This window comes from Nicotiana sylvestris, chromosome 7, assembly GCF_000393655.2.
Source record: "Nicotiana sylvestris chromosome 7, ASM39365v2, whole genome shotgun sequence".
Classification (NCBI taxonomy): domain Eukaryota; kingdom Viridiplantae; phylum Streptophyta; class Magnoliopsida; order Solanales; family Solanaceae; genus Nicotiana; species Nicotiana sylvestris.
In genome coordinates, this window is record NC_091063.1 from 158,401,580 (window position 1) to 158,473,668 (window position 72,089).

General features: G+C 36.9%; 3 protein-coding genes across 3 annotated transcripts in view; 2 read left to right on the plus strand and 1 right to left on the minus strand.

The window, feature by feature from the left end:
• The window catches only part of LOC104210060 (probable LRR receptor-like serine/threonine-protein kinase At1g67720), a 9,070-nt gene extending 992 nt beyond the window's left edge, over positions 1 to 8,078 (plus strand). Inside the window, exons 2-15 of the mRNA XM_009758860.2 lie at positions 597 to 1,128; positions 1,245 to 1,756; positions 1,845 to 1,977; positions 2,142 to 2,213; positions 2,322 to 2,390; positions 2,479 to 2,550; positions 2,697 to 2,765; positions 3,261 to 3,415; positions 3,502 to 3,743; positions 5,240 to 5,366; positions 5,442 to 5,510; positions 5,598 to 5,784; positions 6,771 to 6,906; positions 7,438 to 8,078. Of these exons, the coding sequence (XP_009757162.1) occupies positions 597 to 1,128; positions 1,245 to 1,756; positions 1,845 to 1,977; positions 2,142 to 2,213; positions 2,322 to 2,390; positions 2,479 to 2,550; positions 2,697 to 2,765; positions 3,261 to 3,415; positions 3,502 to 3,743; positions 5,240 to 5,366; positions 5,442 to 5,510; positions 5,598 to 5,784; positions 6,771 to 6,906; positions 7,438 to 7,773 (2,711 nt within the window). The 3' untranslated portion in view covers positions 7,774 to 8,078. The remainder of the gene's footprint in view (positions 1 to 596; positions 1,129 to 1,244; positions 1,757 to 1,844; positions 1,978 to 2,141; positions 2,214 to 2,321; positions 2,391 to 2,478; positions 2,551 to 2,696; positions 2,766 to 3,260; positions 3,416 to 3,501; positions 3,744 to 5,239; positions 5,367 to 5,441; positions 5,511 to 5,597; positions 5,785 to 6,770; positions 6,907 to 7,437) is intronic.
• Positions 8,079 to 32,477: 24,399 nt separating this feature from the next.
• Positions 32,478 to 42,619, minus strand: LOC138874015 (uncharacterized). Its single transcript, XM_070152515.1, has 6 exons — positions 42,560 to 42,619; positions 41,146 to 42,501; positions 40,175 to 40,372; positions 39,773 to 40,012; positions 39,261 to 39,657; positions 32,478 to 32,770 (listed from the first exon to the last, which is right to left on the minus strand). Exons 1-6 carry the CDS (start codon positions 42,617 to 42,619, stop codon positions 32,478 to 32,480), a joined length of 2,544 nt encoding a protein of 847 aa, XP_070008616.1.
• Positions 42,620 to 49,467: 6,848 nt separating this feature from the next.
• Positions 49,468 to 49,991, plus strand: LOC138874016 (uncharacterized). The gene is made up of 2 exons (XM_070152516.1): positions 49,468 to 49,473; positions 49,602 to 49,991. Exons 1-2 carry the CDS (start codon positions 49,468 to 49,470, stop codon positions 49,989 to 49,991), a joined length of 396 nt encoding a protein of 131 aa, XP_070008617.1.
• The last annotated feature ends 22,098 nt before the right edge of the window (positions 49,992 to 72,089 follow it).

Sequence of the window (72,089 nt, forward strand, 5' to 3'; positions counted from 1 at the left end):
CTACTGGCATACTAATGTAGTTAGTATTTACTGGAATCCGGATTACTATGCCAGTGGTGCTTTTTAAAAAATCAGTACTATTCATTAAGGTACTTAATAGTACATTTGAAAAGGAAAATGGGGAAAACAAAATGAAGAGTAGGAGAAGTGGAGTGCTTCATTTGTCTCATTTCTTGGTGTCATATTTAAGGATGTACTGTAACTACTTAGATGCATATTCATGGAATATATGTTTTGTGGTGCTTATGTATTCAATCTTGAAAATCTTATCTGAACCTGTTAGCGTTTTATATCGTTGACTATCTGTGATACCTCCGCAAAAGGAAATCTAATTGAAGAACTGACTTTGAGCAGGAAAAAATTCAATTTTTTGGAGGATAGATCTTAAGACTATGTTGAATAGCGTTGTCATTGACAGAAATTGAATTGAACTTAACTTGCTACAAATGCAAGAAATATTTCTTGATCCCTATGTTTAGATTGTTACATGTAAAAGACTAAGCAGTTATCATTCTTTAATAAACCTTTACGTATGGTTGTGAAAGTTGGTGGAAATATATTCATGCACTGCTGATAGATTTCAAACTGTGAAACAGGTTTTGTAAGTTTAGATTGTGGAGGTAAAGACAACTTCACAGATGAACTTGGTCTCGAATGGACTCCTGATACCCAAATGATAAGTGGAGATATAGCTAATATCTCTGTATTAAACGAGACTAGGACACAATATATGACCTTGAGATACTTTCCAGCCGATAACAGAAAGTATTGCTATACACTTGATGTGATTCCCAGGAACAGGTACCTTGTAAGAGCAACTTTTCTATATGGAAACTTTGATAATAACAATTTCTACCCAAAGTTTGACATCTCACTTGGGGCAACTCGTTGGGCTACAATAGTTATTTCTGATGCTAATACAATGGAATACCAAGAGTTAATATTTCTGGCCACAGACCCTTCAATAAGTGTCTGTTTATCCAATGCAACTACTGGGCAGCCCTTCATCTCTACACTTGAGCTCCGGCGTTTTAATGGTTCAATATATATGAATGAATTTGAAAATGATTTTTTCATGAGCGTCTCCGCAAGGATAAATTTTGGTGCAGAGAGTGATGATCCTGTCAGGTATGTCTCAGTTCTTCAGTTACTGTCGCAGCTTCCAAATCGTTGTTTTTGAATATTCTTAGAATATGATAGCTATCTCTTATCGTAATCTGCCCCTAATGTCCTTGTTCTTGTAGGTACCCTGATGACCCATTCGATAGAATATGGGCGTCTGACACCATAAAAAAAGCCAATTACCTTGTTGATGTTGCTGCTGGCACCGAAAGAGTTTCAACCAAAATGCCAATTGATGTCAATACTGTAAATGGTGAAATGCCTCCTCAGAAAGCAATGCAGACTGCTGTAGTAGGAAGAAATGGCTCGTTAACTTATCGTCTGAATCTCGATGGTTTCCCTGGTTTTGGATGGGCGTTTGTCTATTTTGCCGAAATTGAGGATTTGGATCCCAGTGATACTAGGAAATTTCGGTTGGTCCTCCCTGGAGATCCTGATATCAGCAAGCTTGTTGTTAATATCCAAGAGAATGCACATGGGAAATATCGTTTATATGAGCCAGGCTATTTCAACTTATCTTTACCCTTTGTGTTATCTTTTCGTTTCGGAAAGACAGCTGACTCCACCATGGGACCCCTCTTAAATGCTATGGAAATAAACAGATATGTGAAGAGAACTGGTGGCTCTTTAGATGGTAAAACAATGTCTTTCTTTGAGCACCTTTGTTTCATTAGTTCAAGATCTAATTAGGCATGTCCATTACACTTTTCCATGAGTTGCAGGACCAGTTATTTCCAGTTTAATTTCGCGTTACTCTTCTGCCAATTGGACAAACGAAGGTGGTGACCCATGCTTACCAGTCCCATGGTCCTGGATCCGTTGTGACACAGATATCTTACCAAGAATAACATCAATGTAGAGTTCATTACTTTATCTTCTTTATGCTAAGTTTCACGCATTCAACTTTCCACACTTTTCTTATGGAAGAAGTCTTTTAATTATATTTCGACTTTCTACTTGGCATTACTCTCTCAACCTGAACCTGTGAGCTAATGCTTCATCACTGTCACCTTTGGCAGTAAATTGTCTGGAAAAAATTTGACTGGAAATATTCCGCCGGAGTTGACAAAGTTGAGCGGCTTAGTTGAGCTGTAAGTCAAAAATTAATTCTTTCAAACGTTCCTTACACCATCTGCAGATGCTCCTTTCTTCGTTTTCTGCTGCATTGTAATAAATATGCACCAATGTTCCTACTGCAGCTGGCTGGATGGGAGTTCACTGACTGGTCCAATACCTGATTTTAGTGGATGTCCAAACTTGCAGATAATGTGAATCAAAATTCCTCTTTCAATTCCTTCTTTTGCTATTCTTTTTAAGCAGATTGAGTGGTGAATCTCATCATTATTCTTCTTGCAGACATCTTGAGAACAATCAGTTAAGTGGAGAGCTTCCTTCCTCCTTAGAAGGCCTAACAAGTTTGAAAGAACTGTAAGCTGCACAATTATCTTCGTGGATAAATGTGAAAAAGATTTTGCTCCACTTGCATTTTCTTTCTCTGATTTTTGTTTTGTAGTCAAAAGTATTACCTCTAGGGAAAGTTTTCCTCTCTTTCTTAATGAAAATTATGATTGCAGGTACGTTCAGAACAACAGGTTAACTGGAAGCGTGCCATCTGGTCTTCTCAATAACGGTGTCATTTTGAAGTGGGTATCATTTCTGTGCCAAGTGTTTTGTTTCTGAGGTTACTTCTTGCATCTTATGATGATGCATAGGTCTTGTACCATAGTAGATTTGAGGTTGAGTTTATTTTTTATCGTACTATAGACCTAAAACTGAGGTGAGTCTAAATGGAGCGACATGGATATCAGGATTCATATAGCTAACTCCAAGGGATTGAGGCGTAGTTGTTGGTATATTGTGCCAGTCTTATGCAACATCTTACAGAGAGATGCAAATGAGAAAAATCCTTACTATTTCACAGAATGAATCCAGCTCGTGGTTCTTATTTGAGTGACTCTATTGGCCGTGCATACAAAGTGTCTTCAGCAACTAAAAGTTTTAGTTACTATGCTCAACTCACTGCTCTAAATCACAAGTCTTAAGTTCCGCTGATAATCATGCTGCCTTTAATTTCTCAAAAAAAAAGAACATTTTCTGATTGTTTACTAAATCTGCTGAAATTTCTGCATTCTCTTCAGCTACACTGGAAACATTAATCTTCGCAAAGGGGACAGCAATCACAGCCGTAAGAAAATCATCATTGGATCAACAGTTGGGGCTTCCGCTCTTCTTCTTGCTACTATTGCCTCTTGCATACTATTGCAAAAAGGAAAAAAAAGCTCTCCCAAGCAAGGTGTGATGCGATGCTTAATTATGTCATATTCATAATGCATACAAAACATTGGTGGGACTCACATTGTATATCTGCTTCTATTTTAGGCCGCCTCGAACAGAATTTACCTCCTCAAAGGTTTGTCTCTTCCTTTGGGGATGCTGCAACAGAAGCAGCACACTGCTTTACATTAGCTGAACTTGAAGAAGCGACCAGGAACTTTGAAAAAAAGGTTGGATCAGGGGGATTTGGAGTTGTATACTATGGCAAATTGAAGGATGGGAAGGAAATTGCCGTCAAAGTTCTTACCAATAATTCCTTCCAAGGGAAGCGAGAGTTCTCAAATGAGGTAAGTAGGTGGATGTTCCTATTATATTCTAGAAGCTTGTTTACACTTTATGACATTTAAAGGAATAAGAAAAAAGATGGAACTGCAGTTTTAGTCCTCAATTTGAAGTCTAGCTATTTTAAATAGTGAGGGAAACGACTTGAAGGAGTCATTTGACGTTAAATTAGTAAGTCTTGAAGAAACAAAATTGATTGTTTCATTACTGATACTTATCTAAGCTATTATCAAGTTTGCCTGTTTGCTTGATGATCGGCATAAGCATGGTCTTAAATGTTGAGTACTGACTTTGAGGCTAAAAACCCATTATTATCTGTATAACCTTTGTGAGGAAGATATAGGTGTTTTTACCATGACACTAATCCTTTTCTATATTTTATGACTGAAGAATCCATTGTTTTAGTTTTGAAGCTTGGGGATAATGGGCCCACTCCTCTACCTCTTCACTTAAATACTTAACTTGGCGTCTACCTTTCTCCTCCACTGTACTACCTTTTCCGTTGAACCGAAGCCCAGGGGGCTACCGTGATACTTGTATTTATTTTTGCTTTTCAAGTCTGCATAGCATCTCAGTATTATTTGGTGAATCACATAAAACCCAACTCCATATTAGCAATATATGAAATATGTATGAACGGATGAAGAAAGAGAAATATTCTACTTGAATTGAAATGAATTGCTTGAGCTGCTAAAGTGAGAGTGGCTAAAAATAATTGGATGCCTGCAAAAGGAGGCTTTGTTGGTTAGAGGATTATTTTTCATCTTTTACTTATAAACAGTAGAAGGTGCATAATTTCTACAGGATTAATTCAACGCCAGAGGATATTTTCTCAGCAGTGCGTTTTCACACTCATCAAGGGTGTGTTTGGTATGAAGGAAAAAAAATTCCATGGAAAATAAGTGGTTTTCTTGCTTATTTTCTGGTGTTTGGTTGCTTACCAGAAAATATTTTTTGGAAAACATATAATCTAGGCAAATATTATAGGAACAGGGGGATGAGCGGGGCGGTGGGAGTCTGAGAGACGGCGTGGGAACGGTGTGGATTGGGGGTGAGGCTTGGAGTGGGGAAGGTTGAAAGAGAGTATGGAAAATATTTTCCTCTTGGTACGGAAGTCATTTTCCTCCATTTGAAGGAAAATGAGTTCATAAGGAAAATATCTTCCAACACATTCAAGCCAACCAAACATGGGAAAATTGAAAAACATTTTCCTTCATACCAAACACACCCCAAATGTAAATTCGAAAAGGTTGCAGGCCATCCGAACCTGCTTTCTTGACCAGCAATGGATTAGAACCTGATTAAGTTTTTTGGGCGGTGCTGCAATTTTTTTCTTTTCCTTTTACATGGTGCAATTTTGGATCTGATGCAAATTAGAACCATCTCAAGTTTATATGTGGCAAATTTACAGTTTCCATTCCTATTGAGGATTTTACTTCTTGGAATAATGAGTACATTTTCATTGGATACTTAAAATGTGAATACATGATATTTGACACAGGTAGCTCTGCTTTCAAGAATACATCACAGAAACCTCGTACAGTTTCTGGGATTTTGCCAGGAAGATGGGAAGAGTATCCTAGTGTATGAATTCATGCATAATGGAACTCTTAAAGAACATCTCTATGGTAAGTTCATCTATCACTTTAATTACAGTAAGTTTTAAAAACTGGATCATGCTCAATGTGTATAAACATCGGCAGGTCCTCAATTACCTGATCGAAGTATTAATTGGATCAGGCGCCTTGAGATTGCTGAAGATGCTGCAAAAGGTTGGTGAGAAAGGAAGAGGTAACTTTTTTTGGATTAGAAGAGAAGCAAGTCTTTCTAATTTGTGTTACTCTTACGCTTTTTTTCAGGAATCGAATATCTTCACACGGGATGTGTCCCGTCCATCATCCACAGAGATGTGAAAACTAGCAACATTCTGCTTGACAAGAATATGAGAGCAAAGGTTTCAGATTTTGGTCTCTCCAAACTTGCGGTAGATGGAGCCTCTCATGTATCGAGCATAGTCCGTGGAACTGTAGGATATCTGGATCCAGAGTATGCATTCTTCTCTGGAATTTTGAACTTTTTATTTACTATACAAGGTTAAGCAACAACCGCATGTTATTTTATTCCACAAATGTTTACTGCTATGTGTACTCTTAATTTGTTGATATACCGATTTAAACTTTCTTCTGGTGCTATTTTCGGAAAAAGACAGTTTTATTTATGAATATTAAATGGTGCGAACAAAGATAGCGCTACCAATATCCTTATTCCCAACTTGAGTTATACACCAGTTGCAAAGCTGTGGGGAAAAAGCAAATCACTTGACTATATGAGAAGTTTCCCTAGCACAAGCCTATCTTCTAGCAGTTTTACTTCACCCTCTAAAAAGGCCGAATATAAAGGACTTGCCAGAACTGCAACATCCTATGGAAAGGGCCTTGGTTGTAGTATGCTTTATTTGTTTATTTATTTGGTTCTCAATACTAGGACATATCTAGATCAGTTTCTTTCATTCAATCATCTATATGAAGCCTCTATATCCATTCCACTCCATTTATGTCTGTCTCATTCTACTACTCAAAACTAGAGGTTCTCTAAATCTCGCACCTATTCCTGCAATTGTTACAATGATCTCTAACCAGACTTTTCTTCCATTGTGTTTGTTCACTTCCTCAACATTAATAAAATTTCTTTTCTAGTAGTGATAATTACAGAAAATGACTTTGTGCACAATTCCTTTCCAGGAGTATCGACAATTGATGCACCACCTTCTCTTAGTGAAAGTTTTGATTTTTTCTCAATAATTTCATGTGGAATCACATGATTTAAATAAAAGAAAAAGAAATAAATCCTGATAAGAAAGTGTAGAATTGTTAAAACTGGCTGATATGTTCTTTCTACCAAAACTATTTTGAATGCTTATGAATTCTACCTGCAGTTAGGTGGCTAATGCTTCTCCCAAATTGTCTTCTCCTAATAAGTCATATGTTCTTAATGACTTGTATATTGACTCTTTTAATTCAACTTCAACACAGATATTACATTTCGCAGCAGTTGACGGACAAAAGTGACGTTTACAGTTTTGGCGTCATTCTCTTGGAGCTAATATCTGGTCAAGAAGCAATTTCTAATGAAAAATTTGGTTTGAATTGCCGTAATATAGTCCAATGGGTAAGATTTTATTTGATTATATGCACTATCTTTTATTACAATATGCTAGTAAATTGTCACCTTAATACTTTCTCCCTTTAAGATAAGTTGCTGCTATCTTCTGTTTTTGTTTTAAAAAATAAAAATAAAAAGGGGCAGTCTGGTGCACAAAGCATCCCGCATTCGCGTAGGGTCCAGAGAAGGGCCGTACCCCAAGAGTTGTGATGTAGACAGCCCATCCTGATGCAAGAATTAGTGGCTACTTCCACGACTTGAACCCGTGAGCGATATGTCACACAGAGACAAATTTACTTTACTGTTGCTCCAAGGCTCCCTTTCTATCTTCTGCTTTTTAAATAAGTCCTATATTACCTTACCATTAAATGATTTCTTATGTGTCTCTCCTCTAGGTTTTTAATGATTTAGTTAGAATATCTGGATAATCTGCATTAATACTTGATGCATTATGGGAAAGAATTTATACATTCAGCATTGGTACTCCTTCTGCATTTACTGGACTGATTCTAATACTTTCTGCTTCTAATCGTCTAGGCAAAACTACACATTGAGAGTGGGGATATTCAGGGTATTATCGACCCCACTTTACACAATGACTATGATATCCAATCAATTTGGAAGATAGCTGAGAAAGCTTTGATGTGTGTCCAACCCCATGGGAGCATGAGACCGTCGATCTCAGAAGTTATCAAGGAAATCCAGGATGCGATTGCAATCGAAAGAGGTGCAGAAGCAGTAAGGGAAGGTAGTTCAGATGATATATCAAGGCATTCGATGCATTCATCCCTTCACGCGGGCTCAATGGACCTAGGTGCAAGTGACCATTACTTGTCAATTGATGAGTCTATCACGAGACCAACAGCTCGATAAGTTTTTGTTCCTCTGACAGTAGGTTTTTGTTCATAAAATGGACCATTGATTAACTTGTGTTATTTCCAATTCATTTTGCCATATTCACATATATCTCACAGTGGCTAGGATTTCACAATTGATGTTGTTGACACCTTCTGTTAGAAGCAAAACATTTCTTATGCTTTGTAAAGGCAAGTCATTTTAGGCCATTGTTAATTTTACATTTTTGATTAGTGAACCAAGAGAAAAAAGTGTAAGCAATTGTACAAGAAAATGCCTGCTTCTATTGCCCTTGTAGTAGAAATTCCTCTACTTTTTGTTTTTGGGTTGCTCTTCTTATCTGCCGTACCCCCAATCCTCCTTCATACGAAGGCATCGTAAATATACACATCAAATCAAGATCAAACAAAAAGATTCTCCATTCAATTTGAGTGGCTGCAGACATGTATGATATTGGAATAGTTCAATGAAAGAAGAAAGTTAACTTTCTCTATGAAATGTCATAAGTGATGAGAACTATAGATAGCAACCTAACCGAGTACGTCATAATTGAGAAAGGGAAGACAAACACCCCCCCCCCCCCGAAGAGCCAGAACTTTTATCATCTGGGAAGAGTGAAAAAACAATCTGATTGACACCACTGAGCATGGGGAACAGAATTAGGGGTGGGAGAAGCTAAATGGAATTTGGTGGAAGAGGGACCTTAAGGTTGGCCTTGATCCTTACTCTCATCTAGCCACCCCCTCCCCCTTCCCCATACGCAATCCTTATCCCTACCTTTAAGAAGGCAGAGAGGTTGTTTCCGATTTTTTGAGCTTAGTAGTTTTTATGTAAATATACACAAACACCCTGGCATTGGAAGTTTGATTGATTGTGTAGCTTGTGAAAGACTAGTTGAAAGGGGTTAAAAGGGATAGTCATGTTGGCAAAGTTATTCGAAACCTTGTACTAGTAACATAGTAGATATACGGCGAAACAATTAAGGTGCACACAAATTGGTTCGGACATCATCGTTAAAAAGGAGAGCCATGTGATGGGAATATGCAGTTAGACTGAAACAGTCCAAACACAGTCGGACAATTGTTATAGTAGATAGTCACTACTCCTAGTATTATTGATCCGTGATTGGCCCCATGTCCTACTGTTGATAATTGCTGCAGTGTTGTACTACAAGCTGTTTACCCTACTGCCATTTCTGCTAGTTGAATTGTTCGCACCACAATGGAGAAGACTAGCCATTGTACAATCCCTTTGTTGCTAACATAAACTATTAAAAAGACATGTAGCTACACTAGACTATGGGGTCGTTTGGTTTGTGGGGTAAGGGATAATAATTCCTGGATTAGATGCGGGATTATTTTATTCAGTGTTTGGTTGAATTTTTGAATTTTGGTATTACCAATCCCAGGATTAATTAATATTACAATTGGATACTATTCTATCCCATAGTGAGGGTAGGATAATAATCCTGGAATTAATTAATCCCGGGATAAATACTAAAATGACAAAGATGTTATTCTCTAAGGCTTTTTCTCCAAAATCTTTTAAACAATCCGAGGTTAAAATTGAAAATAAAAATTTATCCCAGCTTATCTAGCATACACCAAACACAAGTTTATATCATATCTCGTGTATCTCATTTTTAATCCAATGAATCAAACATTTTTTAATAAAAATATATTCACTAAATAATCCAGTTATTATTTAATAACCGTATTATAATCCCATTATTGTTATTCCGGGATAACTTGTTCTCCCACCAAACAACTAAAGGATATAGTGTAATGGCAAGAAATAACAGAGTCAATGTGTCTGATTAGCTAACAAGCAACAATTCCAAGAAAGGCCTGAATATACAATAAATCGAATTCCTGTGACCAAATTTCAATGGCAGTCGAAATGTCAGTTTGAATTTCAGTAATCTAACTATAGCGTTTCCTTGCTTGACAACTAATTATGTATAAAGAAAGTAAATCCCCACTCTCTACTCTCTACTCTCTATTATGCGAAAATATATTTAACCGCATTCGTTCGGTGTATGTAACAAGTTATATTATAGTTAGGTGGTAAAATAACATGAAAATACAAATCAATTAACCAGAGATGGACCTATCCTTTATGTAGGGGTCGCCGGGCTGCGTTAATTTCGGAGAAAATATATGTAGATATATCTTAAATAAAATATATATATATATATATATATATATATATATATATATATATATATATATATATATATTGGTTGTCATTTGAAGACTCAAAGCTTAAGCAATTGTATTAGTTGATTTGGGAGGGGGTTAACTATGGTTAGTAATAATTGAATATGCAAACATATGTCACAAATTTATTCGCCTAATGCAAATATTGAGTACAGATAATTATTTTCAACCATGCAACCTCATTGAGACTGACAATACGATGGTTAGGTGATAAATGAGGCAAAAATATATGACTATCAACTATGATTTTTCAACCATGCAACCTCAATGAGGCTGACAATACCATGGTTAGGTAAGGATGTGCATAATTTGGTAAATATCGAATTATCATGTCGAAATCGAAAATATTGGTATTTGGTATTAGATATTTGGTTTAAATTTTTTCAAAAATTGGTATTAGGTATGGTATTTGATAATCTAAGAAATAATACCGATACCGTATCGAAATATATATTAAGTTACATTGTCACGACCCATTTTCTGAACAAGTCGGGACCGACACCCAATCACTAACATGACCGAGCGAACCATCTGCGCTTATCAAATTTATTATAACTTCAAACTTTATATGCCACAAGGCACTACTGTGACCAAATTCTTTTAAATAATTTAAATATCTAAAATAAGCCAACTTCAAAACTTTATTCGTAGTAACCAATAAAATACCGCTAAGTTATTATCGAAAACATCTGAATCTTAATCCACCGACTGTGTCTATGAAGCCTCTACTGATAAACTGACGCACTGCTCAGGACATGAGATTTCCTGGTCAGTTCTCTAAGTAAACAAAAAAATAACTAAATAAAAGTGACTCTAAGAAATATTTCACGAACAAAAGCGGAGCTCACCAATAGCACTGGAAGGGAGGGAAGTCCTAAGCTGTAGCCTGCTCACCTGCAAAACTGGTTCCTACATTGTACTGCAGACCAACGTAGGTTCCCAAAAGAGAACATCAGTACCATCCATTGTACTTAGTGAGTCTCAACGACAGGGGATGAAACTTTAATAACATATACATTACGAGCAAAGATTCTAAATGCATATAAGGCATAAAACTTATAAGAACAACTCTAAAATAATTGCATAATCGCAGTTTATGAATATTCTAAAAGAAATTCTTTTCTTTTTCTTTCTTATAAAAAAAATACTTTACTTTATACTTTGGGAGTTCCAACTATCCTGACTTGTTTCTGTCTTAGTCACTCTGTGATCGACATGGGTTCGATCCCAACCTGATCGAATAGGCCCAATCCACGAGGTGTCATTCGCTTCATGGTTCTCAGCGCTCATGTATCATACCTTAGCTTAGCTAAGTAAATTCTCAGCAACGAGACCCTCGGCTCGTGTGCTCCCTACTTTGGCACAAGTAGTTTCACGAAGTCAACGTCTTGGTCAGGACCCTCGGCCTGAACGATGACCCCTTTTCAGAATAAAGGATACTCCCAAAAATCTTTTCTTTCTAAAACTTCTTCTTGTGACTTTTCAAGTCTAAATCTTTTCTGGAACATCCAACAATACATACTCTTACTACTATCCTTAAATGTAAAGCATGACATAAAAATGAAATAAACATTTAAAAGTATTTCTAAAGATTCTTGCTTCTTCATAAATTTTCAACATAGAAATAGCATATAAGAATAACACAAAAATCTGAAAATTTATGCACATATATCATAATAAATCATCTAAACTTTTGCTAGAACAATTCTAAGTTAATTCGCTCCAATTAAGTAAATATAAGCTCTTTTAAGCAATTTATCGAACACCTTGTATGCGTGCTTTTGTGAGTTAACCACTTTAAAAAATGGTTATATCAACTCACCTCAAAACTTCTCGAGCCAATATGTATGCCCCAATTGGACACCAGTCAAACAATCGATTCTACAACAACCAGTGCATTTTAATCAAATTTAAAGTTTCACACCTAAACATGAAATTTATTGTTGATATAGAGGAAGAAGGGAATTAACTATTCAATTCTTACCTATAACTACTATAGGGTAATTGACAATAAGGAATTTTATAAACCTGAGTTCAAAAATTTGTGATTTGTAAAGAACACTAAAAAAAAAAATTCGTTGATTGCGTGAGTCATTGCCTCTGTTTCGTAGTCTTTGCGCTTGTTGCGTGAAAGAAACAATGTTCTGTTTCTCTATTTGGAATAAGGCTTTTTAGCCTTCCACATGAATGAACAGAAGTCAGTTCGTATAAGGCTGTCACGACCCTAACACCGACTCGGTCGTGATGGCGCCTATCGTGAAACTAGGCCAACCGACACAATTCCCGAATTAATTATTATTTAATAAAAGTCATTTTTAAGCCTTTAATTAATTAAATATCTCATAATGTAAGTCTAAATGAACAGTGTGAAATAAATACACAAGCCCGACATCAGGGTGTCACAAGTCACGAGCATCTACTAAGGTCTGAATACAATGAAGAGTCTGAAAATATACTAAAACAATCTAAGGAAGACAAGAGGGAGAAGAGCAGGGCTACGAACGTCGGACATCATTTTTAAGCCTTTAATTAATCAAATATCTCATAATGTAAGTCTAAATGAACATTGTGAAATATATACACAAGCCCGACATCAGGGTGTCACAAATCACGAGCATCTACTAAGGTCTGAATACAATGAAAAGTTTGAAAATATACTAAAACAATCTAAGGAAGACAAGAGGGAGAATAGCAGGGCTGTGAATGTCGGGAAGCTACCTTGCTAACTCCGATTACTCTGTCACTGAGCAACCAACACCCGCTATCGGGTTCAGAAATACCTAAATCTGTACACACGGTGCAAGGAGTAATGTGAGTACGCCAACTCAGTAAGTAATAAAAGTAAATGAAAGCTGAGCAGTAAGAAAATACGTAAACCACATCAAAACACTACAACAAATGCGGGACATTCCCAATACAGTACAGAAATCATTTACTTCGTAAATCATGCTCAGTTTCGATAAAACCTTTTAAAACAATTTTTCAATAATTTCAAACGAGTGATAAAAGAGTGAGTAAACATGATAGAAACGTAAACAGCCCCTCGGGCAAAACATGTACCATAAACTACCCATCGGGCATAATATCAACAAAACCAGCCCCTCGGGCTACCTCATAATCACTCGTAATCAACCCCTCGGCCATAACATGAATCAAGAACCGCCCCACGGGCAAACATGGATCAAGAACAGCCGCTCGGGCATCAATATGAAACAACAACAGCCCCTCGGGCTACACATATCACTCACACTGGGTACTCGCGCTCACTGGGGGTGTGCAGACTCCTGGAAGGGCCCCTTACGGCCCAAGCGTAATAACAAGTCATCTCGTGCCATAATCAAACAGGATCTTGGCCTCATATCAAGCCACCTCATGGCGTAACAAATCAGGCCCTCGGCCTCATAATCATAAATCAGTACAACACCGCTACGACGCGCAGCCCGATCCCACAGTATTCTCACAACACAGGCCCTCAGCCTCACTCAGTCAGAAATCTCTCATGCCACTCGGGCAAAAGTAAAATATGATGCTCAACCCAAAATATCATTTAAAATGTCAAAACGGAGTAAATATGGTTGAGTTATGAAAACAGTAGAATACAGCACGACTGAGTACAAATATGAAGTTAAAACAGTGAGGAATAATAGTAAAAATCCCCTAAGGGTCCAAAACAGTTGACACGAGGACCAAATATGGCATTTAGCCCAAAACAGGATAATACTTTCCAAAACACAATTATAGCAAACAATTTTCAATCAAATACACAGCTTAATAGTCATACGGGACGGACTAAGTCACAATCCCCAACGGTGCACGACCACATGCTCGTCATCGAGCATGTACGTCACCTCAAAGTAGCACAACGATATGAGATCCGGGGTTTCATACCCTCAAGATAAAATTTACAATCATTACTTACCTCAATCCGAGTAAAATCCTACTCCAAAATGTCTTTGCCCCTCGAATCGGCCTCCAATCGACTCGAATCTAGCCACAATTCATTAAATTCAGTCAATACTAATTATAGGAATTAATTCCATATGAAATTCTACATTTTCCATTGAAAATCCAAAATTGCACTAAAAATTCTCTCGTGGGGCCCATGTCTCAGAACCCGACAAAATTATGGAATATGAACCCCCATCCAACCACGAGTCTAACCATACAAATTTTACTCAAATCCGACTCTGGATCGATGTTCAAATCTTGAAAATTCATCTTTATGGAATTTTAGAAAATTCCCCCATTTCCCTTCAAATATCAATAATCTAACGCCAAATATGAAGATTTATTCATGGAATATAATCACAAGGGAGTCAAAAACACTTACCCCAAGTTTTGTGGTGAACTTTGCCTCTGAAAATCGTCCAAACCGAGTTTGGAAGTCCAAAAATGGAGAAAACTCGGACTGCTCGTTATGCACTGTCCAGAATTTTTTCGCGGTACTGTTCACGCGTGTTACTGTTCACGTTACTGTTCACAGCTACTATTCACTGCTATTGTACATGGTTACTATTCATGAATACTATTCATGTTGTTGTGAAAAAAATGCAGCAGCTTTTCTTCAAGTCTAAATCGATCTGTTAACCTTCCGAAATCTACCCGAGGCCCACGGGACCTTAACAAAATACATCAACCAGTCCTAAAACATCATACGAACTTAATCGAAACCTCAAATCGAATCAAATAACGCTAAAACCGTGAATCACAACCTAATTCAAGCCTAATGAAACTAGGAATGTCCAACTTCTATATTCGATGCAAAAACCTATCAAATCAAGTCCACTTGACTTCAAATTTTGCACACAAGTCATAAATGACAGAATGAAGCTATGAAAATTTTTAGAACTAGATTCCGACCCCGATATCAAAAAATCAACCCGCAGTCAAACCTTTACCAAAATGCGCCAAATTATCCTACAGACTTCCAAATCCGAACATGCGCCTATGTCCGAAATCACCATACGAAGCTATTGGAATCATCAAAATTCCAATCCGGGGTTGTTTTCTCAAAAGTCAAATCTCCGGTCAAACTTAAGAAATTTGTAGCCTTAGATTTCTAGATTTCGTTAAATGACGATAATTTGAGCTAGGGACCTCCGTATTCGATTCCGGGCATATGATCAAGTCCCAAATCACGATACGGAACAATCGGAATGGTCAAAACTCAGATCCGAGTCCGTTTGCTTAAAATATTGATCGAAGTCAATTCAGTTGAGTTTTAAAGCTCTAATTCACAATTTAATCCATTTTTCACATAAAAACCTTCCGAAAAATTATACGGACTGCGCACGCAAGTCGAGAAATTATTGATAGCGCTTTCAAGGTTTTAAAATACCGAGATGATTATTTAATTTAAAGATGACATTTTGGGTCATCACATTCTCCACCTCTAAAACAAAGGTTCATCGTCGAACGTACTAAGAATTATTCTAAGGTTACCAAATTGATGATTTTACTTTTACACAAATATTCGCGGTTAATCCCACATTACCGCATTCGACATAAGTTCGACAATACCATTTCAATTGAGATTATTTCCTTTATCCATATTTGTAAACTTTAAGACCAAATTTCTTACACTCCAATCATTTCCAGAAAGGTCCGATTTTCACGTCAACACACGATATTAGTCTTGACTGGCTATAGCAACTCGTGCCTATGCACCCATCAAATACGGGATATTACATTCTCCCCCACTTAGGGTCATTCGTCCTCAAATGAGTAGTAGAGTATGTCCTCAAACACATAATGTAACGTATCTTTTTCTTTGCACATATCAATATCCCAAATTTTTCTAACTCCCAATTTTTTCAGAAATTTCGACAGAGTCTTCCCTGTAATTGGGCTTATCCACCTATCAGAGTAACACCAAAACAACTCCTAACAACATGTCCACAACCCAACAAAGCACCACAAAGTATATATCAATAACACTAATCTCCGCATTACAAGCACGACATTATCACAATGATATCTTGACATAAAACGCATCATATGTATGACCATAACCACATCTCTAGTGTTAATGGTTGTTCATAATAGATTAAAACATCGCCAATTAACCTCATGTTAACAAAATTTCATTTCAAACCTCCAGTTTACTAACAACAAGGCATGAAGATCTCATAATTACTTACCCGAATTAACGAGTCATAATTTAACGCCACCTGGGCTCTCACCTCGTAGGCTAAAACTCAATAATTACAATACAAATTTGACAAATTATGCACAGAGATATTCATACAAGAATTTTCAGATAAGCCTAATAGGCATGACTCCCTACAAATGCTATAGCACAAATTTTAATTTCACAAAGGGAGCATTTAAACACATAATTTATTTTTTTCCTTTCACCACAAGGACCTCGTCCTTATATAACATCTACCACATCTTGTAGCCCGATTTAAATATCTCTCATTATATTAAAAAATGCGAGGACCTCGTCCTCAGTTCTGAATCACAAGTATTATGCACATCGTGCTAATCGAAATATTTCATTTTCTTCTTTCAAAATATTTTCCTTCTAACAAAATCACAACACATAATGATAGACATAGCTATCTCCATCGAATCTCCCAACATGAGTATTCACATAAGCAGATTTCAGAATTACGAAGCTCACTCATAAGTGGAGCACAATAGGAGGACTTGCCTCGATACTCAGAACCGAATCAAGTTAAGAAAATTGTTACTTTATAATAATTCGAAATCGTACTTGTAACATCACCATCTGGTGTTGCGACCTCAGACATACCATAGAAAATATATCAACGGGTAGATCTCCACCTCTAACATCCTGACCCCTACCTCTAGCTGGTCATGTAAGTGGAGTAGTAACTGCAATGGGGCACGTAGCCTGAGTGCTTTTAAAAAAAATATTTCTCCCAAGTCTAGGATAATTTCCCCATGTGTGCCTAGTACTACCACATTCATAACAATTCCTTTAAGGGTTCGGTTGCTCATACTGAGTCTATGCTAGATAACTGAAAAAATATTATATGAATCTCGTATCGGTAGTGCCTTAAAAGAACTTATTGGAGCACCCCAAGTAATCAGATATATTGACTGAGCTGGCTTGCTGTCCGAGCCTCTATCATAATGATTTGTAGTTATAGAGTAGAATCCGTTGAATCCTTTAAAACCTCGAGACCTCTTGGTCTTCTTAGCTTCCTCTTTTACTCATCCAGAACACATTCTAACATTTTGGCAATTTCTACCACTAGCCGAAATGAAGCATCAACCTGTAGCTTCCCGAGTCTTACAAAATTTCAAGATCATAATTGAGTCCTTTAATGAGTCTGTGGACTCGCTCTTTGACTGTAGGTACCAAGGTAGGAGTATGACGGCTAACTTATTGAACCTGATGACATATTCTGACACCGTCATGGTGACCTGACACAACCATTCAGACCCCATATACCACATATTACAGAGAATCTGGGAGACGAACTCCTTCAAAAACATTTCTAAGAACTAAGTCGAGTAGGTGGTGTTGCATTGGCTAGTCTGTCCTCTTCATAGGCTTGCCACAAACACCGACGACTAATTTCTTCTTTTGCTATATTGACTCAACACTACTGAGCTAACCTATTAATTCATATACTCTTCGATTCTTCTTTTGGGTAACTCTTTCCCCTAATGATACACAATGATCACAAAAGCATAGCTCCATCAAGATAAATCTTGGCACGAACTACATAGTCCATAAGATCGTCAACCATTGTACTTCCTCTGAAGCACCCCAAAATCTGCAACCTTGACTTCCACATTGAGCAGACCTTCTATAAATTTAAAGTTGTTTTTCTAACTCCTTTGATACTGAAGTATTGGATTATTAAGGAGGCAGACATACCGCAAGTCTCAACCTTATCCCCTACATGTCTCAGGCCTTAAATATGTGTAAATTATTGGGGAGCCTTTCAATACCATATATATATATACATTTCAGGTCAAAACTGATATAACACATGATCATTCGATCCATTCATTGATAGTAGACATCCCCATTTGGTGCGAAGTCATGGGTCACAACGTCCGATAATCCACAATGTTGACCTTTGTAACTCATATAAATCAACCAGACGTCAAGGTCCGTTGCCCCCTACATGATTCACTCGGTGATCTTCTCAATACGTACGCGTCTTCAGACAAAACTATAACGGGTCTAGTAAATACCTAATCTTTCCACTACCTCTTGGCGAAACCCATCATCTGAAACACAGTAAAATGAACCCCTATTGCTTTCAACTATTCCAATGTTCTGCAATACTTTATAGCAGCGGTTCAGAAAATCTTGTGGGTCCTCAGAAGGTGTACCACTGAAATGGACTAGAAATAGCTTGGCAAACTTGTCCAATCTCAGCAAAGTCTCAAAAGACAAGGTAGGTCTGTCATCGGCTTGTGCCGTAATAACTGGTTGAGTTGCCCCAACTGGATGACATTAAGCTAAATCCTTCATAAGCTCATGCAACACAACCCATCTAATTCCTCAAACCATTTTCAAATCTCGTATTCACCCTTGTAACAACCAATCTAACTCCCATACACGATCCAAACACAAACTGCAGCACATGTAATTCACTAGTAAAAGATGACTCGCTACAAAACAACATAGGGATCACACAAACTTCAGAACACTCCGCAGGAGATAACCCACTTGTTCCGCCTCATACTAACATCTCTTTATACCCCTCCACCGTCATAATCATTACGCAGTCACTTAATCTTCCTAAGTCTGAACTCATATCACAACGTGAAATCTACTTTGTAAGCACGTGATTTTTGACCCTCCCCGGGAATTTTTACATTCTTAGCTTAAATATTTAATTTAGGACTAATATAGCCATTTTAACTATTTTTACTTTATTTCATTGCAAAAAGAAAAATTACAAAAAATATATATATATATTAGTTTATGTATTTCTCATAAATTTGAAAAAATACAAAAATTGCACTTTATTTTTGTACTTTATATAATTTCAAAAATTACAAAAAAAAATATAGTTCTATTAAGGTTTTATAGTCATTTTAACTTTAAAAAATACAAAAAGTATTACCTCATATTTTATCTTTATATAAAAAATGAAAATTACAAAAAATAGTTTTATTAATATTTTTGTAGATATTTTAAATCTTGAAAAATATTTAAAAAAAGATATAGTTTTGTTTAAATATTAGTCCTATTTTTGTTAGTTATTTTGCTTACATAGGACTAGTTGAGCAACGTCGTGTTCCTATTTCTCGGGTCCGGGAAAATGAATAATATTCGGGTTCAAACTACCCGGTTTTAGGCCTAATTTTCGGACCTAGCCCATAATAAACCGAGTCCACGACACATGGGAACCCCACCACGCATGGGGGACACAAGCCTCGAACCCCACCAAGCGTGGGGCTCATTTCCCTGGGCAAAACCATATCAAATAGACGGACAAACATTTTGAAAAGGGAAGATTTTGAAAATTTGGAGGAAAGGGCACTGTAGCCTCTTCTTCCTCCTGAGAAAACCCTCACGACCAGGAAAACAAAAAAAAACCTATCTCTGAAGAAAGCTTCCCCAACCATTGTCCGAACAGTCCCCAAAAACGCCATCTCCTTCCACCACCCAAACCAGTCGGAACCCTACCCAAACACCACATCCAAACAACCAGCTCCCCGACTCCCTCGTCGTCACTGTCCAACCAACGACCCAAACCAACCAGTCCAAAAACCCTCACCCCAAACCACTGTCCGAACAGCCCCCTCCATCGCCCATCTCCATCCACCTGCTCCGACGACCCACTGCTGCTGCCCAGCTCGTAGTCCCGCCACCAGTTCCCTCGTCGTCATGCTCAACACCACCTGCCCCAACTCCATAACCACCTCTTCGAGGAAAAACCAGTCCCACCCCCCGTCGCAGCCCCAGTCCCGTCGACCTCAACCAAAAACCTAGCAGACCCGTCAGCCACCCCCTCGTCGGAACTCCAGCTCCACCAGTCCGTCGACCACCAAGCCTCCCCAATAACCTCTGCTGCTCGTCGTTCAGCTCCATCAACCACTGTCCAAACGACTTTCCACAGCCTGCTTCTTCCTCATACCTGAACGACCCCTTCTGTTGCATTCTCTCGAGCCAACATGCTGCGTTGAGAAAATCCAGCAGCTAACATCTCGTGCGTTGACTGTTTTTGCCGAGCTTTCCGTCTCCATTGAGGTCGTCGTTGTTCGTCGAGGTCCGGTACATCGAGGTTTCGTCGTTGTTCCTCGTGCAGTGAGGTTCGGTTTGAGTCCCGTCGGGGTCGTGTTTGTCGCCCTGAGTTTGCCGAGGTTCAAAGGTTAGTAGACCTCAAGTATTAGATAAGAAAATGTTTACGTTAAATGTTCGAAGATGCAATATAGAAATTGGTATGATAATTTTCTGCTTATGTTTTCATCGTATGCATTTTTGCTCATTTTGCGTCATGTGATTCTTGTTTATTCGATGTCATTCAATTAAGTTGGACTAGTTGTTTTAGGACACAAGTTTGACGTTAATTTGTTTGTCCTTTCCTTCGCTTAGTTCATTCAGACAAAATTATTATTAGTACATGCTCTTACTACTCCCGAAACACTCATTCACTAGACTCATTTTATTAAATTTTGACAAGTTATGAGATTTTAGTTGTAAAGAAGCCGGAGGGTTTAGTATTGTTAAAGGCGTAAAAATGGCATCCCTTTAAAAATATAAAAAAATAATAATAAATAATAATAAAAAATAAAATGAGACGAGCCTCGCCGAATAAAAATACAAATTGCGGGGTCCTCACAAAACATATGTATCAAATACTTAGATTCCGGGATGGGCCGTTTAGCAAATTTCACGGCCCTACCCCAAAATAATAATGCGCTAGTTGCTTTAGGCGCGCCTTTAATAATGTTATCTCCCTAAACTCGGGTGCACATTTATGTGACCCAAATCCAAATCTCAACGGAGTCGAAATATGTCTCTAGTCACGGGCGCATTGATTGTGGCGTGGCCCGAGATGCATTTCCATGACGTTGTAAATTCCTTTTAATAATAAATGAGACGAGCCTCGACAAACAAAAATGTAGAAGCTGCGGGGCCCTCTAAATGCATATATATTAAAAATACTTAGAATTCGGGACATGCCGTTTAGCAAATTTTACGGCCTTCCCCAAAACAACCATACGTTAGTTGCTTTAGGCGCGTCTTAAATAATTTATTCTCCTTAATTCGGGTGCACATTTATGTGACCCAAATCCAAATCTCAACCGAGTCGAGATATGTCAATAACCACGGGTGCATTGATGTAACGTGGTTCGAGATATGTTTTCACGACGTTGCAAGTCCTATAAAAATAACAGTGAATGATAAAAGCGGTTAAAAGATAAAATTGGCACATAAGTTCACATTTGTATAAAATCAGATAATCAAGCCGAATATAACAGTTGAGCGACCGTGCTAGAACCACGGAACTCGGGAATGCCTAACACCTTCTCCCGGGTTAACAGAATTCCTTATCCGGATTTCTGGTACGCAGACTATAATATAGAGTCATTCTTTTCCTCGATTCGGGATTAAAATTGGTGACTTGGGACACCCTAAAACCTCCCAAGTGGCGACTCTGAAATAAATAAACAAATCCCGTTTCGATTGTCCTTTAATTGGAAAAAACTCCCCCTGCACCCTCTCGGGTGCGGAAAAAGGAGGTGTGACAGCTCTGGCGACTCTGCTGGGGATATGACCCAGAACCACTGGTTCAGGGTTAAGAATTCGAGCTTAAAATAATTGTTATTATTTGGCTTTATTTATTATCTGATTATTACATGTTTTGAGCCTAATGTGCTAAATGCTGCTTTTACCGCTTTGATATTATTTGAACTGTATATAAACTGTGCCGAAACCCTTCTCTTCTTACCTCTGGGGATGTGCTTACTGGTTGAGACTCCCTATTCTGTTAGTGTCGTACCCTAAATAAAAGAGGCTCGGAAAGTTTCTAAGCCGGCTGGCCTTTTGGTTCCCGGAAAGGAGCTCCTTCCTCAACTCGAGTTGTCCACTCGGGTACACTGTCTAGAACAAATACCCAGGTTATGAACTTAGAATAACTCAGCTTCATGCCGGATCCCTAGTAGGAACGTTTATTTGCATCATGTGCATCTGACTTAGGGGACTCAACACAGGGGTTGGGTCCGTCTAGGACAAGCAACCTGAAAATAATAGACCATCTTCGGCATCCTATGTGCTACATGTTGTATTTATTCAAGGGTGAATGGGTCATTTGGCGGACCAATGATAGTGGCGGACAAATGACACACTTTGTTATGTTGACCACGTTTAATAAGAAGGTTGCACGTTTTTCCAGCATGGTGTTATTTTAATCAAAAAACATGGGGAACATTTGTGGAATCCAAGAAGCCTTGGAATTCCCTATGTCCCCCACGCTTCATTTTTGGGAAAAGCACCTAGGGAACATTTGTGGAATCCAAGAAGTCTTGGAATTCCCTATGTTCCCCATGCTTCATATGTTGGGAAAAGCGCATGGGGGACATTTGCGGAATCCAAGAAGTCTTGAAAATCATTATGTCTCCCATGGCACATTTTTTAAAATAATAATAAATATAAAAAAATAAAAATACATATAAAAACAAACCACGGAAATTCAAAAGATTTTGTATGTCTTCATCATTTCCACGGATTAAAAAAAACGTGAAAAAAATGAGAAAATAACAGTGTAGAGATATAACTACTTATTTTTATAAATAAAAAAAAACGAATGTCCGAGTAGTATCGAAACTCTGCCGAAATTTTGAAAATGAAAAAATGTCTTATTAGTTTGTTATATTAAAAGCAAAGGAAAAATAGAAAAAAAATCATCATTGTTCTGTCAAAAAATATAGAAAAGAAAATAGTTTGTTTTGCCATAAAAATGAAAATGAAAAAGAGTCTGGTTTTTAAAATGTTTTATTTTATTTTATTTGTCTATGAAAATGCCAAAAATAAAATAAAAAGAGTCAGGCGTTGAACGTGATTTTATTATTTGTTCCAAAATAAATATGTATATAATCCAAAAAAAAATCAAAAATATTTTGATTCTTCTTTAAAAAATTCAAGCATTTCTTTTATTAAAGGAAAAATTCCAAAAAAAAAACATTTTCTTTAGAATAAGAAAAACAAATGAAAAAGAAGGAATGTTTTACGTTAGTTAGTTTGTTTGTTATGAATGAAAATAATAGTTTGTTTGTTTGCTATAAAAAAAAGAATAGAAAATGGAAAAGGGTCTTCTCAAAAATGGTTTATTGGCCCGAACTACGCGGGTTTGATTCTCACCGAATGTGAGATACGTAGACAACCCTCATCGGGTCCAACCCCCCTTTTGCTAAAAAGCCAAAAACAAATAATAATAATAATAAAAAAAATACATGTCAAATTTTAGTTTTTGTCATAAAGAAGTCGGGTGACGCTGTTTTATCAAGACATAGCCGAATGTTCCCGAAAGGGACGCCGGAAGGCTGACTTTGCATAAACAGCCACCTTTGGGTCATGTCTGGGAGTTTGGTCCAGTTGACCCACACAGCCTTAAAAAGCTTCGCCCCCGAGACGTCGAAAGGCCGTGTTTGCAACACAAGGTTTTTATCGTAATTTGAAAAAAAAACAAAGAGTAAACGGTCAGGTGAATGCCGTTTGGATGTTTAGTCAAAAAAAATGAAAAAATAAAATAAGCCGAGCCAGCTTCGGCCGCGTCTTAAACCGTTCTTGCTGAAATAGCCTTAGAGTATTTTTCAGTTGTCGAAAGGCTATTTTCGTAAAAGAACGGACAAGTTTGTAAAGTGTCATAAATAATCCTCCCCGGCCTCAAAATTCATGTGAAATTTGGAAGGGGCTACATTTGCAAAAATAACCGTTTGGTTGCATTTGTCGAACAGAGAAAGGGAGCTAGCCTTTTGTTTTTTGAGTTTGTAAAGCTTTTGATTAGAATATGTGGGTTGTTTGATTTTCGAGTTTGTAGGTCATCTTCAAACCTTTGAAACCCAGTTTGTTCTAATATGAAAAAATGTTTAGTATTGTTTATCTTTTAGTGGTCCGAACTACGCAAGGTCTGATTCATGCGGGGTCATGATACGTAGGCAATCTCCATAAGATTCGACCGCCACCATAAAACAAAAATAAAACATTTAATAATAACACCACTAATAATAATAAATAAATAAATAAATAAATAAAGGAAAGTGTGGGAGAATTTTCGGAGGGGCACAATTGCCTAACTGCTTAGGTGCACTGTATTTCTGACATATGATTGTCTGTCAAATGCCCTAACACTAACGTGATGACTTCCCTTTGCTGTGTTCATATATAGAAAAGTGGTTGTTTGTGGTAACTCCTCCCTGCAATGCAAAGTCAAAGGACGATGACTCAGAACCACAGCACCGAGTGGGTCGGTACTGATGACCGACAACAATTGGTCGAACGGAACAACGAGTTGGTAAAAGAAGTGAAAATGCTGAGACAGCACGTGACCGACATGTATCAGGCATGGACGACTGGGAGCGCACCACCCCCTCCACCGCCAAGCTTCTTGAACTCTGTCTTTACCCAAGCACCCAATACCATAACGGAGGATCCCCCATACTCTCCATACCAACCCACTTATGGCAGCTTTCCCAGCTACCCGAGTAGCTCCATCACTCCTCAATGCTTCTCCGCTCCCCAACACCACTTCTTTCCCCGCCATACTTCACTTTCCAGGCACCCGGCTCCACAAAATGCCTACCCACCTACACAAGCCTACCAAAAGCCACCTGGATCAGGTTTCCGGCCCTGTCAACATGCAAGAATGAAGAGGTTGCTGAAACGAGGAAAGGCTCTCACCCCCATCGGGGTATCTTATGCCAGTCTGTTTGAAAGGCTAAGGCATGCTGGCTTGATTAAGCCACTCCCCGCATGTACTCCAGATCCACTTGCAAGGAACTTTGATCCGGCAGCGCGATGCGCATACCACTCCAATGTCGTAGGGCACAACGTTGAGAGCTGTCGTACTTTGAAAAGGGAAGTGGAGAAAATGATCCAAGAAGGGCGGATTGTGATTAATGACAGTGACATGGAGCACTCGAACCCCCTCGAGAACTGGCCGACGGAGGTTGATGAGATTGAAGCTGGTAATGGTCTTGGCAGTATTGATGCAAAGCTCAGTGGCTAAGATGCCAATTTTTTGGGAGGACGCTTCGTTCCTTGGTCAGCAAGAGAGAAGCTTGTGGTGGCTTATTTTGTGGTCATTTCTGTTGTTCGAATTATTAAGGTTGTAATTGGGATTTTGTCCTGTGTCAAACCTTCTTATCTTTCCATTTTGTCATAGCAGTTTGTTTAAATTTTGTCCAGTTTGTGTTAGGATTTTATTCTGGTTGTTTTGTTTGTTTTATTATTCAAACCATTTCGCCGGTAGTCTAATACAAAGTCGGTCTTTTGTTAGTCCTTTTATCATTTCGTTCAATGCCGATTCTAGGGACATGACATGCGCACACACTTTGGGCCTAGTCTTTAGAGTTAATCATAAAACCCTGGAAAGGCGATCAGACCATTTAAAGAAAATAAGGACGGTTTGAGATTATTCAGAGCTCGAGTCATGTGGAACTGGGGCAAGTTAAGCACACATAAAACCGTTAAAAGCAAGATTCGCCAAATTGGCATGAGGGTCATGCATGATAATGAGAGTATCGCCCAACGGTGCTTTAGAAATGACAAAGGAAAAAGCAAATGTTTAACATAATTGTCAAGTCCAGCACCATCGGAAGAGACTATAAATCTATTGTGTAATTGTGTTGTTTGCACTTGGCATGTTTTGAAGACTGGAATGACGAAGGCATTTTGTTCTGCTACCTAAACACTCTATCCTTCGTTACCCCTTTTGAGCCTTATTTATCTTCTTTCATACCCCTCGTTCGGAATCAGTAGCAACGAAGAAAAAAAAACAACAAAACGAAAAAAAAAAGAGAAAAAGAAAAAAGAAAAGAAAAGAAAAATGGTAACAAAAAGCAAAAAAGGAAAGTCAAATGAAAAAGAGGAATTGGGAACTACGTTTGACTTGATTCCTCAAAGAGGATACGTAGGCGCTTCACGGCTCGGTCATAGTTTTGAAAAATGAAAAAAAATCAATTAATATATCCCCAAGCAAGAAACTGAGGCAAAGGTTGTGTTTGTTGTAAATAAATCTAATTCCGAAGGTTGTAACTAATAACCCGAAATTAATGTATTTTTGAGCCTTTTTTTCTAGCCCTATCCAAAACCCACATTACGGTCCAAAGAAAGACCTTCTGACCAGTCTTCAAAAGATGCCAAGTCAGACAAATGAGAGTCTTACCGGCGAACATAACATTTTGTTCCACGGCAGAAAGGACTCTAATCTCCAGCGGAGAGAGTCATACCGGCAACACTCCAAACCCCCAGCTGGAAAGTGATACAAATGAGAGAGTCTTATCGGTGAAAACCTTCACAGGCACCATAAGGCGATGAAAGCTGAGAGAAAAACCAGAAATGAGAGAGGCTTGATAGTGAAAACCCTTTGGGCACTACAAGTCGAATAGGATTGAGAATCAGATGGGGAATTGCCAATTGAAGATCCGGAAAGATGATTAACGGCGGAGGATAGGCCACATATGCATGTCATGACCATTAGAGTCGGTATCTGCGTTTGATAGGTTTTTATTTATAGTTTCTTTTGTTAAAAGGTCGTCTTTTTCCTTTTGTCCTTTTATTCTGTTCCCTTTTTATCTTTTACCTTTCATAGAAAAATCCCCAATAGAGTTTGCTTGGTCAGAACAAGTGTGAATTGACTTCAAAATAGGCCATCAGCTTTCCAAAATGAGATCTGACTAGTACATCCAAGTGGTTTAGTCAGCAAGGAACAAGCGCGAGGCCAGTGTCAATAAAGATATCCCCAGCAAAAGGGAATTGACAAAAGGATTGACGAGCGTCAAGAGGGATATCCTTGCCAAAACCAAGGTTATAAACCTCAAAGACAAGGCCCGTGAACAAAGCAAGGAGAGCAGTGAGCATGATTTGGCGAAATCCATACTAGACTAAAAGGTCGGGGAAATGCCAGTTTCCAAGCTATGCCACAAAAGAAGAGGGATATCCCCAGCAGGAAGGGATTATCCCCAGCACATAATATCATCCCCAACAAGTCGTGGAACACAGCGCAATGAAGGAGAAAGGGAAAGTCATCCCAATAGGAGTATCACAGCCAACCACCATGTTTTAAACTAACAAATTTTGTTTGATTTGAAATAGGTAAAGGAAATGGCATTGATGCAGAAACGCATGCCACAAGGGATAATTATCAAACTGGGGCAGAAAATTTTCCTTCCATTTAGAAAATTTTCTGGAAGTCAGGTACCCCCAGCTGATAACATTTTACCCCCCAACATGTAAGTAAATAATTCCCCCAACAGTGTTATCCCTAGCAGTTGCGAGGAGTCCAACACAAGGTTGGAAAGACGGTACCCTCAGCGGTTCCTTTCGGGGAAAGGCAAAACGATTCTCAAGGGAGGTAGTCTTCGAAGGAAGAGGCTATGCAAAAACAAAAAAAAAAGAATAAAAAAGAATAAAAAGATAAAAAAACAAAAGAAAAAAAGGGTAAAAAGTCATCCCCATCTAAATAATCCCCAACAGTTTCGAGGGAAGACAACACAGGTAAGTAAATAATTCAAAAAAAGAAAAAAAGGAAGCGAAGGTTTCATTAATAGGAGACGCACTTCCTAGTTTGAAATCGTTAGAGTTCTACCCGTAGGAGATGCATTTCCTCCTAAGGTTGTTTTAGTTTTACCCATAGGAGACGCATTTCCTCCTAAGTTTACTTTTACCTATAGGAGACGCATTTCCTCCTAAGTTTATGTTTTTACCAATAGGAGACGCATTTCCTCCTAAGTTTACTTTTACCCATAGGAGATGCATTTCCTCCTAAGTTTCTTTACCCATAGGAGATGCATTTCCTCCTAAGTTTGTTTTTACCAATAGGAGACGCATTTCCTCCTAAGTTTCTTTACCCATAGGAGATGCATTTCCTCCTAAGTTTGTTTTTACCTATAGGAGATGCATTTCCTCCTAAGTTTATGTTACCCATAGGAGATGCATTTCCTCCTAAGTGGTTGTTAAAGATATAAAAAAAACAAAAAATGACCTAGTCTGATGAACCTTCTCCTAGGATCAAAATCTTATTCTGACGAATTTTTCTCCTAAGATAGAGACCTAGTCTGACGAACCTTCTCCTAGGATCAAAATCTTATTCTGATGAATCTTTCTCCTAAGATAACCAAAAAAAACAAAAAATGACCTAGTCTGATGAACCTTCTCCTAGGATCAAAATCTTAGTCTGACGAATTTTCTCCTAAGATAGAGACCTAGTCTGACGAACCTTCTCCTAGGATCAAAATCTTAGTCTGATGAATCTTTCTCCTAAGATAACCAAAAAAAACAAAAAATGACCTAGTCTGATGAACCTTCTCCTAGGATCAAAATCTTAGTCTGACGAATTTTCTCCTAAGATAGAGACCTAGTCTGACGAACCTTCTCCTAGGATCAAAATCTTAGTCCGATGAATCTTTCTCCTAAGATAACCAAAAAACAAAAAATGACCTAGTCTGATGAACCTTCTCCTAGGATCAAAATTTTAGTCTGACGAATTTTTCTCCTAAGATAGAGACCTAGTCTGACGAACCTTCTCCTAGGATCAAAATCTTAGTCTGATGAATATTTCTCCTAAGATAACCAAAAAAACAAAAAATGACCTAGTCTGATGAACCTTCTCCTAGGATGAAAATCTTAGTCTGACGAATTTTTCTCCTAAGATAGAGACCTAGTCTGACGAACCTTCTCCTAGGATCAAAATCTTAGTCTGATGAATCTTTCTCCTAAGATGCTAAAAAAAAAAACGTTTGAAAAAAAATTATTATTAAAAAAAAGAGTCATTTTCCTAAAAACAGGCGCCCACCTAAATAACGAGAGGAATACATTCTGTCTTTTCATTTCTGTTCTAGGTCACCCGCCAGTATAATGCGGGCATATCATTTTTCATATCTTTACTACCAGGCGCCCACCTATATAACGAGAGGAATACATTTCAATCTTTAAATTTCATATACCAGGCGCCCACCTGTATAACGAGAGGAATACATTTCAGTCTTTAAATTTCATGCCAGGCGTCCACTTGTATAACAAGGGAATACATTCCACGTCTTTACCCATAGGAGATGTATTTCCTCATAAGTTATTTTTACCCATAGGAGAGGCATTTCCTCCTAAAGTTTATTTTACCAATAGGAGACGCACTTCCTAAGTTTATTTCACCCAATAGGAGACGCACTTCCTAAGATAAGATTCACCAAGAGGAGACGCATATCCTAAGTAAGATTCACCAATAGGAGACGCACTTCCTAAGTTTAGTTTCACCAATAGGAGACGCACTTCCTAAGGAGACGCACATCCTAAGATAAGTTTCACCAATTGGAGACGCACTTCCTAAGAATAATTTCACCAATAGGAGACGCACTTCCTAAGGAGACGCACATCCTAAGTAGTTTCACCAATAGGAGACGCACTTCCTAAGATAAGATTCACCAAGAGGAGACGCACATCCTAAGATAAGATTCACCAAGAGGAGACGCACATCCTAAGATAAGATTCACCAAGAGGAGACGCACATCCTAAGATAAGATTCACCAAGAGGAGACGCACGTCCTAAGTAAGTTTCACCAATAGGAGACGCACTTCCTAAGGAGACGCACTTCCTAAGAATAGTTTCACCTAAGGAGACGCACTTCCTAAGAATAGTTTAACCCATAAGGAGACGCACTTCCTAAGAAAGTTTTACCAATAGGAGACGCATTTCCTAAGAACAGTTTTTCCCAATAGGAGACGCACTTCCTAAGTTTATTTTACCCATAGGAGACGCACTTCCTAAGTATTGTACCCACAGGAGACGCACTTCCTAAGTTTACTGTACCCAATAGGAGACGCACTTCCTTAAAGTTTAGTTTTGCCCATAGGAGACGCACTTCCTAAGTTTACTTTTACCCCATAGGAGACGCACTTCCTAAAATATTTTCATTCATAGGAGACGCACTTCCTAGTTTAAAATCATTAAGGTTTCACCCATAGGAAACGCACTTCCTAAGACTATGTTACCCCTAGGAGACGCACTTCCTAAGTTTAATTTCATGCATAAGAAACGCACTTCCTGAATTAAGTTTTTATTATTAGGAGACGCACTTCCTAGTTTGGTTCGCTCAGTTTATACTTTTGCTTTAGGAGACGCACTTCCTAGTCTGGTTCATTTGAGATTTCACCCTTAGGAGATGCACTTCCTAGTTTGATTCATTTTAAGTTCGATCATAGGAGACACAATTCCTAGTCCAGTTTTTGAAGTTTAACCATAGGAAACACACTTCCTAATCGAGGTCTTTTCAAGTTTTTTAGGAGGCGCACTTCCCAAATCGAGATTTTATTCATAGGAGACGCACTTCCTAGTTCTAGTCACTAAAGTTTTCACCCTTAGGAGACGCACTTCCTAGTTTAGCTCATTCCGATTCAACCATAGAAGAAGCACTTCCTAGTTTGAGTCATTGAGGTTTTTATTTTAGCAGATACATTTGCTAGCAAGAGTCCTGGTTTTACTCGTAGGAGATGCAATTCCTAGTCTAGTCTTTAGTTTACTCTCATCATTGCATCAGTAGTGTAAATAAGTTACAATTTTGCTAACGACTCACAAACCTTCCCAGTGCAAACTGGGTTAGGAAATTTCAGTTGTGTTGTTTGTTTTGGTTGTCAGGGACCCGCCTGTAGAACGGAGTTTGCGGTATGTCGAAGATTGAAGAAGTCAGGAGTCCGCCTGTAAAATAGAGGAACATTTTTCAAGATCAAGCAGTGACCCACTGGAAAGCAGAAGGTTGCAACAGAAATCCCCAGCATTCAATCCAAGTTAGAAATAGTAGAAGCTCACCTCAAGAATGTGAGTCAATAGTCTGGGATGATCAACAAAAGCTAGTCACAAAAAACAAAGAGAAAAAAAAAAGAAAAAAAGAAAAATGAGTGAATCCGAAGCACGAAAGTGGAGAACAGATGTGATCTGCTCAAGAACTAGCACCTACGACTAGAAAGTGTCAAGGTTCAAATCCAAAGTCTGTATGAAGCACCATTCAAGACTCAAGATCTGGTTTCAGAAGACTTATAGATAGGAATCCTTGTAACTAGCAGCTGATAGGTTTAGTTAGTATTTCTCATTTTCATTTTGATGTAATGACGGGACCACGGACCGGAACCTCAACGGAATGGCACCTCGATCGGCTCTTCACCTCGGTACACTTCACTATCTCTCTCATATCCGAACTACACGTGGCCTGATTCCTGTAAAACCAAGGATATGTAGGCAGCTCCGATACCAGGGCTCGGTCACATTCCCTCCCTTTCCTTAAGTGTAGTCCGTCCAAGTAATGGTCGGGTCAAAAACACGTCTAGTCGTTCTTTGTCGGAAAACTCTTCGTGTTTCCAGTCAAAGAGGGGCAGCTGTAAGCACGTGATTTTTGACCCTCCCCGAGAATTTTCACATTTTTAGCGTGAATATGTGAAATTGGGTCTAGTATAGCTATTTTAACTATTTTTACTTTATTTCGTTGCAAAAAGAAAAATTTCAAAAAATATATATATAAATTTTAGTTTATGTATCTCTCATAAACTTGAAAAATACAAAAATTGCACTTTATTTTTGTACTTTATATAATTTCGAAAATTACAAAAAAAATATAGTTCTATTAAGGTTTTATAGTCATTTTAACTTTAAAAAATACAAAAAATATTACCTCATATTTTATCTTTATATAAAAAACGAAAATTACAAAAAATAGTTTTATTAATATTTTTGTAGCTATTTTAAATCTTGAAAAATATTTAAAAAAAGATATAGTTTTGTTTAAATATTAGTCCTATTTTTGTTAGTTATTTTGCTTACATAGGACTAGTTGAGCAACGTCGTGTTCCTATTTCTCGGGTCCGGGCAAAAGAATAATATTCGGGTTCAAACTACCCGGTTTTAGGCCTAATTTTCGGACCTAGCCCATAATAAACCGAGTCCACGACACATGGGGAACCCCACCACGCGTGGGGAACACAAGCCTCGAACCCCACCACGCGTGGGGCTCATTTCCCTGGGCAAAACCATATCAAATAGACGGACAAACATTTTGAAAAGGGAAGATTTTGAAAATTTGGAGGAAAGGGCACTGTAGCCTCTTCTTCCTCCTGAGAAAACCCTCACGACCAGGAAAACAAAAAAAACCCTAGCTCTGAAGAAAGCTTCCCCAACCACTGTCCGAACAGCCCCCAAAAACGCCATCTCCTTCCACCACCCAAACCAGTCGGAACCCTACCCAAACACCACGTCCAAACAACCAGCTCCCCGACTCCCTCGTCGTCACTGTCCAACCAACGACCCAAACCAACCAGTCCAAAAACCCTCACCCCAAACCACTGTCCGAACAGCCCCCTCAATCGCCCATATCCATCCACCTGCTCCGACGACCCACTGCTGCTGCCCAGCTCGTAGTCCCGCCACCAGTTCCCTCGTCGTCACGCTCAACACCACCTGCCCCAACGCCATAACCACCTCTTCGAGGAAAAACCAGTCCCACCCCCGTCGCAGCCCCAGTCCCGTCGACCTCAACCAAAAACCTAGCAGACCCGTCAGCCACCCCCTCGTCGGAACTCCAGCTCCACCAGTCCGTCGACCACCAAGCCTCCCCAACAACCTCTGCTGCTCGTCGTTCAGCTCCATCGACCACTGTCCAAACGACCTTCCACAGCCTGCTTCTTCCTCATACCTGAACGACCCCTTTTGTTGCATTCTCTCGAGCCAACATGCTGCGTTGAGAAAATCCAGCAGGTAACATCTCGTGCGTTGACTGTTTTTGCCGAGCTTTCCATCTCCATTGAGGTCGTCGTTGTTCGTCGAGGTCCGGTACGTCGAGGTTGTCCCGAGGTTTCGTCGTTGTTCCTCGTGCAGTGAGGTTCGGTTTGAGTCCCGTCGGGGTCGTGTTTGTCGCCCTGAGTTTGCCGAGGTTCAAAGGTTAGTAGACCTCAAGTATTAGATAAGAAAATGTTTATGTTAAATGTTCGAAGATGCAATATAGAAATTGGTATGATAATTTTCTGCTTATGTTTTCATCGTATGCATTTTTGCTCATTTTGCGTCATGTGATTCTTGTTTATTCGATGTCATTCAATTAAGTTGGATTAGTTGTTTTAGGACACAAGTTTGACGTTAATTTGTTTGTCCTTTCCTTTGCTTAGTTCATTCAGACAAAATTATTATTAGTACATGCTCTTTCTACTCCCGAAACACTCATTCACTAGACTCATTTTATTAAATTTTGACAAGTTATGAAATTTTAGTTGTAAAGAAGCCGGAGGGTTTAGTATTGTTAAAGGCGTAAAAATGGCATCCCTTTAAAAATATAAAAAAAAATAATAAATAATAATAAAAAATAAAATGAGACGAGCCTCGCCGAATAAAAATACAAATTGCGGGGCCCTCACAAAACATATGTATCAAATACTTAGATTCCGGGACGGGCCGTTTAGCAAATTTCACAGCCCTACCCCAAAATAATAATGCGCTAGTTGCTTTAGGCGCGCCTTTAATAATGTTATCTCCCTAAACTCGGGTGCACATTTATGTGACCCAAATCCAAATCTCAACGGAGTCGAAATATGTCTCTAGTCACGGGCGCATTGATTGTGGCGTGGCCCGAGATGCATTTCCATGACGTTGTAAATTCCTTTTAATAATAAATGAGACGAGCCTCGACAAACAAAAATGTAGAAGCTGCGGGGCCCTCTAAATGCATATATATTAAAAATACTTAGAATTCGGGACATGTCGTTTAGCAAATTTTACGGCCTTCCCCAAAATAACAATACGTTAGTTGCTTTAGGCGCATCTTAATAATTTATTCTCCTTAATTCGGGTGCACATTTATGTGACCCAAATCCAAATCTCAACCGAGTCGAGATATGTCAATAACCACGGGTGCATTGATGTAACGTGGTTCGAGATATGTTTTCACGACGTTGCAAGTCCTATAAAAATAACAGTGAATGATAAAAGCGGTTAAAAGATAAAATTGGCACATAAGTTCACATTTGTATAAAATCAGATAATCAAGCCGAATATAACAGTTGAGCGACCGTGCTAGAACCACGGAACTCGGGAATGCCTAACACCTTCTCCCGGGTTAACAGAATTCCTTATCCGGATTTCTGGTACGCAGACTATAATATAGAGTCATTCTTTTCCTCGATTCGGGATTAAAATTGGTGACTTGGGACACCCTAAAACCTCCCAAGTGGCGACTCTGAAATAAATAAACAAATCCCGTTTCGATTGTCGTTTAATTGGAAAAAACTCCCCCTGCACCCTCCCGGGTGCGAAAAAAGGAGGTGTGACATACTTCACTTCCCAACTAGGCAACATGAAAAGGTCCTTCAACACACCTACAACTCGGGGCTATATATCAAATCATGATTGAAATCAAGCACCAGACCCCCAAGCAGACTGTTCTCGTCTCATTCAATTCATATGAACACATCTCGTAGTCACATCACACTCATCACGTAACTATCCAGTCATCACTTCCCTTAATAGGGACACTATCGAACATATAAATCCAATAATACGCACTCGCGCAATCAACAGCTCAGGGCTCAAGCTACAGGCAAGGCCCAGCCTCAAGTCCTCCAGACTGGCCCAACATCAACACACAGAGATCACATCTCGCCCCTCGATCAGGGGATCACAAGCCATCAACGCACAACCGATACCAAGCGCTTATACGCGCATACGAATGCATGGAAGGAATTCAAGGAGTTACGCTTCAAGCTGAAACAATGTCGCACTATGAGAATTCAAGAATGTGAAGTTTTTTTTCCTAAAGGTTCTGCAGCCTCTCGAAGATAAGTACAGATGTCTTTGTACCGATCTGCAAGACTCTACTAAACCTGCTCATGACCCGTGAGACCTATGTAACATAGGCTCTGATACTAACTTGTCACGACCCTAAAACCGACCCGGTCGTGATGGCGCTTATCGTGAAACTAGGCTAGCCGACACAATTCTCGAATTAACTATTATTTAATAAAAGTCATTTTTAAGCCTTTAATTAATCAAATATCTCATAATGTAAGTCTAAATGAACAGTGTGAAATAAATACACAAGCCCGACATTGGGGTGTCACAAATCACGAGAATCTACTAAGGTTTGAATACAATAAAGAGTCTGAAAATATACTAAAACAATCTAAGGAAGACAAGAGGGAGAAGAGCATGGTTGCGAACGTCGGGCATCTATCTTGCTAACTCCGATGACTCTGCCACTGAGCAACCAACACTCGCTACCGGGTTCAGAAATACCTAAATCTGCACATACGGTGGAGGGAGTAATGTGAGTACACTAACTCAGTAAGTAATAAAAGTAAATGAAAGCTGAGCAGTAAGAAAATACATAAACCACATTAAAACGCTACAACAAATGCGAGACATTTCCAATACAGTACAGAAATCAGTTACTTCGTAAATCGTGCTAAGTTTCGATAAAACCTTTTAAAACAATTTTTCAATAATTTCAAACGAGTGATAAAACAGTGAGTAAACATGATAGAAACGTAAACATCCCCTCGGGCAAAACATGTACCATAAAATGCTCATCGGGCATAATTTCAACAAAACCAGCCCATCAGGCTACCTCACAATCATTCGTAATCAGCTCCTTGGGCATAACATGAATCAAGAACTGCCCATCGGGCAAACATGGATCAAGAATAGCCCCTCGGGCATCAATATGAAACAACAACAGCCCCTCGGGCTACACATATCAGTAATACTAGGTACTCGCGCTCATTGGGGGTGTGCATACTCTTGGAGGGGCCCCTTACGACCCAAGCGCAATAACACGCCATCTCGTGGCATAATCAAACAGGCTCTCGGCCTCATATCAAGCCACCTTGTGGCATAACAAATCAGGCCCTCGGCCTCATAATCATGAATCAGTACAACACCGCTGCGGCGCGCAGCCCGATCCTACAGTATCCTCACAACACAGGCCCTCAGCCTCACTCAGTCAGAAATCTCTCATACCACTTGGGCAACAGTAAAACATGATGCTCAGCCCAAAATATTATTTAAAATGTCAAAACGGAGTAAATATGTCTGAGTTATGAAAATAGTAGAATACAGCATGACTGAGTACAAATATGAAGTTAAAACAGTGAGGAATAATAGTAAAAATCTCCTAAGGGTCCAAAACAGTTGGCGGTCCAAATATGGCATTCAGCTCAAAACAGGATAATACTTTCCAAAACACATTGATAGCAAAAAGTTTTCAATCAAATACGCAGTTTAATAGTCATACGGGACGGACTAAGTCACAATCCCCAACGGTGCACGACCCCACGCTCGTCATCTAGCATGTATGTCACCTCAAAGTAGCACAACGATGTGAGATCCGGGGTTTCATATCCTCAAGATAAAATTTACAATCATTACTTACCTCAATCCGAGCAAAATCCTACTCCGAAATGCCTTTGCCCCTCGAATCGGCCTCCAATCGACCCAAATCTAGCAACAGTTAATTCAATTCAATTAATACTAATTATAGGAATTAATTCCATATTAAATTCTACATTTTCCATTGAAAATCCAAAATTGCACTAAAAATTCTCCCGTGGAGCCCACGTCTCGGAACCCGACAAAAATTATGGAATATGAACCCCCATCCAATCACGAGTCCAACTATACAAATTTTACTCAAATCCGACTCCGGATCGATGTTCAAATCTCGAAAATTCATCTTTATGGAATTTTAGAAAATTCTCCATTTCCTTTCAAATATCAATAATCTAACGCCAAATATGAAGATTTATTTATGGAATATAATCACAAGGGAGTCAAAAATACTTTACCCCTAGTTTTATGGTGAACTTTGCCTCTCAAAATCGTCCAAACCGAGTTTGGAAGTCCAAAAATGGAGAAAACTCGGACTGCTCATTATGCACTGACCAGAATTTTTTCGCGGTACTGTTTGCGGCTACTGTTCACTGCTACTATACACGACTACTGTTCATGAATACTTTTCAAGGCTATTGTTCATGCTGTTGTGATAAAAATACAGCAGCTTTTCTTCAAGTCTAAATCGATCCGTTAACCTTCCGAAATCCACCCGAGGCCTCGGGACATCAACGAAATACATCAACCAGTCCTAAGACATCATACGAACTTAGTCGAAACCTCAAATCACATCAAATAACGCTAAAACCATGAATCACAACCCAATTCAAGCCTAACGAAACTAGGAATGTCCAACTTCTATATTCGATGCAAAAACCTATCAAATCAAGTCCAATTGACTTCAAATTTTGCACACAAACTCATAAATGACATAATGAAACTATGAAAATTTTTAGGACTAAATTCCGACCCTGATATCAAAAATTCAACCCTCGGTCAAACTTTTCCAAAAATCTTCTATTTTCCAACTTTTGCCAAAATGCGCCAAATTATCCTACAGACTTCCAAATCCAAATCCGAACATGAGCCTATGTCCGAAATCACCATACAAAGCTATTGGAATTATCAAAATTCCAATCCGGGGTCGCTTGCTCAAAAGTCAAATCTCCGGTCAAACTTAAGAAATCTTTAGCCTTAGATTTCTAGATTCTGTTAAATAGCGATAATTTGAGCTAGGGACCTCCGAATTTGATTTCGGGCATATGACCAAGTCCCAAATCACGATACGAAACTATCAAAATGGTCAAAACTCAGATCCGGGTTTGTTTGCTCAAAATGTTGACCGAAGTCAACTCAGTTGAGTTTTAAAGCTCTAATTCACAATTTAATCCATTTTTCACATAAAACCCTTCCGAAAATTATACGGACTGCGCATGCAAGTCGAGGAATTATTAATAGCACTTTCAAGGTCTTAAAATACCGAGATGATTATTTAATTTAAAGATGACATTTTAGGTCATCACAAAGGCTTTTAAGCCTTGAGCCCTTTTTAATCTAATTTGTTCAAGGCTTTAAGCCTTTTGAAAGATTTTCCTGTTTTTTTTAAACTTAACTAATAATTAATGATACCCATTATTAATAATTAATAATACTAAAATTATTAATATTCCTCTAATTGTATATCCAATTATGTAAGTGTGTGTATGTATGTGTGTGTGCATATATATATATATATATATATATATATATATTTTCCTATAGGCAAGAAAAATAATAATAATAATAATAATAATAATAATAAATTAAATTCTATAATAAGCGTGTCTCGAAACTTTTATAAATTTGAGGAGTGTTATAATCTTCCCTCCTTAAAAACATTCGTCCTCGAATGTTGCTAGGGCCTTATTCTTAAGCTAACAATCATTCCTTAGGTTCTTAAACCTCTTAAAGTTTCTTAGCACTACTCACTCTTCCAAGGGACTCAAAATTTTGGCTAACTCCCTAAATTTTCAAAATTTTCGGCAGAGTTTCCCTTGTAAATTGGACTATCAAAAAAAATCCCTGTCACAATTACCACAACTACACCAACAACAACCAAATATACCATAACGGGTCATTCATAGGCATCGTACACAGCTCATAAATTAATTACTCACACTCCGATAAGAAGGTACCACAATAACCAACAAGAATCTAACGCACAACACTTTAGGAAAAGTAAATCACTTTAATGAGTTAACTGTACTATGGCATGGCACTAAATTGTTAAATAACTAAATGTGCTCTGACAAAAACTAAATTACTTCAACAACTAAGTATAGTCTAGCAAGGACAGAAATACTTGCTAACTTGTATTTAATAAATGAAATGTAAATGTCAAACCAAACTTAGATTCACATACCTTTTTCCTCAAATAAATATGGATATTTTTTTCTCATATCTTCCTCAACCTCTCACGTAGCCTCTTTTGAATCATGATTACTCCACAAAACTTTTATTGATGCTAAATCTTTTGTTCTCAACTTTCTTACTTGTCTATCGAGAATTTCTATAAGTACCTTTTCATAAGTCAAGCCTTCTTTAATTTCTATGGTATCGGCAGGTATTATATGCGACTAATCATGAATGTACTTTCTAAGTATAGACACATGAAAGACAGGATGAACAGAGGACAACTCAACGGGTAGCGCTAGCTTATAAGCCACGTTTCCTTTCTTTTCTAGAATTTCATAAGGTCCGATAAATCTAGGGCTAAGTTTCCCTTTATTACCAAATCTCATAACTCCTTTCATTGGTGAAACTTTCAAAAATACATTATCACCAACCATGAACTCTAACTCACGATGCCTCTTGTCAGAATAAGACTTTTGACGAAGCTGAGCCGCTTTAAGTCTTTCTCTAATTAACTGAAATTTCTCCAAGGCCTCACAAACAAACTCTAGACCAATCAACGACACCACTGTTGGTTCAACCCAACCCATTGGAGACCTACATATCCGCCTATACAACGCTTCATAAGAAGCCACACCAATGTTGGCCTGATAGTTGTTATTGTAAGCAAATTCTATAAGTGGCAAGTGATCATCCCAATTACCTCCAAAATTTATAACACAAGCATGCAGCATATCTTCAAGAGTCTGAATGGTCCTTTCTGCTTGGTCATCGGTCTGTGGATGGAAAGCGGTGCTTAAATTGACCTTGGTACCCAATCTTTCTGAAATGCCTACCAAAAATGCGACCTGAACTGAGGGCCTCTATCAGATATGATTGAAACTAGAGTACCAATCGGACTATTTCTTTGATGTACAACTGTGCATACTGCTCGGCGGAATCTGTCGTCTTTACTGGCAGGAAATGCGCGAACTTTGTCAATCGATCTACAATAACCCAAATTGAATCATACTTACGGTATGTGCGAGGTAGACCTACTACGAAATCCATATTAATCATCTCCCACTTCCACTGTGGTATTTCTATATCTTGAGTTAGGCCACCAGGCCTCTGATGCTCGGCTTTGACTTGCTAGCAATTCAAACATTTAGCCACATGATCTGCTACTTGTTTCTTCATGCCTTTCCACCAATACAACTATTTCAAATCTAGATACATTTTGGTAGCACCTGGGTAGATAGAGTACCTCGAACTGTGAGTTTCCTCCATTATGGCCTTCCTAAGACCATCTACATCAGGCACACATAACCGATCATTCAACTTCAAAACTATGTCACTTCCTAGAGTGAAAGCACTGATTTTTTTATTTCTGACTCCTTTTTTTAACTTCACTAAGTACGGATCTTCACCTTGCTTAGTCTTAACATGCGCAACAAGGGAGGATTGCACTAAGGCATAAGCAGTTATACCTCCTTCTTCGGTCTCATCTAACTAATTCCATCATTTGCTAGTTTATGAATTTCTCAACCCAAAGATCACCTTTGTACTACAAAATGGGCCAAGACACCCATTGACTTTCTACTAAGTGCATCTTCTACCACATTAGCTTTGCCCGGGTGATAGAGGATATTGATGTCATAATCTTTCAATAGCTCGAGCCACCTTCTCTGTCGCAAATTTAATTCTTTTTGCATGAAAATGTACTGGAGGCTTTTGTTATCTGTAAACACTTTAGAATGCTCGCCATAAAGGTAGTGTCGCCATATCTTTAATGTAAACACCACTACTTCAAGTTCCAAGTCGTGTGTGGGATAGTTATTTTCATGATTCTTTAACTACCTGGAAGCATAAGCAATAACTTTTCCATTTTGCATAAGAACATAACTGAGACCAACTCTGGAGGCATCACAATATATTGTGAACCCACCCGAACCTGTCGGCAAGGTTAATACAGGTGCAGTGGTCAACCTCTTCTTTAACTCTTGAAAACTCTGCTCACAAGTGTCTGACCACTAGAACTTAACTGTTTTCTGGGTCAACTTAGTTAATGGAGTTGCAAGTGAAGAAAACCCCTCTACAAACCTTCTATAGTAGCCAGCTAACCCCAAATAACTCCTGATTTCGGTTGGAGTTGTTGGCCTAGGCCAATTCTTGACTGCTTCTGTCTTCTGAGTGTCTACTTTTATTCCTTCACTAGATACCACATGGCCTAAAAATGCCACTGATTGGAACTAGAACTCACATTTTGAAAATTTGGCATATACCTCATTCTCCTTCAAGGTCTGCAAGGCTATTCTGAGGTGTTCTGCATGATCTTCCTTGCTCTTAGAGTATACCAAAATATCGTCTATAAACACGATAATAAAGGTATCAAGGAATGGCTTGAAAACTCTATTCATGAGGTCCATGAATGCAGCTGGAGCATTTGTCAACCCGAAGGACATCACTAGAAATTCATAGTGCCCGTAGTGAGTTCGAAAGGTTGTTTTAGATATATCTTCTTCCTTGATTCTCAACTGATGGTACCCCGACCTCAAGTCTATTTTTGAAAAGTACTTTGCACCCTGAAGTTGATCAAATAAATCATCAATTCTTGGCAGTGGGTACTTGTTCTTAATGGTAACTTTATTCAACTGCAGATAGTCGACGCACATTCTAAGAGACTCATCTTTCTTCTTGACAAACAGGACTGGGGCACCCCACGGTGAAACACTCGGCCTGATGAAGCCATTGTCTAGAAGGTATTTCAATTTTTCTCTCAACTTATTAAGTTCTGCTGGATCCATCCTATAATGAGGTATAGATATTGGCTGAGTGCCTGGCATGAGATCAATGCCAAAGTCTATGATTCTTTCAGGAGAAAGTCTAGGAAGGTCATCTGGGAAAACTTCTGGAAATTCTCTAACAACTGACACTGACTGAAGAGCTAGTGGTTCTAATTCTGGATTAATAATATGAGCCAAATAGGCGAGACACCCCTTACCGATCATTCGTTGTGACTTAAGGTAAGAAATAAACTTACCTACAAGCGATGCTGAACTACCCTTCCACTCTAAGACTTCTTCATTTGGAAATTGGAACTTGACTATCTTGGCATGACAATCTAACATGGCACAGCAGGAAGATAACCAATCCATACCCATGATCACATTAAAATCCACCATTTCTAACTCTATGAGATCGGTTTTGGTGTTGCGAACTTGGACTGAAACTATACAACCTCTATAAACTCTTGTGACTTTCACTGACTCGCCAACTGGAATAGATACTAGGAATGACTCGCTAAGTTGTTCCGATTCTAGCCCGAGGTTAATTGCAAAGTATAGAGTTACATATGAAAACGTTGAACATGTATCTATTATGGCATAAGCATTATATGAGCAGACTAGAAGTATACCTGTAATAACTTCTGCAAATGCCTCTGCACTCTGACGATCAAGTGTGGCAAACAAACAGGGTTGTCCCCTTCCTTGAGTAACTCGATCTGCACCTCTGCTTGCCCCATGCCCGGTCTGATCATGAGAACCACGAGCCTGAGGTGGTGCAACTATAGTAGATGAGGAACTAGAAGGACGAGTTGATCCACCACTGAAATTATGTCGCAACTTTGGGCAGTTGGCCTTTATATGACCAATGTCTCCACATGATAGCAACCATGAAAACTGAGCTTGCACTGACCTGAATGTTGCCGCTTACATCTTCCACAAAGACCTTGTTGGTGTGAATGTTGCTCAGCATGACTCTGGCTATGTGAGGATGGTGTCTTAAAATTCTGATTCTGGCGAAAGTAATTTCTAACTCTGAGTACATCTGAAGGAAGACCCACCACCTGACTGATGACTGGACTGAGATGGTGCTAATGACTCCTTATTAGATGAATCCCGTCCACCTACGCTGGATATACTATTAAACCTGCCCGATGTCCGGGCTTTCTTGTTATTCTCTTTTTCTTCTCTCCTATGTTGTTTGTCTTTTTCTAAGTGCTTGGAAAATCCCACAATAGAGGAGAAGGTTGTCATCCCTACCGCTGCAGCTGATGTCATATCCTTAATGTGGTAAGCTAAACCGCCAACAAACTTGCGAATCTTTGCTTTTTCTGTCTTAACCATGTGAGTAGCATGCTTAGCTAACCTTATGAATTCCATGCAGTACTCTTGCACATTTTTATTCTTTTGTTTGATCTATTCGAACTTTGTAGTATTAGCTTCCCTATCCTCTTCTAGATAAAGTTAGCCATGAAAGCCTCTTCAAATTCTTCCCAAGTATGTGGACCATCATCTTCATCTCTTTCCTTTTCCCACATCTCAAACTAAGCGCCAGCCACATCTCTAAGCTGGTAAATAGCCAGCTCCACAGCTTTATCATCAAATGCTTTCATCACTCGGAGGGCTTTCTTGACACCCTCCAGCCACAACATCGGATCTTCATCAGCTATAAAACCATGGAACACTGGAGGACTCAACTTCAAAAATTCATTCACTCTTGAGGACTCAGAATTGCTCTGTCTATTTGATTGAGGTAGAATCTCATCTCTTCTCTCGTTCTGGTTAGCCATAAAGGCTTTAAACATCTCTATAGCATTGTTGACAACATTAAACATCTGACACATCTCTGGGGATATAGTTATCTAAGTCAGAGCTGTTGTTGGGGGCGGTATTGGATACTGAGGTACTTGCTCATCATTATCCACCCCTTCTCCACGTTCAACTCGGGGTACTTGGACACATTTTATGGATCTACCCTTCCTTTTCTAAGTTAAAGCCTTCTTAGATCTACCTTGAGCCACAATAGTAGCAATAGTTTCTTGAGCAGCATCCTGAGTGTCGGTATCAGAATTGCGAGTACGAGCCATTTCTACGAGTTTTGGAAAAACGAATACATTAGATAATTTCTTAGAGGTAGGATCTACTGCACTATCTAAAGTATGAAAAAATGAGATTTTTCCTAAATGCTTGTAGCTTCCTATTTATAAGCATGGCGCACTTCATACCCATAAACAAGACTCTACTAATACGGCTTCATAGACCTCTAGGACTCTATAAACTTTAGGCTTTGATACCAAATTTGTCACGACCCATTTTCTGAACAAGCCGGGACCGACACCCAATCACTAAACATAACCGAGCGAACCACCTATGCTTATCAAATCTATTATAACTTCAAACTTTAGATGCCACAAGGCACTACTATGACCAACTACTTTTAAATAATTTAAATATCTAAAATAAGCCAACTTCAAAACTTTATTCGTAGTAACCAATAAAATATCGCTAAGTTATTATCGAAAACATCTGAATCTTAACCCACTGATTGTGTCTATGAAGCCTCTACTGATAAAATGACCCACTGCTCAGGACATGAGATTTTCTGGTTAGTTCTCTAAGTAACAAAAAAATAACTAAATAAAGATGGCTCTAAGAAATACTCCACGAACAAAAGCGGAGCTCACCAATAGCACTAGAAGGGAGGGAAGTGCTAAACTGTAGCCTGCTCACCTGCAAAACCGGTTCCTACGTTGTACCGCAGACCAACGTAGGTTCCCAAAGAGAACGTCAGTACCATCCATTGTACTCAGTGAGTCTCAATGACATGGGACGAAATTTTAATAACATATACATTACGAGCAAAGATTCTAAATGCATATAAGGCATAAAGATTATAAGAACAACTCTAAAATAATTGCATAATAACAGTTTATGAATATTCTAAAAGAAATTATTTTCTTTTTCTTTCTTATAAAAAAAATACTTTACTTTATACTTTGGGAGTTCCAACTATCCTGACTTGTTTCTGTCTTAGTTACCATGTGATCAGCACAGGTTCGATCCCAACCTGATTGAATAGGCTCAATCCACGAGGTGCCACTAGCTTCATGGTTCTCAGCGCTCATGTATCAAGAACGAGACTCTCAGCTCGTGTGCTCCCTACTTTGGCACAAGTAGTTTCAGGAAGTCAACGTCTTGGTCAGGACCCTCGGCCTGGACGATGACCCCTTCTCAGAATATAGGATACTCTCAAAAATCTTTTTCTTTCTAAAACTTCTTCTTGTGACTTTTCAAGTCTAAATCTTTTCTGGAACATCCAATACATACTCTTACTAGTATCCTTAAATGTAAAGCATGACATAAAAATGAAATAAGCATCTAAAAGTGTTTCTAAAGATTCTTGCTTCTTCATAAATTTTCAACATGAAAATAGCATATAAGAATAACATAAAAATCTGAAAATTTATGCACATATATCATAATAAATCATCTAAACTTTTGCTAGAACAATTCTAAGTTAATTCGCTTCAATTAAATAAAAATAAGCTCTTTTAAGCAATTCATCGATCACCTTGTATGCGTGCTTTTGTGAGTTAAACCACTTTAGAAAAGGGCTATATCAACTCACCTCAAAACTTCTCGAGCCAATACGTATGCCCCAGTCCAATTGACATCAGTCAAACAATCGATTCTACAACAACCAGTGCATTTTAATCAATTTTAAAGTTTCACACCTAAACATGAAATTTATTGTTGATATAGAGGAAGAAGGGAATTAACTATTCAATTCTTACCAATTACTACTATAGGGTAATTGACATTAGGGAACTTTATATACTTGAGTTCAAGAATTTGTGATTTGTAAAGAACCCTAGATTTTCTTTCGATGAATGTGTGAGTCACTGCCTCTGTTTCGTAGCCTTTGTGCTTGTTGCGTGAAAGAAACAATGTTCTGTTTCTCTATTTGGAATAAGGATTTTTAGCCTTCCAACCGAGAGGTTGTGAGTTCGAGTCTCCCCAAGAACAAGGTGGGAAGTTCTTGGAGGGAAGGATGTCGGGGGTCTATTTGGAAACAGTCTCTCTACCCTAGGGTAGGGGTAAGGTCTGCGTACATACTACCCTCCCCAGACCCCACTAAGTGGGATTATACTGGGTTGTTATTGTTGTTGTTGTTGTTGTTGTTGTTGATTTTTAGCCTTCCACGTGAATGAACAGAAGTGTTCGTATAAGGCTTTTAAGCCTTGAGCCCTTTTTGATCCAACTAGTTTTAGGATACGCGCATTGTGCGTATACTCTATATTAATGAGCATAACTTTTTTAAAATTACACAAATGCTATTAAACCATGTAGTTGAGTTATTGAATATTATTTAAAAAATATAAACTCTGAAAAATAATTAATATTGATCATATTTATCCAATTTAAAAGATAAAAAAACTATGCCACACAAAAGAAATCTAATGCTTTATTGTAACTTCAATGTATACGTTATGCATTTGCTTTAGTAGCTTAGAGTCGAATATATAGTATGTTGACTTGTACTTAAATATAATGAGACAATATTATGTTCTCCGTTGACTTAGAAATATGAATTATATTTGCTCAAGTACCTAATATATTAGAACTTCATCTTATTCTTGTTGGAACTCAAATTGTACGAAAGATAAAAAGAGAGTTCATATTATTAGTTTAGTTATCATACGAAGAATTTAATTGGATGCTAATATTCAAATTCAGCTAAATTTATTTCTAGATCAAAATAAAATAATCATAAAAAATTTAAGATAAAAAATGAATAAAATGGCAGTCTAGTGCACTAAGCTCCTGCTACGCGGGGGTTTAGGGAAGGGCCTGACCACAATGGTATATTATACACAACCTTAAAGTAGAAAATTAATGCTTATCATTATTTTATTGTAGATATTCAACAATATTCAGATAATGAAATAATTTTTCTTAGACGCTTAGAATTAATAAAAAAGAAATAGTGAAAATAGAGTGTATCCTAATTGTACAGATTAATTTTATCTTCTGGTAAAAGCTTGTTATATTCGAATTTAGCGACAACTGAAAGTTTAAGATCTTTTATTCCAATGCAAATTCAGTTTTATATTACTTGCTATTAGGAACTATTCATATTTTTTAGCTGGAAATAATTTTTAAATATTTGCTTTGGTAAAAAAGTAAAAAGTTTCAGAAAAAAGTAAAACTGGTAAAATATGAATTTAGAATCCTAAATATAAGTTTATTTTTATGTTTTAAATATTGGCGATATCCAATTCAAACTCTTCTCCTTTTTTTCTTTTTTTGACTTTTAAAATTTTGAAGGATTTTTAACAATGGGAAAATTTCATATTAAAACAACTGGGCTGCCTCCTTTTCAACTTTATAGCCCATATTTCAATTTACAATTGAGTAGCCCAAAAATTAGAGGTTCATATCCGAAAAAAGGGGCGTTATTTCCGTTTTTTGGAGTAAGAAGCGAGATTTTCTTTGTTTCAACTGGATTTTCTCTAATTCTTTCCAATTTTCTTCCCCAAATACTACAAAAACGAGATCTTGCGATCAATGCAGCTCCAAAACCCCTAGAATTTCTACTTCATCTCGAATTAACAGCAAATCAAACACGAAAAGTGAAATTGTTTTGCTGCAAATCAGTGCAATTTTCATTTTTGCTGCAATTTTGATTTCAATTTTTTGTTCGATAGAGATTTTTCCAGTTTACGTTCTTCATAGTGGTGAATGGGAAGAAAATAAATTTATCAATTTCGTCAGCGATTGTGTAATAATCGAGTTAACATTCAGCTACAACAATTTAGTTGCAGCTATTTCGAAACAGATTAGGATCAATAGTGAGTTAAACACAATAGAGATTAACTTTCTCCCAAATGTTGGTTTGCGACCGATCCTGATTTACAACGATGCAGGTGTTAAGGTGTATATTGAATTAAAGAAGAAAAACTTGAATTTCACTTAATATCCCTTGTTTGTTACAGTGAAAGAGATTTATGATAATCGTTTGGTTGCTACAAGTTCTAGTTGTGTGGTTGCTACAAGTTTCAGCTGTTTGGTTGCTACAAGTTCCAGCTGTTTGGTTGCTACAAGTTCAAATTCTAGAGATGTATCCACAATTGATAGCACTGAGATTATTGATATCGAATTTATTGAAAACACGAAATTTAGTGAAAACACGGGTATAATAGATGATATATTGAACGAATTTGTTGAGAAAGATCAAGTTTATAAGGATAAAGAGACAGTTGTCAGTGCGATGAAGAACTTGGTTGTACGCGAGAGGTTCCAATTCAAGGTGAAGAGATCAAGCGCTACAAGGTATGTAAATAATTGTATATTCTGTTATATATATGTATAAATATGTATAAAGTAGTATATATTTTATATAAGTATTAAAATTAGTATATATGTAGTTATGTTTTTATATACAAGTATATTTAGAAGTTGAATGATTTTTAATCCTAGGTAGCACCTTATGTGTATGGATGACAATTGTGCTTGGAGTTTCAAATCTTCTGCCGTTTTCAAGGCAAACATATTCAAAGTGAGAAGTTACAATAATAATCACACATGCAGCTATGGTAAAAGATACTTAACACAACGTCAAACTACTTTGGGTGTAATTGCTCGTATAGTCAAGGACAAGTATGTTAATCCAAAAAAAGTTTACACCGCAAATGATATAATAGAGGACATACAAAAGCAACATGGGATTGAAGTGAGCTACATGAAAGCATGGATAGCTAAAGAGATAGTAATGGCAATGATAAGAGGGAGTCCGAGTGATTCATATAAGGAGTTGCCGAAGTATTTTTATATGTTGGAGCAAACAAATCCATGAACGGTTACAAAGTTGCACAAATCAGAAGATGAATGCTTTCTTTATGCATATGTTTCGCTATATGCATCTATCAAGGGTTGGGAGCATTGCAGACCGATAATGGTTGTTGATGGGAAGTTTCCTTAAAGCAGCATATAAAGGTACCATATTGACTGCTTGCACACAGGATGGAGTTGGTGAGTTGACTGCATCTACCTTATTTCTGCAGTTTGTATAATGTTATAGTTTCATGTATAAAAGTGTATAGGATTTCACAGCTGTTGTTTTTTATAAAATTTGCAGTTGGTATAAAGTTGTATAATTGTGTATAACTGTGTATAAGATTTTTATAATTGTCTGAATCCTAATATCTATTTTGTATAAACAGGAAAAATCCTTCCACTTGCATATGCAATTGTAGATTCAGAGAATAACAAATCTTGGGAGTGGTTCTTTGTCCAGATAAAGGGTACTTTTGGAGTTAGGGAAGGGATGTGTATAGTTTCAAATAGAAGCATCTTCAATGCCAAAAAAGTTGTGTACCCAGAAGTACCACATTGAATTTGCATGTTTCACTTGTGGCAGAATGTAAAGCGCATATTCAAGAAACATCACAAACAATTGAAGGATATTTTTTTTGCTTTGGCTAGAGCTTACACGATAGAGAAGTTTGAGTACCATATGACAGAGATGTACAAAATTGATCAAAGGGTGCAGCCTTACTTGTTCGAAATTGGCTATGAAAGGTGGTCTAGGGCATATTCCAAAATAAAAAGGTCGATGGTAATGACTTCCAATATTGCAGAGTCAATTAATGCAGCAAACAAGGATGCTAGAGAGTTATCAGTAATGCGATTGCTGGAGTACATGACAAATTTGCTACAACAGTGGAACAACAAAAACAGAAAAAGTGCAATGGAGACATCTACAGAGCTTGGCAAAAAGTACGACAAACTCCTTTGGGAAAATCTATTTCATCAGAGCAAATGACGGTAAAATGAATCAAATATAATGATGCTTGGCACTGCTGACTTGCATTTTACTGCTTGTATAAGGATGTATAACTCTGTATAATAATGTATAATGTTCTTTATCTTTTTTAAAAAAAAAACTTTTGCAGGTGAGGCCTGCTACGGAGCAGTTATATATTTTATTTGAAGGGGTAAGGCGAAACATAGTGTGCCTTGAAGAGGGAACATGCAGTTGCGGAAAATTACAAATAGATGAACTTTCATGTCCGCATGCTTGGGCGGTTTTGAAGAACCAGCAGCTGAAACCTGGCCAGTATTACTCTTTTTACTACAAGAAGCATAAACTCCTTAGAACTTATGAATTTCTAGTGAATCTGATGTCAGATGAGAGTTTATGGGTAATCCCAACAGAGGTGATGGAAGATGTGGTCCTACCACCTAAAGGGAGAAGGAATATAGGAATGCCAAGAAAGGAAAGACTCAAACCTGCTTCAGAAAAAGAGTCTAAGAGGGCGTTTTCATGTTCTGTGTGTGGATAAGGTGGTCACAATAGAAAAACATGTAGGAATCGACCAAAATAAATAGTTGGAAACATAACACTTCCTATTACATTTGTTGTCATGTTGAGTAGTTAAGTTTCACAAACAATAGAGTTACAAATGTTGAGTAGTTAAGTTTCACAAGCAATTGAGATGTTTCATTATACATGTTTTGATTATCCAATAATAGTGTCTTGTTGTTTTTAATGGTACTAAATATATTGATAGATTGTAGAAATACAAAACAGAACTGCTAACAATCAATGGTATTATATGTATACAGATGTATAAATGAGAGTATAAGTTTATATAAATTTGTATAACTATGTATATTATTGTATACATATGTATAAACCCTGCTACACTAACAAAACTGCAACCATAATGAAAATACATACTTTGTTGAAGGACAAAAGCAACTGAAATATTCATTAAAATGTAATTCATTCACAACCACAATGTGTAATGACTACCACAAATTACACAAAAATAAAAACATCTATAATATAATTTAAGGTTATCTCTTTAGTAACAGAATAGTACTTAGACAAAAATAGGCAACAACTCCTAATACATAGAAAAACTACAGTAAAATGGAAAAAACAGAACTACTTTTTCGGTTGTCCCCTCTTCCTCTTCCTGAAAAGTCTCCCTATGATTTCATCACCACTAATTGCACCGGACTGTTGTTTTTTCCTTCCATAATCCCACAACAGAGATCCCCACCTGGTGCGAAGTGTCTCAATGTCAAAATTATCTTTTCGAATTTCCTTACCAACGATGAAATATTCAGCAAAGCCAGCAACAAAAGCACCACAATCACTGTAATTAAAAAGAAACAAATCAGATTCAAATAGGCACACTAATAGTAAAATAGTAAAACAATTGAGATTAACCTACCACTTGATCTGTTGGGGCACATTATTAACCAGATTAATCTGCAAAGCATCAGAATGAGATTTATCGGTATATGCACCATTGTTCCAATCAATGCCTTTCTTCTCGACATAAAAATCAGAACTCTTCAAGAAGTAAGGTATCAGAATTGCATAAGGTAATGCAACATACAAAGCAAGTCTATCATTAATAGCTCCACGGTTAGAGTCATAGATGTGGATGCACCTACCTATGAACGTAAACAACCCCAAAACCCAATGGCCCAATTTTGCTCTTCCACGCTTCACATAGATAGGGAATAAGACATGGTCAACAGTATGCCATGGTACATTTGCATCACAATAATATCCTCTAATGTACTCTTCTATCTCATGCCCTTCAGGAATCACTGAAGGATCTTGATTCACTTTGAAATCTTTATACAGGGAGTTGATTTTGTTACCAAAGGCAAAGTCGATTGTAGTAAACCGCATGGAAACACTCGGCCCATATTTTTCCCCTTCCTCAAATAATAAAAAAGGACATCCAAGTGTTGAAACAAGAAATAAAACAGAACAACCATCACTACCAGATTTTTTAAATATAGAAATTTATACACTATTATACAGAGGTATACATATTTATACAAGGTTATACAATCTTATACTGTGATTATACAAAGCTATGTATACACTATGAGGGTCTCAAACAATAAAGATATGCAACAAATAAAAAAGGCATTAGAACAGAAACTGATTAAATACCGTGTCAATCAAAGGTCGACCACAATATGCAAGTGAGTGGAACCAATCATTCGTGGTCACATGACACGAGCCAAAAGTAAAAGCTTCCGCAAGCTTATTTACTTCATTGGGATATATATTTTTGGCACTTCAAATCACTAAAAATAAAAAGTAATTAGAACTACATTCATTGACAAGTATAAAATCAGAACATGAAAGATTAAAGAAAGTGAAGATACCTTCGCCTCGTATCCATCCCATTATCAACAAACGCGCAAAACTCTTTAGCTAATGGCGACAATGGATCAAAATCATCAATTTCAACCGTGAAAGGATGCTTGATATAAAAAATGAGCTTGTGTACCGATCCTGATGCCCCCGAATAAAAAGCTGGCAAATATGGAGATTTGTCATATTTTCCTGGTATTTTCTGTCGAACTGACTGTTCAGGAGAAATGTAATCATCTTCTACGTCTATAATGGATTGTTTGTGAAGTACAATTTGGGACATCTGTAGCGCAGCTAAATCTTCATCACCAATGCCATCCCAAAATGTGTCACCCTTGACATCACCTGCTGCCCCTTAAACAGAGAAAACAAATAATAAAAAACTTTAAAAATGAAGAAAAGAAAAATCAGACAAAAAAAGATAAAATGTAGAACAAATACCATGATCAACACCATCAGTAACTCCCTCGTCAGTGATAACAGGATAAATCTAGGTAATTTGGTGATTGTTTATGCCTCCACTTGTTTATATTCCAACATCATAATATGGTTAATTGCTGAAAAATAGGCTGTAATTGTGAGTTGTATATATTTCAGGTTGAGGAGCCTAGGTGATGCCTTAAAAGTGTGATTGGAACCATTTTGGAGCAAGAGAGATTCATCAGAGCTGTGTATGCTTGAGGACGAGGAAAAGAAACGACGAAACAGGAAGCTGGACATGCGCGCCCAGGTGCGCGGCCGCGCTAGTCCAAATTTCGGGAAGAATTAGTTGGGGGCAAAATTGGAAATCTGGAGGAAAACCCACTTAACCTATATAAAGTCAAGCTCGCCCAAGAAAGGGAGGAGGACGTTTTTGAGAGGAAAATACAAGCATAGAGCCGCCGTGGAGGCCGGAATTCATCGGGTTTCATCTTTCTTCCTCCAAACTTAGTAATTTTTATGTTTCTTTGTATGAGTTGTTGTTTTGCTACCATGTCTATGTGGAGCTAAACTTCACGTTCTAGGGTTGTGGTTCTTTCATGACTATTGTTATTCGGATATTGAGTTTGATTTCTTAATTTATAATATTGGTTTATTTTCAATCATGCACTTAATTATTTAATTGCTTGATCACCAATTGAATACTATCTACGAATCTTGAATTGAACTCGAAAGTGGGAATTCTAGATTGCATATAGGATTGAATAGAGCAAGTTCTTGAACTTGGGCATCGGGGAACGGGTTAGCAATTGGGATAGACATATACCTAATTGCCTTGCTTGGTTGATTTACATGAATTATAAATGCGTTCTTGTTGATTCTAACTCCATAGACATATAGGCGTTAGGTTAGCTTGAATAGGCGAGTAAGAACTCGACAGATTCTTATGAGCAATATTAACTCTGTCAACCAATAAACTAGATAAATTAGTTAGTCAATTCAATAGAAGAATACAATAGGATTTTTAGATAGCCCATAACCCTAGATCATTTTCATTACATTGATATCATAAAAATCTGTTATCCTTTGGCTCAGAGTTCATTATTTATTTTCTTTTTACTTTAATTAGTTTAGAATCAAATACTTCTAGGTTTAATTCTTGTATAGATAATTAGGATAGTCTAATTTAGTTAATAGTTAATCACAAGTCCTCGTGGTATCGACATCCGACTTTTAGTCACTTTATTACTTGACGACCGTGTATACTTGCGTGTGTGTTTGGTCGCAACAAGTTATTGGCGCCATTGCCGGGGACTTAGAAATTAACTATTCTTCTAGATTAGACATTGAATTTTTTTATTTATTCATTTTTTTGTTTTAGTTTAGTTAATATTTTTTATTTATTTTAACATAGAATCTTGGAATGAAAGTTATTCGAATGATGGTTATTCTTATTTTGATGATCCTTGTCCATATTGTGGAGGACCGCACTGGTGGAAAAATTATCAGAATGTTCCCGAAAATGAGTTGTGCGCACAATCTCAATCCTTTGAGTGGAATATTTGTAATATGTGTGGTGGTCAAGATGGCCACTAGGATGGTTGTCCTAATTCTTTTCATCCTTCTCTGAGCCCTTATTATGATCATTCTAATAATATTTGTGAGTTTGATAGGGGGAATGAAGTACAAGATATGGAATTTGATGCATATATTAGGGATATTTTAAAGCAAGTAACAGAACAACAGGATGAACTCAAAAAAGATATGAAAAGAATGAGGGCAACAATCACAAGAATGAAGGCCAATATAGAAGAATTGAATGAAGATAGTGAGTACTAGCAAGAGGAAAATTTTGAAAAAGAGGAGATTTTGAGTCAAACTTGGCTGGTGGAACAAACTGAAAGATTGGAGATATATGAGGCTCAACGTGAGAAAATTACAGATGGGATACAAGACCTAATAGAAGGAAGAGCTAAAATAGGACAAGAGATCGAAAAATTTGGCACTGTTATTCATGACTTGGGAGCTCAATTGATTGCAAAGGTTGATGCGTCTAACGCCCAACAAAATAGTTCTAAGTTGTGTGAAACTGAAAAGGAGCTTATACGCCGATTCGAGGAGCTAAAATTGGAGAGTCAATCATTCGAGCGTACTTTTATTAATGATGTCCATGTTGAGGAAAGCACTCTAGAGTCATGTGAGGAAGTAGATAATATTATATTTGAAGACTCTAGTGTGTGTACATATGAGGATGTAACTAGTGATACAATTCTAGAGTTAGGGCGTACTGCTCCTCATTCCATACATTTTTCAACATTGTGTTTGGATGATGACATGGAAATCGAGTCATCTGAGTCTTTGGGGGAGCCAATGTATGAGGACTTAGGTGCTTATATTCTGGAATTTATCGTGCCAGAGAGACATAATTACATACCTCATTTGAAAGCCAAAAAGTGTAGAACACGATATTGGTTGCTTGGCCCTGTTAAATTTGTCTCACCACCCCTAGAGCATAGCAAAAAGCTTGAAGCCAAATTGGGGGCTCAATTCATAAGTTCGAGGTGGAGGCAAAAAGTGGTTCACGTCGTGGCGCGACGTTAAATTAGGCGCTTGTTGGGAGGCAGCCCAGCTTTACTGTTTTTTATTTATTTTTGTTTATTTTATTTTTCTATCTTTGTAGCATTTTTTTGTAGGATTATGAGCATAGAAGAAAAGCCACTGAAAGTGTGCAAATACGAGCCAGCTGGTTGGAACTAGTGTGAGGTACCCGCACAAAGGACCATCCTTGGGAGAAGTCTGAGTACCCCGTGAGCTGCTAGTGCTTCGTCCTTTGGCCTTTCAGGGAGTTTCTTATCCACCCTTGTTATTTTTGTTTTATTTGTGCATTGGGGATTCCTTCAGTGTATATATATGATTATATCAATTGATTTTTTGTTTTGTTTTGTTTCATTTTGCTTTGATAAGTTTGATGATGTTGAGTAGAAATCATTAGTTTAAAACAATTACATGGCTCGTCCCGACGATGGATCCCTGTCGACGGGGTTCTTGAGGGACTAAGTCGGGAAAAAAATTTATATAGGAGGTAAATATGTAGACTCTTCCTGATGACGGATCCTTTAGACAACTTTCTTGAGGGAAGTTAGTCTCGAGAAAACACCAAAAAGATTTTTTATTTTTCTTCCTTAGATAGTGTAATAACTCCCCCTTGGTTTTTCTTTAAGCCACGGTTCTTTTCCAAGGGTTTAACTTGAACCGGGTATAGGTAGTTTTTTTTAATTTTGTTTTCTTTTTGATTTGTAGATTAGGTTAATGGGCTACGAGCTAGAAAATCAAAAGAGAACCCATAGCATTGACACATCTGAACACAATAGACCCTAAAGTCTAACGCTTAGACTTATTTGTTGAATCTCACTAAAGTGCCTTAATCTGTATGTTTGTTGCTGAATTGAATGCTCGTAACGGAGTGTCTTGATAAGCTGATATGGAATGAGTCTTATGCCATGTGTGGTGAGTTTTTGTGTAGTCCATGTATTGTACTTATGTCTAGAACTTGCCCGGTATGTGAGTTAAAGCGAAATTTTGGGTGATGCTCGGTTTGAAAAATGATTTTAGGATTTCTTTGATCTTTTTAATCTTAATGGCTTACCACAAATAAAATTTATCCCTAGTTAACCCTTTTGAGCCTGTAGACTTTTGTTTGGCACCCGTATTACAAGTCAATACCCTTTGTTCTTAATTGACATCGTTTTGATCCTTTTACCTCTTAAAGCACTTTAATTGTGAGATGAGCACCAAAAGAAGTAAGAAGGAAATAAGCGTAGGGTGGCTTTTGAGTGGAACCAATAAAAGGAAGAAAGGTGCATTTGTTTTGTAGAATAATACACCACTAGCAGATACTTAAGAAAAATGAATACATTGTGTCTAGTTCCAGCTAGTGGGTATGAATTAATATAGTGTTTAAAGAAGAAGGGAATATTTATAAGTTGATATTGTTTGTGAAAGTGAAGTGGGTTGAAGAATGTATGCAAAAATTGATCTTATGATGTGTTAAAGTGCTTAGGAGGGTTAGTCAATATTCTTAAATATATCCTACCCGTCCCTTAGCCCACACTACAACCAAGAAAAAGTCCTAACTGATTTTGGGGCGAGCAAGCCTACATTAATAGAGATTTACATTAAGGGCAAGCTTATGGTATCAACTGCATGCATGTGACTTCTCTTGTGAGGATGAGTGATTTCTTCGATATATGTGAGTATATGACTCGAATGTGTGGATTGATTTCAAATTTGCGTTGACTTCTCTTGTGAGGGCATATGATTCGTGACGGAAAAGCAAGTCTTGACTTCTATGTAGAGTATGTTGAGGAAGTATAAATATTGCATGGCACTTGAGAGTCGACCTTTGAGGCTAGAATTGTTCACTGCTAGGTGTGAGCACGTGATTTTTGCCCTATGAGAATTACTCCCAAAAAATTCAAAATAAAATATTTTTTTCCGTTGTTTGCAATTTTGTGGATTTTTATAGTATTTTCTGTCATTATTTGCATGAGTTCGTGCATGTTTGTATGTTTAAATAAATGAAAAATACAAAAAATAGATTGCATTTGCATTTAGGATTTAATTTTATAATTTTTTTTAGTTGAGTAGTAAATTACTTATTTTTACAAAAATGAAAGAATCAAAAAATAACGTATTTTGCATTTTTAAAGTGTTTAATGTCAAATTGTGTGATTATTTTATTTTTAGTATTTAATTACTTGTGATAAATATTATTTAAAGTGGATTAGTATTTTAAGTCAATTTTGGTTTTATAATTTGAGTTAGGATTTTTGGTTTTAATTTTGAAGACAATTTAGGAAGAAAAAGAATTAATAAAAGAAAAGGAAATCAAATTGGGCCAAACTCAATTTAACCACCAAAGCCCAAATCAAATACACCCCAAACCAGCCCCGACCCATTCCCATACCCGGACCACCCACTTAGCCACCAAACGACCCCATTTTTCCCCTTGATCAATCTGGATCGTCGATCTCCTCTAATCCAACGGCCCAGGTTAATTCCCCATTTTAATATACCAAACACCCCCCCCCCACTCGTCTCTTCAGAGACCAAGAACATGCACCACCGCACGCCGCCCTCTTCCGCCCACTGGAAATCGCCTCACAGCAGTTCCGGTGGCCCAAACAACCCCAAATTAACACCAGTGATTCTCCTTCACCTCATTATCTCAAATCCTCAAACCGTTCCTTTCGAATCACGGCCGAAATCATCGAATCTTCGATCGAAATTTGAACCCCGAACCCTAGTTTACCCAATCGACCCCAAACTGACACCCCATAACCTCCTTGACCTCCTCATATCCAATACATATATGGTTTCCCTCGAATTTGTCTAAAATAGGTCGAATTTCAAATCTTGAGTTCCAATTCTAAAAGTCAGAGTTAAACACAAAAATTGTTGATGATTTCAGGGCCGACTTCGTCGCAAAATGGTGTTAATCATTTGTTCTAACAAAGAACACATGACTAACATCATTTGGCGATGAAGTCGGAAAAAAATCGAGTGCCAAATGAACCCGTTGAGTTGGTGAGTATCCAGTACTACTTCTTTTATTTTCTTGTTATTATTCCACTTCTGCCACTCTTCTTCTCTTCTTAGGTTTGAATTAGGTTTAAAATTGTGAACTGTCCATTCGATTGTCTTTGGTTCATATTCATGTATGTCGTTAATTAATTTAATAGCGATTTTGATTTTTCAATCTATTTAAAGGTTTTAGTCTTTTGTTTACTATAATTGTGGTACTTCAGAACTTAGGGGGGATGAATAACAGAAGCCTTGAGGGTAATTTGGGCAGGGAAACCTGTCAATAATTAATTAGAGGGCCTCTCAATAGTGGTAGGGTCTAGGAAATGCACTACTAAATTAATTATAAGCACTAAGTAGTGGAATGAATTAAAAATGAAAAGGGGACCGGTAGTGGCTGGCTTAATGCCCTTTTAGGAGCTGGAAATCAGAGAACATGGGGGATGTAATTAAAGACTAAAAAATACAGGTGTAAAAGGGTATACAGTCTGGAAAGGGAGGGGAATAGAAGAAAAAAGGACAGAATACACCTTAAAAGGGTATACTCACTGATATATAAGAAGCAAGGACTGACTTTGTGAAAAAAAGGAGAGAGAGGCAGAGATAGAGAGAGATAAGCATTAAGATATACACAACAGTTGGATATTCTGAAATAGGAGGGAGGGAGATTCGGATACTCTGAAATACTGATAGGAGAAATTCTGAAAATACCATGCAGCTGTAGAAACTATTGTTTCATTAAGTTATCTTGGTGATTTCTTAGATTTCGAATTCCTGAAATGAATCATAGTTCACTGTTTCATTGGTCTCTCTTGTTTCAATTTTTTTTATCAAATTTTCAATCTGTCCAATCTAGTTTAGTTCATTCGAGTGTTTGAAGTGGAATGGATTTCGTTTTGAGTGGATGTGGAGTTTGCTGAACAAGTAGATACTCTACGGGTTTCTGGGGTCGATCTCAACACCTGGTGGTTTGAATCTGAGGTTTATCTGTTGTACTGCTGATTGTTTGAGCTTGCTGAATCTCATTTCTTCATTGTTTACCCTCTTTTCCAGGTATACACTTCTATTTCCACCTAATGTAAAGCTTGGCTTGGAATATATAAAATATGGATTTATGGAGCTTTGAGTAGGATTTGTGTTATGTTAGTTTACTTGTTTCTTTCTACTTCATTTAGGTAGTTTTGATCGTTACCCCTCCACCCCTGAATATGTGATCAAGAGAATCATTTTCTGAATATTGTAGATTACATGATAGTTTGGATGGGTATCTCTTTTAGTTGAAGCCTTTTAAATATATCCGATTGGTTGCTTATTTTTGCTTTAAGGTCTGGATTTGAGCCTGGTTGAATATAGCTAACTCAGGATCTTTTGGATTGTTAAATATGTACTACTTAAGGTTGTTCCAAGGTTTATTTGTCGAAGTAAATAAGTATTTTGCTTCCTGCTCTCTTATGTGTTTCTGAAATGTATGGACTTTTATGATAATATGATTTGTTTTGATGCTGGAATTGAATCTTAGTTTATTGAATCCTGTTGTCAGTTAATTCTTTAAAATTGAATCCTGCTGTCAGTTAATTCTTTAAAATTGAGTCCTGCTAATCAGAACAGAAGTGAATTTGTATGGCATTGTGAAGTTTAGTCATTGTCGGGGACTGATCATTTAGCAGTTGTAATCACTAGTTGGTCACAGTTGTAAATTGACGAGCATGTACTCATGCTAAGTGATTCAAATTGTCCGATGGTTTGTTTTCCTATTCTTGTTTCTCTGTACGAATGTTTGATAGGCTTCTTATGATTAGCTGCGATCTCATTTGTATTCAAAGATCTACATGAGTTCTCGTATAACTAGCAGGTAGTATGTTAAAATTGGAATTCTAGTGAAAAGTCAATTGAAGCTGTATGTGTCAATAGCACATGAATTTTTGTAATTTCAAGCATTGAAAGTGTATTGCGTGATTGGCAGTATAATCGTTTAAGTTGACTATTCATGGACCTAACAAATGTTGAACTGAGTATTAGTTCTTGTACAAGTCATTTGTGTATTCTGGCTCATGTAATATTGTTATACAATTGTTTCATGATATCATCATTTTCTTTTTAGTTTGATTTGAAAATACAAAGTGTATAAGGATTTTTTTTTTGGAATTCAGGACCCATGTTGGTAGAATCCATTTGATGTACATGTCAAAAATTAATCTTTACACGTCTATCCACATTGACCTTCCATAATTAATGGCCCTCACAAAACTAGTTAGCTTTTTTATAGAAAACTTGAAGTGCGCCATTTTCATTAAATAATCCATGGCCCTTATGTAATTAATTTTAATCCTTAGAAACCGAGGCGTGCCATTTAGTTAAATTTCCATGTCCCACGCAAAGTTGAAAAATGCGTAGTTGCTTTAGGCGCGTAATTTAAAATTACCTTCCTAAACTCGGGTGTGCATTTCATGTGACTCAAATCAAAATCCCAACAACGTTAAATAAAATGTGTCGTAGACCGCGGGTGCATTTATGTGACGTGGTTCAAGACATATTTTAAATGACGTTGCAATCTTCCTAAAAAATGAATAAGAGCGGTTAATAAGTTAAACTTTAACCGTAGGCTAAAACATGTATTAAAATCAGATAATAGGCCAATTATAATAGTTGAGCGACCGTGCTAGAACCACGGAACCGGGGAATGACTAACACCTTCTCCCAGGTTAACAGAATTCCTTACCCGGATTTCTGTGTCCGCAGACTGTAAAACATAATCAATCTTTTCCTCGATTCGGGATTTGAACCGGTGACTTGGGACACCATAAATTATCCCAAGTGGCGACTCTGAATTTTTAATAATAAATGAATCTCGTTTCGATTGTCACTTTAAGATGGAAAAAACTCCCTTATACCATTTCCGGGGTGTAGGAAAAAAGGGAGGTGTGACACTAGGTGTAATGTATGTAAAGTGTTCTAGGTGTAAAGCGCTAGGGGAGATGGTTAAGTGGAGAAACCTTTAGAATGCATAGTTTGATTGCTCGAGGACTAGCAATGAATTAAGTGTGGGGTGTTGATAACAGGATAAATCTAGGTAATTTGGCGATTGTTTATGCCTCCACTTGTTTATATTCCAACATCATAATATGGTTAATTGATGAAAAATAGGCTCTAATTGTGAGTTGTATACATTTCAGGTTGAGGAGCCTAGGTGATGCCTTAAAAGTGTGATTGGAACCATTTTGGAGCAAGAGAGATTCATCGGAGCTGTGTATGCTTGAGGACGAGGAAAAGAAACGACGAAACAGGAAGCTGGACATGCGCGCCCAGGTGCGCGGCCGCGCTAGTCCGAATTTTGGGAAGAATTAGTTGGGGGCAAAATTGGAAATCTGGAGGAAAACCCACTTAACCTATATAAAGTCAAGCTCGCCCAAGGAAGGAAGGAGGACTTTTTGAGAGGAAAACACAAGCATAGAGCCGCCGTGGAGGCCGGAATTCATCGGGTTTCATCTTTCTTCCTCCAAACTTAGTAATTTTTATGTTTCTTTGTATGAGTTGTTGTTTTGCTACCTTGTCTATGTGGAGCTAAACTTCACGTTCTAGGGTTGTGGTTCTTTCATGACTATTGTTAGTCGGATATTGAGTTTGATTTCTTAGTTTATAATATTGGTTTATTTATTCAATCATGCACTTAATTATTTAATTGTTTGATCACCGATTGAATACTATCTACGAATCTTGAATTGAACTCGAAAGTGGGAATTCTAGATTGCATATAGGATTGAATAGAGCAAGTTCTTGAACTTGGGCATCGGGGAACGGATTAGCAATTGGGATAGACATATACCTAATTGCCTTGCTTGGTTGATTTAAAGGAATTATAAATGCGTTCTTGTTGATTCTAACTCCATAGACATATAGGCGTTAGGTTAGCTTGAATAGGCGAGTAAGAACTCGACAGATTCTTATGAGCAATATTAACCCTGTCAACCAATAAACTAGATAAATTAGTTAGTCAATTCAATAGAAGAATACAATAGGATTGTTAGATAGCCCATAACCCTAGATCGTTTTCATTACATTGTTATCATAAAAATCTGCTATCCTTTGGCTTAGAGTTCATTATTTATTTTCTTTTTATTTTAATTAGTTTATAATCAAATACTTCTAGGTTTAATTCTTGTATAGATGATTAGGATAGTCTAATTTAGTTAATAATTAATCACAAGTCCTCGTGGGATCGACATTCGACTTTTATTCACTTTATTACTTGACGACTGTGAGCACGTGATTTTTGCCCTAAATATGATTATTCCCAAAATCTCAAACAAAATAATTTTTCTTTATTTTTTTACAATTTTTGTGCATTTTGGTGTCATTTTCTGATAATTGTTGCATTCTATTTGCGCATGTTAATTCTTATAAAATACAAAAATATGCATTTTTGCATTTTTAGGTTTTAGTTTTAGGTTTTTAGTATCAATTAAGATTTAATTTGTTTAGAACAAAACATGAAAATCACAAATTAGTGAATTTTTGCATTTTAATGATTTTATTGGGAATTTGTCATGAAATAGTTTTTTAAAGCAATTTTAGGAATTAATTTGTCTTTGTTTTGAAACAATCAAGATTTCATGTTAGTTTTACATCTTTATAAAAATTAGAAAAATTGTAAAAGTAAGAAAAGAAAATAAAAGAAGATAAGGGTAGGAAATTTGGTCTTAATAAAGACCCAAAATTTGGGCCAATTTGTTGGAAATTTTCAGGCCCAAACGCCCTAAACCCGTTGCAAACTAGTCCAGCCCAAATCCCCAACCCGGTCCGGTCCCTAGTAAGTTCAAACGACGTCGTTTCCCCATCCTTCAATCACGACCGTTGGATCTCATCAATTCAACGGTCCGGATCTAACTAGGTTGTTTGTATATAATTGTCCGAAAACTCCTCCCCCCTACCCTATTTGCCTCGTCTTCCTCACCCCGCCTATCCTCTCAAACCCTAATCCGCGCCGCCCCTAAATCCCTCACCGGCGGTGAACGCCACTTACCCCGTTCAAACTCAGATTAACACCACAGATCCCCCATGAACCCCTCTTTCCACTCCCGTTATTAGTTTTTCTCGAATGTTGTCGGAGCTCGTCGAATCTTCGATTGAAGTTTCCGGTCAAATCGCAGGTTTATCCAAACCAGCCCAAAATCACACCACACAATCCCCGGCCTTCCCTCAACACTAATCCATGTTTATTTTCCTCCAAATCTCTGCGAAACGGCTCGAATCTCAGATCTAAGAATTTCTGGCCAAAACCCTAAACCAAAATCCTTATGATTTCGAACCGTAGTATCCTTAACCATGTGTTCTCTGGTAAGAACACATGGTTAGGGATGTTACGCGTCAAAAATCTGAAAGGATTCGGACGTCAGTGACTGGCCGGAGTTCCTCGTGCTTCTGTGAGTCTTTCATGTTTCTTTTTACTCGCATGGTTAAAGTTTTAGTTACAGTCTTGGTTTCATTAAGTGTTCTGTAAATTTTATGATTTATTTTGTGTATTAGTATAATTATGTCAATTGCTGTTAGTTCTGAGTTTGATATTTGAATGGTCGATTGTGAGTTTATTGGTTAAGAATTAGTTTAATTTCATTTAATGTTGATTATGTAACTTAAGTTTTACTTCGATCAATCCTGGTTTCTGCTTTTTCTTAGTTTGATTAAGTTGGTGTAATTGAGAAATTTGGATTGGTTAGTTTGATTATTTGATTTCTGAGTGCTAATTAATCAGTTTCAGTTAGTTTTGGATTAACTTAGGGGATTGGTTATAGCTGTTGAGGATGAGGGTATAATCAGTAACTTTGAAAATCCTTCAGGGTTAGTTTGGGTATGGAAAAGGGTAATTCTGATAGGAATAGTAATATCAAAGTATATAGAAGGGCAGTATAGGTATTGTATGGGTAGGGGAATACCCTAGGGCCTTCTAGAATAGGATTTTAGTGCACATTTCAGCACAATAGGGGTGTTTACTTGTTTAGCAAGTCAAGAATAGAGGGACTAAACTGGAATAAGGGAGAGACTAAAAAAGAAGGCCTAAAATCTGATCTACTCTCTCTTGTTGCCTATATAAGGGCATGAAATGCCTTGGGAAAGGGGGTCTTCTTCTTCCTTCAGCTCTGAGAAAAAAGATCCCCACCAAAAGCTTTCCTCCCTGCTTTCAATTCCAGCTAGTATTTCCATTCCAGTATTCAAAAATAAAAACATCAAAAAATGAAGAAATCAAAAACAATTTTACAGTCTCATTACTAGTTTTGGATTTCAGTTGGCTTTTGAGTCTAGCATGATTGCAGAGGTATTTAGGTTCAGCTGTGAGGGCTAGGAGTGCATTTCAAGTGTGTGTTGAATTGATCTGTGGAGTCTGCTTGTATTTCTGGTTTTCAAAAGCAGTTCCTGGCATGCTCGTATGTGTTTTGGGTTGATTATTTGAGTTTGCTCTGCATACCCACTCCTTTCCTGCTGAACTGTTGAACCTAGGTGTATTGAAATACTCCTTCATTGACTGTGACTGGGTTATTACCTTAGTGTCTGAGCTGTTGAGCTGTTACTGCTGCTAACCTCCTTTTCTCTATTTACATTCCAACTTCCAGGTACACTTCTTTGAACCTCACTGATGTATGCTCGTTGAAGTTGAAATGAAATGTTCAAAGGGTTTATTGTTCAATTGAAGGCAGTCTGTATTTTAACTGATATTAATCGTGTAGTTTTCTGTTATATAACTGGCAGTTATATGTGTGATTAAGATTGCTCCGTAAGGCTGATTACATGCTGAATATTGCATAACGTTGAACTGTTGAATTGGGCATTTGAAATAGCGTGTGTGAATTCAATAGTCATCAGTAGCAATTAGATCTATGTAAATGACATATGAATTCAGGAACAGGTCTGGTGACATTTAGCCTAGTTACTAATACTTTTGTCATTGATCATACTAGTATAATAGAATGTCTGCTTTTGATTAAAGGTTCTGAAATCGATTGGTAGGCAAACCTGATTTATTGTTGGTAGATTGGTATTGAAACCAGTTAAAAATCATGAAACAGAACTCATTCACAATTGATTTAGTTCATTAAAAGCAACAGGTCTTAATAGGTAATTGGTAGGACAAATCGGTTTAGGAATTTATGAGTTCACGGCTATCAGCTAAAATGAGGGTATGCATTGTCGTTGTGGTGACTCGTTGATGTTGTATAAATTGTTGCAGTTGGAATCGTACCCATATTCGTTGGGCCAATTGGACTGTATCAAAGTCATGAGACATGCCCATTCTTTATTCGAATTTGGTTCTAGTTTACTTCGATGTAATACAATTCTAAATTAATTAATCTTTTAGGACACATAATAAGTAGGAAATCATAGTTACTTCGAGATTACTACTAGCCTCGCCCAAATAAAACCACTAATTACGGAGCCCTCAATAAATGGTTATTAAAAATGATTAGAATTTGGGATGGTCATTTAGCGAACTCCACGGTCTTCCCCAAAATAATATTACATTAGAATCTTTAGGCGTTATTTTAATTAAAGTATCTTCTTAAACTCGGGTACGCATTGATGCGACCCAAATCCAAATCTCGACGAAGTCGAAATGTGTTGACAACCACGGGTGCATTGATTGCGACGTGGATCGAAACGTGTTTTCACGACGTTGCAATTCTTTTAAAATAAATAATGATAAAAAGCGGTTTACGAATAAAAGGCACATAAGTTAGCATGTATTAAAATCAAATAAAATCAAATACAACAGTTAAGCGATCGTGCTAGAACCACGGAGCCCGGGAATGCCTAACACCTTCTCCCGGGTTACCAGAATTCCTTACTCGGATTTCTGGTTCGCGGACTGTTAATAGAGTCATAAATTTCCTCGGTTCGGGATTCAACTGGTGACTTGGGACACCATTAATCTCTCAAGTGGCGATTCTGAATAATTAATAATTAAATCCCGTTCCGATTGTCCTTTAAATGGAAAAACTCCATTACGCCCTTGCGGGTGTAGTGAAAAGGGAGGTGTGACAATGACCGCGTATACTTGCGTGTGTGTTTGGTCGCAACAGTCCGCTAGCACGTTATCTTGATTCACTTAATTGATAAAGTCAGGAACAACATCATATTGATAGCCATCAAATTCGCCGAGACCAGATGTATTGTCATCAGACACGGGATGAGGAATCTAATAAAAGACAATAGAAAAAGAAGGCATGTTGAGTGATGATTCAGAGAAGGCATAACTGTTGAGTGGTTTTATTTTATCAGTAAACAATTACCTTAGAATCAGTAACATCCTCCCTCATTTGCTTGGTTTCTTTCATATTCAGAAAACTGAACATTTTTTCAAAGGAAGAAACTACATAATTGCTGAGTGTCGTCACTGTATCAGTCAACTATAAAAAAAACCAGTCAACTATAAAAAAACAAATCAACAGCACTCCTCAACTTCTCAACTTCAGCATTCAACAGATCAATGCGCACCAAAGTATCATAACTCGGGTTAGGTTGTCGATCCATATTCTAAGGAAAAGGTCGTTTAGACTGTTGCTCCGTATTCTGAGGATAAGGTCGTTTAGACTGTTGCTCCATATTCTGAGGACAAGGTAGAGATGTAGCGACAGAATCATCAGTGTGAAAGGCAGGCACCACAGGCACCTCCCAGGATGCAACATCATAGGCATTAACTTCAAAAAACGTGTCGATGTTCAGAGTCGACATCTCTTCACGAGTAGGAGAAATGTTCCTATAGTTCAACTACAAGAAGAAAAATTGGATTACAATAGTAGAAAAAGGAAATTGTGACATATTCATAAATATACATACAGAAAGACTGAAATCATATATGAAGAAGTATTATGGTACAAAATTTTTACCTTGTCGATACTACACATGATCACCCCGCCAGTCAAATCCGCATATGTTGGAGTTTCAGTCACTTTTCAATTAAGAATGTGTGGCACATTTGTGCCAACACGAACAACTAGATGCTTGTCAACCAAAGAGCAACACTCAAAAAACCATATTTGTAATGCAAGTGGCAAACCTCCAAGCCTATACATTATCAAATAGTCACAATGTATGTCCCTCATTGTTTTTAAAATATCTTCAAATGACTTTTTCCCCAATCTGAGAATATGAAATGATGGACAAACACCATCAAGGCCATCTTGAACGTATCTTCGTCCGACTTCTAGTCCTTTTTCTTGAAGCGATCAAGAAGTTGCCCCCTCGTTATAGCCTTTTTTTCATCTCTTGGAAAGTACTCTTTTAGCAACCTATTAACATCTGGTTTGTCACAGAAAGTGGTGTCGTCTTCTACACACTTTAAACCAGTGATAACAACAACTCTCCAATGCTAAAACGCAGCAAACAACCATTAATTTTCACCCACAACTCCCTTTCTTGTCCTGGGATGACTTCCCTCAATAATATACAATGAATAAGTTGATTTGAATTTTAAATTGAGGGAGGTCCAAGAAGTAGCCAAAACAACTAGCACGGAACATTTGAAGCTGCGTGTCAGTCAAACATTGCTTCAAAATGCTCACAATATCAGTTTCAGTATAGAAACTAATACTGTTGTGAAAATGATCAACTGGTTGTATGTAGAAGTCCCAACCTTGCATATGGAAAAATAACAATAAATAGATCAGGAACAAAAACTACACTAAAATATTTTATAAAAATGTATAAATCAGTGTAGCAGTACTTGTATAAAGATGTATAAACAGCTGTATAACTTTGTATAAAATTGTATAAGCATGTATAAATTAATAGCAACACAGGGGATACCTTCAATGTAGCTTTTCTCTCATTCAATTTGCAGCGAATAGAAACCTTTGTTCTTTCGATATGCAATCAAGACCACTCTCACCATCGTCCTTGATCTTTCTCCTTTTGGTTTAACATTGGAGCCTACATCATCTTCATAAACCAAATCAACTTTTAGCTTTTCTTTTGATTTTTCAGGTCTCCCGCATTTCTTACTCCTTATTCTAACGATGTTAAACGGAGTAGGAGTATTACTTGTTTGCGAACGAGTCATTCGACTGCTCTCTTGTTGCAACTTTTTTGTAGGAGCAGGAGACTCAAAATCATCATCATCGGGAGCCTGGACATGCGTATTCGCTTCAGAAGAAGGGGTTAAGGGCAAGTCCCTCGATGATTTAACTGGAGTGGGAGAATTCCTTGTTTGCGAACGAGTCATTCGACTGCTCTCTTGTTGCTAGTTTTTAGGAGGAGCAGGAGACTCAAAATCATCATCATATGGCACCTGGACATTTACATTAGCTTCAGAATCAGGGCTTGAGGGCAAGTCCCTCAATCTTTTCGCATAATCGGACTTAACGCCTTTTCCAGCAACCTTCATTTTGCTTTTAGAAGCAGATATTTTGAACGCATATTCTACAATAAACCAAACAAACAAAGCTTTAACAAAAGTGAAGACAACTGAAGAAAAACACAAAAAATCAAACTGTAACAAAACTCAAAAGTGAACCAAAAATAAAGGCCATGAACACAAAGCAGAGGTCAATTTTCCCAAATTGTAACAAAACTCAAAAAATAAAAAATTCTACCCTAAAAGGCGAAATAACAAAGCATGCAAACTGAAACATCAAGTTTAAGCATAGAACGAATATAGAAGGAACACAAAATCAAACGAAAAGCACAACAACATTGTAAGAAAATAGGCATAATTAGAAAAGCAAAAAAAAATTAAAAATAAAACAAAAACGGTGGTAAAAGCATAAAATGAAACGAAAATTACCTGAAAATAAGATTGAAAGCTCGAAAAAGTACTTGAACCCAACAATGGAGGTCGGTTATCGTCGTCTCTGAGAAAAGCGTGAGGAAGAGAGGGAAAGAGAAATAGAGAAATTGAAATTTAAAATATTAAAACAGTTGTTTTAAGTTGTGGGCTACCGGATGAAAAATAAATTTCATAACATATACAACATGGGCTAAGCCAGGTAAAGACTTTAAATATGGGCTATTTCGAATGGGCTGTATGACCCAAGTGATATATGATGTAATTTTGTCTTTAACAAAAGAGGTTTACTTTGCTTTGGACGGTAACTTAGTAGTTTTGATTTAGGTACTTTGCTTTGGAAGGTAATTTGTTAACTTAAGGACTTTTGAATATTCCAAATAAGGAAATATATAATAAGTAAATCTTAGATGATTTCAAAGTCCTAAAGAGTAAGAAAATAATTAAATGACTATTTTGTCTAGTGTGAAATCAATTTTTAGAGGGTACAAAAGGCGAACGATATTTTGCTAAAGGCCTTTGTACTTTTAATATAGTACTAGTCTTAGAGTACGCGCGTTGCGCGTATAACCCGATAATAAAGACATCATTTTAAAATCAATATAAATAATATTCGAAATATATGTTTGAGATAATTAAAAGAGTTGTTTTTAAATATGTATCCATACTATATACAAAAAATTGCTAAATATTTGGTATTGAAGAAAAAATTCCTCTGAATCAATAAAGTAAATTAACCTACATTAAAGGAGGTTTATTTTAGAATTGTTTTCCAATCCAAGTAGAATATTTATTAGTCCCTGCCTGATTAGAAATAAAAAGTCAAGGTCATAATTAGATAAACAATATAACTAATTGATATGTAGTATATTTCATTTGTTTACATTAAATTTATTGCTATCTGATATAGTCTAAAATGGTAGATTATTCAAACAAGATAAAAATAAAGAGGCAAAAAGTTGGAAATAAGATTTTTTCCTAACCATTTCTAAAACAAATAAAAAAAAATATAAAAGAAGAGAGATAGAAACGCTTCCCAACTATTCAAATTTACTACTTTTTCGGGCAACTACCAATAAAAAGTCTTAGTATATGATTTAACTGGTTATATTTTTAAATTTTTAATTATTTCAGTGAAATAAAAGTTTATTATATTTGAGCATCAATTTTGTAATAACTGATCTGTACAAAATGACGAGATGTTGAATTTATTCCAAAGAGCAAATAAATATAATTGTAGTAGAATAGAATTATAGCTGACAACTCAAGTAAGAAAATAATTTATGTAAGTAAAATTTTTCTTGATTTAATATTCCTAAATATTAAGAATGCTTACATAATTCTTACAAGGAAAGAAACTTAAATTGATTTCGAAGTCCAAAATATTAGAGAAATAATAATTTAAGTTTTAACGTATGCATGTTGCACGTGTCTCTAAAAGCAATACCAGTACAAAAAATTACAAGTTCTAAAATAAAAATTATGTTGATCGGGGGGTGATCTACTTTAATGGTTCTGTATTATATTTGTTATAGTATATGCTCCATTATAAAAAAAAAAGTGTCATAGAAGTATCGTTTGATTGAACAGTAAAATGCGCATTTAACTTTATATGAGCACTTGAGTACGTGCATTGTATGTATATTTTATATTAGTTATTATAAAACTTATATATGATAGTTTACCAATAATTAAAGATTCTTTACCAATATTATTTTATGAGAGTGCTAAATTTATTCAAAACTTTCACATTTTATTATAAAAAAAGAAGACTCCTACGCCTAAAAGGAGTGCAAAGTGTTCGACAATACCCTAATGTGAATTTGCAATATTTTTTTAATTATCCCCCTTTTTAATACGTATTTTACTTCTTTTTTGTTTCTTTTAATTTCCTCTTTATAATTTTTCTTTTTTTACATTTATTTAATTTTCTTTTGGTGAAAAAGCCCACTAAACTGGAGAAATAAAGAAATGCCTAGATTTTTGATTTAATTTTTTATTATTATTTAATATTTAATGAGAATACACACATCTTAGATGTCTTGAAAATTTTAGAATTATACTTATCATTTTATTAATAAAAATGTATTCTTAAATCTACCAAGATGTTCGACAGCCAAAAACTTATACGAGAACTATGTTAATTTTTTTTTAATTTTATAAAGATTCTAACCCTACAAACTTGGACTTCTTTCACAAGTATGGTTGTATATCATCTTCTACAAATATGGTTATATATCACATAAGGAAAAGTTTAATACATCAAATTTAATTAAGTCTAAAGTTCTAAATATTAGAGAAATAATTAAAGTGCTAAATGTTAGGAAAATTATAAATTGACTGTCTTGTCCAATGTAACATCCGCGCGATGTGCGTGTACCTCATTTCAATGAGTATAAATTTAATTAAAGGGTTGTACTTGAGTTACAAAATAAAAAATGGTAAGTTCTTGAAGATGATTATGAATGTTGATAGTGTATAACTTTCTCATAAAAGTCCTTAATCATTAGTCAATAATTCAACTTAAATTTTGTTTCAGTCTTATAATGTCCTAACTACAATTTCACAAGTTATCGTGCTTCCTTTCAGTTTATAGGCAACTAATAATCTACGAATTGTAAATGAACACAAAATTAAAGTGCAATGAAAATATAAAAAAAGACATAGTAAAGCAAACTCAAAAGTTACATGGAAGAAAATTAATATGGTTATTAAATATTATTTAAATAAGAACATAAGTTATACAAGGTTAAATTTTAAATGATCTCAAAATCCTAATAAATATAAGAACTTGGTTCAAATAAGGAGGATTTAATATATAAGATATTTAGTTGGAGCTCAAGTTTACTAAATATTAAGAAAACGACATTAACGAAATATAATTATTTTTACATGAAAAATGTATACCCAAGTGACTATTTGTTTTACAGGTAACCTAAAATACTAATGTCTTCCTGACAAGTAGTGATAGCTAACATTTAGCCTAAAATAATTTCTAATTTATAGACCTACTAATTATACTTATGTTACGTACATAAAACTGAATTTATGTAAAGCAAATATTAGAACTTTCATATCGATTTAAAGACTTAAATTAGGAATTAATAATTATTGCAAACAAGGAAAGATTTACTATAACCAAATTTTAGTTGGTCTAAAGTTCTAAATATTAGGAAAATAACTTAATTACAATTTTGTCCAGTACAAAATTTATTTTTAAAGGGTAAAAAAGACGAACGACATTTCGCTAAGGGCCTTCGTGCTTTTAATATAATTTAGATATAGATAGATTTGTTCAGGGCTTTAAGCCTTTTGAAAGCTTTTCCTCTTTTTTTTTAAACTTAACTAATAATTAATGATACCCACTATTAATAATTAATAATACTAAAATTATTAATATATTATTAATATATTATTAATATTCCTCTAATTGTATATCCAATTATTTAAGAGTGTTATATATATATATATATATAT

Coding starts and splice junctions, on each gene's coding strand:
- LOC138874015 (XM_070152515.1), bottom strand. CDS start 42,619: ATGCTGAGCAACATTCACACCAACAAGGTCTTTGTGGAAGATGTAAGC. Junction 40,013..40,174: donor ATCGGTTATGTGTGCCTGAT/GTAGATGGTCTT, acceptor TTGAATTGCTAG/CAAGTCAAAGCCGAGCATCA. Junction 39,658..39,772: donor TCAAAGAAATAGTCCGATTG/GTACTCTAGTTT, acceptor TTCCATCCACAG/ACCGATGACCAAGCAGAAAG.